At 42.0% G+C, this 72,089-nt stretch overlaps 1 long non-coding RNA gene across 1 annotated transcript; it reads left to right on the forward strand.

Annotated features, from left to right (window-relative positions):
- Positions 1 to 28,324: 28,324 nt before the first annotated feature.
- On the forward strand, positions 28,325 to 57,690 carry LOC311603333. Its single transcript, XR_014781052.1, has 4 exons — positions 28,325 to 28,347; positions 38,932 to 39,098; positions 54,155 to 54,381; positions 56,766 to 57,690. It is a non-coding gene; the product is annotated as an uncharacterized lncRNA (long non-coding RNA).
- Positions 57,691 to 72,089: the final 14,399 nt, after the last annotated feature.

The following is a 72,089-nucleotide window of genomic DNA, read 5'->3' on the forward strand; positions in this document are numbered from 1 at the left end:
TTGCTAGCCAGGCGGGGTGGTGCACGCCTTTAATCCCGGCACTCGGGAGGCAGAGGCAGGAGGATTGCTGTGAGTTCGAGGCCAGCCTGGTCTACAAAGTGAGTCCAGGACAGCTAAGCTACACAGAGAAACTCTGTCTTGAAAAACCAAAACCAAAACCAACCAACCAACCAACCAACCAACCAAATAAAATGAGATTGCTGGTATCAGACGACAGTGGAAACTTGGGCATTCCAAAAGCCTGTGACGATACTACAGTGTTAAGCTACTCTATGAATGGCAAAGGTGCAGGGGCGCACGGGGGGGGGGGGGGGCAGGGCGAGGCCTGAAACCTTAGGTCTTGTGAGACACAGGTCAATGGCGCCTAGGCAGTTCCTCACATCGGTGAACGGCAGGAGCTCGTGAAGGTCAGCAGCATCAGCACCTGGCAGACTGACCAGCAGTCAAGCCCCAGATGGTCCAGAAGCTTGCAACAACCTGGGGGTTGGCAAAATGTGGGGCATTCAGTGGCAAAATTTCAGGAGCCCTTCCTTCCATGGAATAAATGACAAATCCCAGATGGTTGTGGTGGAGGAGATCGAGGCTAGCCTGGCCTACAAAGTGAGTCCACGACAGATAAACCTTGTCTCGAAAAAAAAACCAAAAACCAAAAAGAGATTTATAATTTTTAATATTATATAGGAGTCTGCCTGCCTTCTAGTGTAAGCGTACTCATACAGTACCTGTAGAAATCAGAAGAGGGTGTCAAATTCCCTGGAGCTGGGATTGCAGAGGGATGGGTTCTGGGAAATGAACTCTGTCCTTTGCAAGAACATCAAGGACTCTTAGCTGATGAGCCATCTCCCTAGTCCACTGTTAAAGAGAAGTGGCCATTACTATTTCATCTGCTTTCACCCATTTCATTTTCTTAAATTGGTATAGTGTGAATTTCTTCATATCTTATAAGAAAGGAAGGCATTTCTGGGTGGGTGAGATGGCTCAGCAGATAAAGCTATCTGTGGCCAAACCTGATGACTCTGGGCCCACATGGTGGAATGGCAGAACTGGCTCTCACAGATTGTCCTCTACATACACAACATAAATAAATAAATCACACACACACACACACACACACACAGTGGACATGTCAGATCTATGCTTTATACAGGTGGGCAAAGCCACACCTGGTCTACATTCTAGCACTGTGGCATTGGCCCAGCTGTGCTCACACTTCCTAACATCAGTTAATGGTCTCAGAAAGAGGATGAAAGAGGCAGCCTTGTGGAGGGAGCAGATCCCAGTTTAGTTTTAACTTTGCTGTAACAAAAGCAGAAGAAAATGCTTGATTCAGGGTGAGACCAGGGACCAGATTTTGAGGTGGTTTTTTTTTTTCAGTTTATGTTCTGATCTGCAATACAACTGTAAAATGAGATACAAAAATTGTTGTATTTGCTCATTTTGGCCCTTTAATGTTGCTTTTTTGAAAGTGGCTAAAGGTTCATTGTGTGAAGTTTTTACTATGAAAAGAGCTCATGACTTCAGAATACAGTCATCTAATCGTTTGCTTGGGTTATTTTGACATTAACTTAGACAAAGCTGGCATATTTTGATTTTCTTTTGCATTTATAGGGACTGAGCAAGATGGCTCAGCATAAGAGGAAAACCAACCAACTAAAACTAAAACCAAAACCAAAAAAAGACAAAAATAAAACCTAAAACCCATAAGACAAAACAAAACAAAACGAAACAAAACTCCCCAAATCCCCAAAACCTCCAAACCAACCAACCAACCAACCAAAAAACCCAAAACAACAAAAAAGATACTCGAGTGGGCAAAAGCAGTTGCTACGCAAACCTGGTGATTGGAGTTCCATCCCTGGAACCCATTTAAAGGTGGAAGGTGGAAGGTGGAAGGTGGAAGGTAGAAGGTGAGACCTGACTACACAAGCTTATTCTCTGAGCACCACACATATGCTAACACACACACACACACACACACACACACACACACACAGAGAGAGAGAGAGAGAGAGAGAGAGAGAGAGAGAGAGAGAGAGAGAGGACATCTTCATTCTCAAAGAGGCAAAAATTACTGCCTTAGGAATATGTTTGGCCTTATTGCCCACCATGGCCTCTAATAACATGTGGCCTGCTGCCATGTTGATTCTGTGATCAAAAGGTGGAGCCATAGCTTCACCATCATCTTGGCTAAGGGCAGTCATTTTGGTTGTGGGAGACTGAAGGCTCTCGATTGGAGGCTGCCAATTGCATTTAGTTGTCTTGTTTAGCATTAAGGGCAACTTCTGTCCTTTAAGCTACTTTTGCTGTTCATTCTTAATGATGAAATGTGGCAGAATCAGTAAGATTTCCAGTTTGTCAATGAACTGTATTTATGATTAAAAGTTTTGCTTTGATATTAGTTCAGAAATATATTTAAAGTTATACCAATAACTGATGCAGTTTCTGGTCAGCTATATCAGTGAATCAGTTGCCTGATAGATAGATAGATAGAATTGTTAATGAAACAATTCTAAGAGAATGATGCTCCATTCCCAAGGTGGGGTGGATGTTTTTTGGTTGTTCAAATTTTTGTATATTGGTACAAAATTTTGATTACAGAATACTATGTATCAACTCTTTTAAAGTATTGACCTATGTAATTCTTAAAAATGCTATGTGCAGTTCCAGTCCTTTTAAAAGCTACTATCACAAACTATTTAAAAGCTTATGGTTTCTAGTTAGTCATTGTTGTTTCTAAATTAGTCAATCAATATATAGCTAGACACAAGCAATTCATATATACTAAAATTAGACAGATATGATCCTCTAACACTTATCAGCAGATTATAGGCGCTTGAAGGCTGGAAGTGTCTAAAGCTCTTGGGCTGGTTGAACCTCCAGTGGCTGGGCACAGAGGACAAGCCTGCATGTGAGCAGTTTGACATCCACAGACCAATCTGTAGACAGTCAGGGTGCGTGGTTTTTAGGCAGCTGTGGGACCTGTGTCCCCTTTCTGTCTGCAACAGCTATGGGACCTGTGTCCCCTTTCTGTCTGCAGCAGCTATGGGACCAGTGTCCTGGTTTTGGCTGCATCTGAAAAGATCCCTGGCAGAACTGGCTCAAGCCAGACCACATTGGGAGGGGCCATTGTAGGCCTGTATTTCCTTGCCTTAGGGCAGTGGCTAATGCCTGGAGCATAGTTTTTATGGTAGCTGAGCCTGTTGTGAAGGCTCCTCTCTGGTTTTAAAGATTTTAAAACTACTTTTGTCAGCTCCTATATGGGGGTTTAGAAACCATCCTCAGCTTTTTAGTTAAGATGGCAGTAAGACCACCATCTATCTTAAAAATATTTAGAGAGAAAAACTCTGTTTATAGTTTGAAGTTATGTATAGCACAGTCCATAAAAGAACAGAACAGTTTTTTGTATAATCAATAACATCACACTTAGAAAATAAGGCTAAATATATTTATAAGGCAGTGATTTAAGTTTTAACATTGTAACAAATGAATGTTAATATAGCAGAACATTATAGACTAATGAAAAAAAAAACATATCAAACCCATTAGCCAGGAAGCCTGTAGTTGAATCCAGGGTAGGTGGTAACAGGAGGACCAGCATTTATTTAATTTTCTAGGAATTAGTAAAGACATAAATTAGAATCAAAAACATTTCGGATCAGGATAAATGCATAACTTTGAAAATGTAAAAGCCAAAATTAGGTAACCATTGTAAAACCTAGAAGCTGTATTTGAAGTTTAGCAAGGTTTTAAACAAGGCTGGGAGCCCTTGGTAAAGGTAGTGGGTGTAGACAGTATTTTTTAAAGCAAAGATGGCAGCTAGCCACGTGATTGTCTCTATCAAAGATGGCTGCTAGTCACATGATATTGAAAGAAGTCCTGACAGAAGATTAGGAAATGGGATTCAATGAATTTGAGGAGACCTAAGGGAAGAGTAATTCTCCATACTTGACAGGATACTGTTTTTAAACCTGAAAAATGATGGAATGTTTTGAGGCTACATGCCTAATTGGAGATTTGTTGAGGATATTGTATAGCTGGAGGCAAAATATTTTTTGTATGCATTTTTAATGAAGAAAATTTGATTCAGGTTTGAACTTTGAAGATACTTATTTGAAAAGTGGGACTGTTAGTTTTAGAGAAGGTGTCACGACCCCACCAGTGGAGTCTGTGTGACAAACGTTACTACAGAACCCAAGGCTATAACCCCTACTCTTAGGGAGAGCCTCCTGGAAACAGGTCTGATGTTCCTGCCAGGTGTAACTGATTACAGCGCTGATTGTTTTGGGAACATTCTGATTGTTTTCTCTTTCTGCCTATGTTTTTACTTTTCTTATCAAAGAACTTTTCAGATGTAACTGTGTTGCTAGGTGACCCTTTACTTGAAACTACAGCCAGGGGTCATTCAGTCAAGTTTACCACTAAATTCTGTTCCACTTGTTAATAAAAACATGGCTAAGAGTTAGTCAGCAGTGAATAGTTCATATTATGACTTACAAATAAAATGTTTGAATAAAACTCCAGTTAGTGGTGGATGAGCTAAGAAAACAAACTGTCTTGACTCACAGATGTTTGGCATAATGAGAGAACATTGACCTTTGATAAAGAGGGCACATGCATTGATACCAATCTAATGACTTATGAATGATTGTTCAAGATTGATGGCAACATAATTATACTGCATCCTGTATTTTTGAATTGTATGGAAAAATAATGTAACCATGAGAGACACCCCCGTTTTAAAATGTGTATATAAACCTGGCTTGCTTGTCTCCAAAATACACTCAGAGGCAGACTTAATCCTGAGTTTTGTCTCTGTTTGTCACTTGCCTATCTTCTGCCCACCAATGCTTTGAGAACTCCCAGCCCCAAGGACCTATACCAGACTGAGACTGTCTGTGGCAAGAAGGTACTTAGATCCTCCTCTGTTCTGCTCCTCCAAATGTTCTTCTCTACCAGAAAGCTTATTTCTGGTAGAAATTAAATAAATTAAGTAAATACATAAGTGATGCTAGTGAAACACTTTCTAGTATATCCTATTGATTCCTCCTAGTTGGCCAAATAGGTGACTTGAGTATACAAAATTAAGATGTGAGATTCTTTCTGATGGTTAATATTGTTTTAAAAGAGTTTTGTAAATTTAAGCTAGTGAGAATATCAATTTGGGTAGCATGTTTAAGTAGATTCCACTATTTGGTGTTTATTAAACTACTACAGGCAACCACAAATGAGATAAAAGGAAAGAAAAGATTGATCAATCTTTTTTTTTGTTTTGTTTTTTGAGATAGTATTTCTTTGTATAGGCCAGGCTATCCTGGAATTTTTCTCTGTAGACAGGCTGGCCTTGAACTCCCAAATGCTGGGATTGAAATTTTGAATTACCACTGCCTGACTTTAGTTTACTGATTTTTGTTGTAAAGATTTTTTTTGTTATTGTTTATTACTTTAGATTTGCAGACTTCAACTCTGATAGCACTTTAAAACTCTTTGCTTAGATTCTCCAAGATGGTGGTGCCCAGTGTGCACTCTGTCTGACTAGCAGGAGACCAGAGACTGAAGACCAAGTGAGTGGTCAAACTGCAGAATTCAAAACACCAAGGTCTGTGTTTCCCAAATTAGAGGAGCTGGGGACACATGGTTCTAGATTACACTCCTCTTCCCCCTCACCTAGTGCCTTCTGCCTACTTGAATATGACTCCTGAGTTCCAGGGAACCATGCCTTCAGCCTCTGGACACTATACTCTTCCCACCTTCCCAAGGACAGCTCCTGGATACCAGGGATGATCCTAGCCGTCTGTCCATGGCTCTATTCATCTCTCTGTGGAAACCTGCTGGACAGTAGGAGCATACAGGATCTCATTCCAAGATGGCAGTGCCCAGCATGTATGGAGTCTGAGTGACAGGTACATAGTGACTGTGAAGCAGGCAAGTGACTATGCTGATGACTCTGGAATGCCAGCATCTGTTTGTGTTTCCCCAGATAGAGGTGGTATCCCTGTAGTCAGACACACATGGCTCTAGTCTTTGATCTCTGGACTATTTCCACCATCCCAAGGACAACTTCAGATTCCAGAAACATACAGATCCAGCCTACAGTTCAAGGCTCTACTAGCCATCTTGAGGAGACCTGCTAAACCTCAGGATAACACAGGGTAGACACCTACAACCTAATACCCTATGTATAGATTGAACTGGACATAACCAGCAGAGAAGAGCCACAGAGGTCCAGCTCCCACCCCATGACCCAGGGCTCCCCCCAAATCTCTGCATGCCCGAGAAGCCCAGCAGGCTCCAGGAACAACTAACCAAACACCAGGGACAACCAGATGGCTAAAGGACAGCATGAGAACACAATCAACAAAACCCAGGGCAACAAACCATCACAAGAACCCAACTATTCTAATACAACAAGTCCTTGGTATTGTTGAATACACAGGAAACACAGGAAAATGACCTTAAATCTATGTTTATTAAGATGATAGAGGCCTTTAAATAGGAAACAAATCCATCAAAGAAATACAGAAATATACAATCAAACAGAAGCCTTTATAAAGGAAATGAATAAATTCCTCAAAGAAATACAGGAAAATATAATCAAATAGGTGAAAGAAATGAATAAAATGGTTCAAGACCTGAAAATGGAAATAGAATCAATAAAGACAACACAAACTGAGAAAATCCTGGAGATGGAAAATTTAGGGAAGAGAACAAGAACTACAGAGATAAGCATCACCAACAGAATACAAGAAATGGAGGAGAGAGTCTCAGGCATAGAAGACACAACTGAGGAAATCGATACATCTATCAAAGAAAATATTAAATTGAAAAAATTCCTGACACAAAATATCCAATGAGTCAAAGACATGATGAAAAGATGAAAAGAATAATAGCAATCAAAGAAAGAAAAGATTCTTGGCTCCAAGGACCAGAAGATATTTTCAACAAAATTATAGAAGAAAAATTTCCCAACCTAAAGAGATGTCTTTAAACATACAAAAGGCTTATAGAACACCTAATAGATTAGATCAGAAAAGAAATCCCTCCTGCTGTATAATAATCAAAACACTTAATGTACAGAACAAAAAAAAATATATATTAAAAGCTGCAAGGGAAAAAGGCCAAGTAACATATAAAGGCAGGCCTATCAGAATCACATTTGACTTCTCAACAGAGACTCTAAAAGCCAGAAGGGCTTTGGGCATATGTCTTGCAGACCCCAAGAGACCACAGATATCAGCCCAGACCACTATACCGAGCAAAACTTTCAATCACCACAGATGGAGAAAACAAGATATGTGGAACTCTGATGGATAAGGTTTAAGTCTGCCAGCTCTGTATAGCAATTTATTCTTGGTCTGTGATAGTGGACTCCCTTTTCTCAGAGGGGTTCTCAATCCACCTGATCTGGTAAACCCAGAGCTTAGAAGGAACATCACTTAACTCTCAGGAAAGATCACAGGGCTGACCCTTTCCTGACAAGAAACCAGTTTAGCAAACACCTGGGTTACCCAATCCTGTACTAAGGAGACCCTAGCCTTAAGCAAATGACCTTCAATCGTACCTAGAAGTTATCCCCCCACCCACAGATAACTAAGTACTGTGTTTTCCTTCTTGTGATAGGATCCCATTCTACTGCATGTAAATGAGGTACTGTAGCCCTGCATGTGGATTAAGTATCCCGGCACCCCTACTCTCAGTGAATCAGACACATTCACCCACAAACCCCTCACCACTGCCCAAGGTTTACAAATAAAGGCTTGCTTGCTTGCTTGTTTGGTCTCTCATGCTCGCCATTTCTCTACCATGACCATCTGAGACTCCATTTATTTTGCGGAAGATCTGCTGCTGGATGCCTGGTGGTCAGGTAACAATGGCAGAACTGCTTCAGCAGCCATTGTTGCCACTAGCTTGGTACTGACTGCTGGTGAAGCACCTGGTATCATCACAGGCTTGTGGAAACTCTTGCATATCCACTGCCATCTGATACCAGTGATTTCATTTTAAAAGAGCTAAACCGTAACACCAGTAGAAACTCATTTTCTACCTCCCCAGTGAGATTGGGAACCTGGTTAATGCATAGGCTTTAGGCCTCACCTTGAGTGCTCTAAGTTGCCCCTGAGTGAGACCTTGGGACCTTTGATCTCAAGGTCCATTGTTTTTGTCCAGAAGCAAGCAGCACCTTGATGGACCTGCCCGATAAGGAACCCAGGTCACCCTCTGGATGTTGAACAACAAAGATATTCCATGACAAAACCAAAATTAAGCAATATCTGTGTATAAACCCAGCTCTACAGAAAATACTAGAAGGAAAACTCTAACCCAAGGAGGGCAACTACACCCAAGAAAACACAGGATATAAATAACTTCACAACAGCAAAACCAAAAGAAGACATGCACACAAACACATTGCTACTGTAAGGCCCTCTCTCTCAGCCAGCTGGGTTCTGTCGGTTATGGATCCCCGGCTTTGCTGAATTGGCGGCTCCCCTATATCCTCTCACTCGAAATAAAGACTCTTTCAAATGGGATAAACCCCAACAACAGGCCTTTGACGCAATAAAAAAGGCCCTCTTGTCTGCCCCGGCCCTTGGGATACCTGACACTTCCAAGCCTTTCACTCTATTCATAGATGAAAGGGGTGGCATTGCTAAAGGTGTGCTAACCCAGACCTTGGGGCCATGGAAACGGCCAGTGGCTTACTTGTCCAAACAATTAGATACTGTCGCTGCTGGGTGGCCTCCTTGCCTGCACATCATGGCTGCCACGGCCTTGTTGACCAAAGATGACAACAAGCTGACTCTGGGACAACCCTTGACTGTCATCACGCCTCATGCCTTAGTATGCCTCATGTAGTATGACAGCCTCCTGACAGATGGATTAGCATCGCCCGTCTCACCTATTATCAGGCTTTGCTCTTAGATTCTGATCGTGTCACCTTTGGCCCCCCAGAGACTCTCAACCCAGCTACCTTGTTGCCAGCCTCGGACCAGGCACAAGAGACTCCACGTGACTGTCACCAGGTGATGGCAGAGATGCATGGTACATGAGAAGTCCTATCCCAGAGGCCGATCATACTTGGTATACTGATGACAGCAGCTTCCTGGATTCAGGTACCAGAAGGGCTGCTCCAGAGACACCACGATGGCAGCTCCATCGCTCCCAAGATCCACTCAAGATAAGACTTACCTGATTACGGGATTGACTATAAGTATTCTGCTTCTCACCCTTGTACCCTGTTTTGGCTATAACTCAGGCCCTGATCCTAACTCAACAGTACCAAGCCCTCAGAAATGGGGACATGCCTTAAGACTAAGGCCAGTTAGAAAACCTCAAGGGGGGATTGTAAGGCCCTCTCTCTCAGCCAGCCTGGGAACGTGACGCAGACAAGCTTGGGAAAATGACCCCAAAAGAATTGAAGGCCAGCTCAGCTTCAGTTTCTGAGATCAAGGTGGCCAACCGAGATAAACAATTTCAACTAAGGTAAACAATTACCATCTGGGAATTGTCTGGAAACTCCCCAACACTCCTCCCTGCAATAGCCAATAACATTTAGAGAAGCACCCTTAGCGACCACCAGAGCCAATCCTAACATAGGGCACGTAGCCCCTCCTAACCTTTGCGGTTTTAGCCTTTAAAAAGTCTGTAACAGTGACTTGGGGTGTGCCTCCCTCCCTCCCGAGTGAGTACTGAGGCCCCCTGACGCATGTCAGCAATAAACCTTGTGCTTTTGCATCAACACTGTGGTCCTCGAGTGGTCTCTCGAGATGACCCCCTACTACTCGAGTGGACTCTAGGGTCCAACACTACCACCAATATCAAAATAAAAGAAACTAACAATCATTGTTCATCAGTATCTCTCAATATCAATGGACTCAACTCTCCATTAAAAACACAGGCTAACAAACTGGATGTGTAAACAGGATCCAGCATTTTGCTGCACACAGGAAACACACCTCAGCAACAAAAATAGACTTTCTTCAGAGTAAAGGGCTAGAAAAAGGTTTTCCAAGCAAATGGACCCAAGAAGCAAGCTGGGATAGTCATCCTAATATCTAATAAAATAGTTTCAACCAAAATTAATCAAAAGAGATGGGGAAGGATCCTTCATTCTCAACAAAGGAAAAATTCACCAAGAGGACATTTCAATTCTGAACATCTATGCTCCAATACACGGGTACCCACATTTGTAAAAGAAACATTATTAAAGCTTAAATCACACATCAATCCTCACACATCAATAGTGGGAGACTTCAGCACTCCACTCTCACCAAGGGACAGATCATCAAGACAAACTAAATAGAGAAACAATGAAACTAACAGTTGTCATGAATCAAATGGACCTAATAGATATCTATAGAACTTTTTACCCAACCACAAAAGAATATACCTTCTTCTCAGCACCTCACAGAACCTTCTCCAAAAATGAGTACATAGTTGATTACAAAGCAAGCCTCAACAGATACAAGCAAATTAAAATAACTCCATGTATTTTATCAGATCACCATGGATTAAAGCTGAACTTAAACAACAACAGAACAACAGAAAGCCTACAACCTCATGGAAGCGGAACTCTACTCAATGACCACTGGGTCAGGGAAAAAATAAAGAAATAAACTTCCTAAAATTCCATGAAAATGAAGGTGCAATAAGACATATAAAGGAGATCAAGAGGATACAAATTGGAAAGGAAGAAGTCAAAGTATCACTATTCATAGATGATAAGACAGTATACTTAAGTGACTCCCTAAAATTCCACCAGGTAACTCCTACAGCTGATAAAAACAAAACAAAACCAAAAAACCAAAAAAAAAAAAAAAAAAAGTGGCTGGATAAAAAATTAACTAAGGAAAAAAAAATCAGTAGCCCTCCTGTATACAAATGATAATTATATTGAGAAAGAAATTAGGGAAACAATACCCTTCACAATAGCTACAAATATTTTATTTATTTATTTATTTATTTATTTATTTTTAGCTGCAAGCCAAACTTTCAGTTTATTTTATTTTATTTTATTTTTTAATTTTTTATTAATTTATTCTTGTTACATCTCAATGGTTATCCCATCCCTTGTATCCTCCCATTCTTCTCTCTCTCCCATTTTCCCCTTATTCCCCTCCCCTATGACTGTTCCTGAGGGGGATTTCCTCCCCTTGTATATGCTCATAGGGTATCAAGTCTCTTCTTGGTAACCTGAATAACTACAAATATTATGAAGTATCTTGATGTAACTCTAACCAAGCAAGTGAAAGACCTGTGTGACAAGAACTTCAAGTCTCTGAAAAAAGAAATTGAAAAAGATATCAGAAGATGACTTTTGGCAAGCCTTTTTTGTTCTCTGACACTGAAGAAGCTCATTGGTGAGAATTAACACATTTCTTCTAGTGTTGTGGGGGCAAGGAGAGATGTCTGTTAGCAGCTGTAGGCTGGGGCTTGAGGGGTACTCTGGGACAGCTGTAGCAGGGCCTGGAGGGGCACCCTGGGACAAGGCCTTTTAGAGAACTCTTTCCTTACCACCTGGAGCTCTACATGTATTCCATCTGCAAGTAAGTGATGGTTCTGTCCTGGATGCTCCATTGGAAGGGCATCCTAGTCTTTCCAGCCACTCATGATTTAATGCAGATGTTATTGGAGCTCTTGAATGAGAGTTCACACATATGCATCAAATGAAAAAAAAAAAAAAACCAACCTGTGCCTGAATCATTGCACTCTTAGGTTTTGGTGAGCAGGAAATTGCTCTGGGCACGCAAAAACTACAGTCCTGGAACTCTGGTTAATGGCATAAAGAGGAGTGATAAAATACCAGGAGGACATTTTATGGTAGTGTTTTTCTGAGTGCCCGCCCTCAAATGCTGAATTCACAAGGCTCTTGGAGATAAAAGGAGCCTAAGGCAGAAAAGGGGTGGGGCAGTAGGGCTAAGAAATACTTCTTTGCTATGTTGGTGCCTTCCCCTGCACTCCTGAGAATTCCAGCAGTAAGAAAACTCAGTGTTATCTACACTTGTTTGAACAGGAGATGCCTCTTAAAACCCAGGGAGCAAAGGCTGAGAAATGCAGACTGTGACATTTGGGTGTGTTGTTAGGGGTTAGATAGCTTCAAGCGGTGAGTAGGTTTTCTTGGAAATTTCTCAAGAGAGAAATAGAGCAGAGAGAGATTATCTGGCCATGTGAGTGGTTTTTAATCTCTGTTTTAAAATTTCCTCAGTTCTTGTTTTTTCCCTTGAGACAAATCTTTCTATGTAGCCCAGGTTGTAATCCACCCCTGCCTGTTTGGATCATAGACATATGCCACTATGCCCTGCTCCTCAACTTATTTTAAACTATAAAATATTTCAGATATACTGATAAGTGGAAAGATTATCACAAAGAACTATTATATCCCTCTTCTTAGCTCTAATAGTTGTTAATATTTTGCTTTGTTTATCAATATCTGGCTTTCTTTTGTTGTTGTTGAGCCAATTGAAAGTAATTGATATTCATATTATGATACAGTACTTCTTCGTATTCAGTGCCAACCACCTAAGAATACAGGCATTTGTCTACAGAACACAATGTACTATTCAGTACCTTAGAATAGTAACTAAGTGTTAGTGTCTTTTCTGGCTGCTGTGGCCAAATACCTGATAAGAAGTTCCTTTAAGGAGGAAAGACTTATTGTGTGTCAGGGATGTAGGTTACCACCATGGGGAAAGCATGAAACTGCTCATACCTGGTCAGGTCAGGATGCAGTGAAGTGAATGCCCAAGTTCAGCTGCCTCTGGCCTCTTTTATTCAGTACTGGATCCCAGCCCATGGGAATGGGTGCTGATCACATTCAAGATGGGACTTTTCCTCCCAAGTTAATCATCTCTGGAAAAACAATCACACCTTTGGGTGTGTTTCCTTACTGCTCTAGGTGTTTCTTCTTAATTCAGTTGACAGCAGAGACTTGGTATCACACCATCTGCAACTAAGCTAATATGTAAACCTCCCCAGTTGTCCTACAGAATGACTTTGTAGTTGTTTTATGCCCTAGTGTATGTACCCGATGCACTATTTAACTGAGTTGTTCTTGCCTCTTCTGTTCCCTTGGTGATACTAACTTTTTTTTTCTTCTTCTCATGTTTCTCCTTTCCTTATGAAGCCTTTTGTGCACTTTGGTGGAGGTTGCAGGGCAACATCAGCATGCCTAAATTGTGGTGGAGGTGTTCAATTCATTCTGGCTTCAGATCATCAATTCCTGACCACCTGGCTAAGAATGGTGCAGCTCATGCAGCACTGCAGCTTACACAGAGCTTGGGAAGCACCTAATGTAAGGGTCTGAAAAGGAAGGAAGAAAGACCCCAGACTCAATTAGTATGTAAAAGTCAAGAATGCTTATTCTGCAGAAACAGGCTGCATGCAAGGGTCAACCATCCACACAAAATGGTGGCTATCCTGGCCATAGGCAAGCAGGCCCTTTTATAGGGAACTAGAGGACTTCTAGAGGGGGTATGCTATTTTTTGATTTGATTGGGTGGGCTAAGGAGCAATCACAGGGGGTGTAAGCTGATAGGCTGGGACCTGATGGCTCGTCACCTGAGTCTAGGCTGGGATTGGCTGAGGCAGGCCAGTGCCTGTGGGACCTATGTGACTTCCACCATGGTGCAATGGGTCTGGGGCTATGTGGCTCTAGCCATGGACCTTTTAGCAATGTCTGACCCTCTCAATAAATGTTGAAGACACTTGCTTAAAAAGTGTCCCTGTGGTAGGGCCTTTACAAATGTTCTGAATAGCTGGGCGTGGTTGCACACACCTTTAATCCCAGCACTTGGGAGGCAGAGGCAGGCGGATCTCTGTGAGTTTGAGGCAAGCCTGGTCTACAAAGAGAGTCCAGGACAGCTAAGGCTACACAGAGAGACCCTGCCTTGAAAAACAAACAAACAAAAACAAAACAAAACAACAACAACAAAAAAACAAATGTTCTGAATAATGACCTTTTGCTTGTTTGTTTTGAAATAGGGATTCATGTGTTGCCCTGACTGTCCTTGAACTCACTCTGTAGACCAGGTTGGCCTCAAACACAGAGATCTGCCTTCCTCTGCCTCTCTAGTGCTGGGATTAAAGACATGCACCATAACTGCCTGCAATAATGAACTTGTTAATACCATTGTTCTTGGGATGCAATGGGTACAGTTTGTGTAGCAAATTGGCTACACATAGCTGAGGACTTTTTGACATGTCATTTCTTCTTTTTTGATCATCTTGAAGCCAAGACCCAAAAGAGTGTCACTGATTTCTTGGAGAACTCATGCTAATATTCTCATATTCTGGAAATTTCTGTCTTCATATGATGTTAATTTCTTCTCTAGTTCATACATTCTTAACCCCAAAGCACATTAAATTCTCCAGTCTTATTGGTTTGCCTTTACAAGGGGAAGGTAGTAAATGGATCATTCTATTTCTGCTGGAAGTTACTTAAATACAACTTAAGAAATGGAAAAAAAAATAAATCCTGGAGTCTTAGTGTAACCCATTTAAGTCAGAATCACTTGGATGAAGTTCATGCAGCCATAGTTTCAAAAATTTTGGGCGCTTATCATAAAGTCAGCATTAAGAACCACTGTCCTGGGCTAGGTATGGTGGCACAAGCCTTTAATTTCAGCACTCTGGAGGCAGAGTAGGTGGATCTCTGTGAGTTCCAAGGTAATCTGGTCTACAGAGTAAGTTCAAGGATAGCCAAGGGCGACATAGTGAGACTCTGTCTAAAAACAACCTACCAAACAAAACCCCACAACAACAACAAAAAATCCCACTGCCCTGTCTGTTAGAGTTGCGCAGCCTAACTATGTAATAGATATACAAATCACACCACTCGACAGATCCACGTAGGAGACTTTATTGGGAAGGGGTAAACAGAGGTGGTCTCTGGGGAGCCGTAAGGAAGAGAGAGCAAAGGTGGGAAAAGTCCCCTTTTATAAATGACCTGGCGCATGCGCAGAAAGTGCACAGGTGGGTAACAGGGGGAACTGGATCCTGGTGGTGGTGACCTGTTTGTGATGACACCAACATATTTAAGGATGGTCCTGCGGTTTCATGTTTCCCATGGTCCTCAGGACCTTTGGGAAGGCTTGTACCGCTGCCTAATTACTAACACTATCTCCTGTAGATCCTTAAGATTTGATGTTAGATCTAGGTTCAGTGTCGTCTATAATATTATCAACACAAAAGACAGCTGTCACTCCAAAGGGAGCAAGAGCTTTGCTCAAGTGCTCTGCTCTGCCATAGAGATGGTTACAATACTCAGAACCACAGAACGAGGAACAGTCATAAACCAATGCCCAAGTCAGTGAGGATTCAGGTAAGTACATGGTATAACATAGTAGGACCACTGTATGTTTCAGACACAATATGACGACAGCCTTGGCTTTTGGATTGATGGACTCTAGTGGTCTGCTAAGAATACATTTTGAGGGTTTTCCCTCAAAGTCAAAAGGATGTTAGGTCAGATACCAGGGTGATAAATAAATGTTTATTAAGGGTACTGAAGATAGCACAAGGCAATTTTGGTTCTTGGTGTACAACACTGTACCTCTATATTCCACCAGTCAGTCTGCAGAAACTTCAGTGTTGGTGGCTTTTTCAGGGAGCTTGAGTTTAAAATATCTTCCCTACCCCTTTTTCTTTTAGAGATAGCTTAGAGACAGGCTAGCTGCAAATTTGCCATCCTTCTTGCCTAAGCCTGGTGGTCACTATAGCTTGTTGTCTGTGGTACCTTTGTATGTGTGTGGGTTCGTGCATGTATTACACAGAGACTGACACTGGGTATCTCTCTCAATTGCATTTCACCTTATTTTTTGAGATAAACCCTGTCACTGAACCTGAGGCTAGGCAATTTGGGTAGACTGGCTAGCCAGAAGCCCAGAGATCCTCCTGTCTCTAGATGCTGAAATTACTGATCTGCCCCACTCTTGTTTTTTTCAGATGGGTTCTGAGGATTGAACTCAAATCCTCATGCTTACATGGCAGGCAACTTTACCGATTGATCCATCTACTAAGACCCTATAATATCTTAATTTTACACTGAAGTCACCTAGGAGTCTGGGAAACTTAAAAAAAAATGCTGATGCTTGGGCCCAGCTTCATAGTTGACAGTGCTTTAATCTCAGCACGCGGGAGGCAGTGGCAGGTGGATCACTGTGAGTTCGAGGTCAGCCTGGTCTACAAAGCGAGTCGAGGACAGCCAAGGCTACACAGAGAAGCCCTGTGTCAAAAACCCAAAACCAAAAACCAAAACCATAGTTGACAGTGAGACTCAGATCTCCTCGAGGATTCAGTATTGTCAGGATAACCCTGTCTTAGTTTCTGGCTCTTGCTTAATATGAGTCCTATTAAGAAGCAGAATGACACACTGTGTGGTGTATACACTTGTGTGGGTGAGTGCACATGCCATCCATGGAGTATGCAGGGGTCAGAGGAGGACCCTGGGTATCTTCTATCACTTTCTATTCTCTTGAGACAGAGCCTCTAGCTGAATCTGAAGGTTGCTGTTTTAGCTAGGCTGGCTGGCCAGCTAGATCTCAGAATCTGCCCATCTCCCTTATTCCTCCCTCCTGACATTACAGGTGTGAGTGACTAGCTTTTACATGTTGCTGGAGATTTGAATTCAGTTCTTCATGCTTGTATAGCAAATGTGTTTCTCCACTGAGCCATCTTCCATGTTCTCCTATGCTAAATCTTTTTTTTTTTCATTTTACATTTATATCTGTGAGTGTTTTGCCTTATGTATACAGTGCCAGAAGAAGCTAGAAGAGGGAGTCAGATGCCCTGCAACTAGAGCTACGGATGGTTATGAGCCACCATGTAGGTGCTGGCATTGAATTCAGGTCCTCTGCAAGGCCAGTATGTGCTCCTACCTTCTGAGCCATAGCTCTGGCTTCACTTGTTTCTATTTCTACTTCTAAAATTTATTTTTGAGATTTTATTTATTTTTATTTTGTGTATGAATGTTTTGCCTGAATATATCTGTACATCACATTGTATAGTTCCCATTTTAAAAAAGTTTTCTTTTTTTACATATACATTTCTATTATTACACACATATATAATAAAGTACCTACAGCAATAAGAACCATGAAACAATCAGGAATTATATAAATACTACATTGTTAGTGTTTTGGCAACCTTGAAGAAAACATCTTTTCTATCTTGGTGCATCTAAAGTTCTCAATGTAAATCCATGTCTATCATATCTCATCTTTATCAACTTAAAACATCTATCTAGACCTAAAACGTCTTAACCCCCAAACAACAAAGCTTAATTGTAAAACTAAACTACCTGATCTTTAACCCCATCAGAGACTTGAAAAGGAATAAAATTTATTACCTGACTATTAAGGAAGTGCTGGTTAGCAGGTTCCAAAATGAGAAGATGACAGAGATAGTTTGCTGCCTGAACAGTCACCCGAAACTCTCTACAACATTGGAGCATCATCTTCAGCCTTCTGGCCCAGTATATCTGATGGACATTTGTAAGGCAGGAAATATTGAGGACTTGCTTACCATGTCTTGGCAAAGTTTGGCTTTTGACTCTGCCTGCATCCAAGTTTGCTCATTTTTAGGCAGAATTCTGTCTGTGGCAGAAATGAGGACATTTTGTCCAGTGGCTGGTTTGCCACGTTTGAAGCCATCTCCATAAAGGGGTTTTTGATGCTCATCATCTTCTTTGAGGTAGGCTGGATGTTGCCAGGAGTTAGCCTGTCTTATTGTCAAGGAATCTTTAAAATAATAAAAAGATCTTAAATGCCATATTCTGTAGGTCCCAAGTTTTTGAAGACCTTAACTAAATATTTTTTACCTTATCTATCTATAGAATCCTATCTATCTGTTAAAACTAAGATGTCCAGCCCTCCTTTATTTGTAATTTTCTGACAGGTGAGTATGTGACATCTTAGACAAAATGGATGAGTCTGTGTTCTTGCTCTGTGCCAAGGTGAGTAATGAACAGAAGTCAACCCAGGTGTTCAGGGAGGACTGGGGCAAATGAGAAAGAGCCCTGGTGATGGGCAGGTGTGGGGAATAGAGTGTAAGGATGTGTTTTTCTGGGGCTGGACAGGTGATTTAGGGCTCTAGGCTCACATGTAGTTATGTACGTACGTTGAGGAAAAAATACTTATACACATAAAATAAGAATAAATAAATCTTTTTAAAAAAGGAACTTGTTTCCCCTCTTACTCAGCTTGGCTAACATGGTGGTTGCCTATAGTAGGTGTGGGTCTTGTTTGAGGAGGAGCCAGACTTTTCTCCTAGGCCAGAAAGGAGCCTTGACTCTTGTCCCTGCTATGGTCTCAGTAGGATAGACTATGCACACATGCTGGCTGGTGTGGCCTGTCCTGCCCGTGGGACAAATTGAACAGGGTTCCCTGGAAGAGGGAGTGGGGATTGAAAGTGGGTAATAGAGACACAAGAAACAGAGATCAAGTTTCTGATCAAGACTCCCTTTAATGCAGGTGAGTAGACTTTATATAGCAAGGTTAACACAAGCTCTAGTGTAATCTCACTTCCCCTAGCCTCCAGGCAAGAATTCAATCCTCTGAATAGTTCCCTGTAAGAATTTCCTTAATCCTCTGGGTAGTTCCCTGTAAGAACTTCCCTATTTCTTTTAAAGGTAAACAATCCAAAGATAGCTGAAACACAAGACCTTCTTCAGCAAAGGTCAACAACTCAAAGGTCACAGCATGTAGCTTAAGCACAGGCTTTCTAACAAGCTTGAATTTAGCACGGCTCCCCAGTGGCCCCCATTTGGGAAGTGCATCCTCTCAGCAGGAGAAGACAGGTGAGAGGATGGCTTTCATTGTTTAGGGCATAAAGGCTAATTCACCTTTATTCACCATGACTTATGAATCAGTTGGCAGTTGTGAGGCAATGTCAGAACCATCATCAGCTTTTTCTCCTTAATTCCTCTTTCACCTTGAGTAGGATACTGTGGCAAACTAGAGGAAAGCACAGAGTATTAATGACCACTGAAGCCAGCCATATAAACAATAGAAATGTTTATTTCTGGGCACAGTTCATTCTGGGATCAACAGGCGGCCCTAATGATGCTCAGTAGGGTTTTGCCATATTACCTTTTCAGAAAGGAGCTAGAACCTTGGGGAGGACAGGAAAGGTGGGTGAAGAAAAGGGTTATGGGTAGTGGAAGCAAAGAGGGGAGATCAGAGAGGATGAGACCCCAGGTACCTGGGCGACTGGATGGGAAGACCTTCCCATTATCTTCTTGACATTGTGTATCCATAAACATCTACTAGCACGCTTCTATTAATAACTGACTAAGCCACATATACTGTCATGCAGAAAGAGTGAAATATTCATCCCAAGACAGCAGGAGAAGCAGTGTGTCCCTCTCAGGACTGGAGTCTGATTGGTGTACTCCAATTAGAACGGATTTTGCTGAAGGCCTTAGAGAGTGAGACCATAGCGTGGTTGTCTGAAGTTGATCAGGTTGCAAACCCCATCTTTGCTCTCAGTGTTCTGAAAGGTTGGAACAGTAATGTAGCTTTTCTGAACCTGGATTTCTTCAGCTATAAAATGGACCTGGTGGCTCCTAGAGCTCCCAGGGGCTTGTGAGTATCTAAGGAGGTGGTACTGGTAAAGGTGTTCAATCAATGGCTCTCATGGTTGAGATGGGTTTTTGGGTTGCCTTTCTGTGTGGGTACAAGAGAGCAGGTACTCTCAACCTTGGCTACCTACTAGCATCACTTGCAAAGTCTCTGTCCTGTATCCCAGACCATTTCACATTAGAAGCTAGATCATAAAACTTAGGTTGCAGCCCTGGGGTGGGGCCCAGACCAGGACATAGTTTTAATGTTTTAGATGATTGTAAGGTACTCAGTCATAATCCCATCATCACTAACTCAGTGCAGGTGTGTGCTGTCTCAATCCAGAGGCGGTACCTGAGAGACAGATGTGTTGTAATGGTATGCGTAATTCTCTTTTTGCAGAATTAATGGGTCAGTTGTGGAGTGCTAGTCATGAAAAAAAAATGTGGTAATCCTTGTTAGATCAGATAAGGTGTGGGGAAATAAGGCAGTGGGTTGAGTAATGGGTGGTGAGAGAATTTGGTGGAAGCTCAGGGGGTCTGGAAACCCAGTGGGCATCTCAGGTTCACAAGGACAGATGGGATGCTCACAATTCATCCAAAGACCTAAAAGATGGGAACCACATAGGGCAGTCAGGTGCTCTGAGAACACAGTAAAATTACTCTTACTGGGGTGAGAAAGGCCAGGAAAAGTCTTCAGGCGAAACTCTGAGTAGGTACTAATGAGTAAAGAAGGAATCAGGAAGAGAAGAAAGGATACAGCAGTGAAAGGCTTTGACAGGGATTTGCCACCTCACTAGAGCAGACACTTTATCCTGCAATTGCTCAGTGCAGGACTCAGGTGATGTGTACATCAGTGCTAGGTATACTATAGCTACATAGTACACTAGGCAGTCAGCCTCCTCAGGCTTGGCATCCTTGCTCCCCCTGTGGACAGCGGGAAGTGCTCAAAATGAACTGCTCTACCATGTGTGACTTGCATTTGTCTTACTGTCTCAGGGATCTCAAGAGTGAATTTGGTGTCTCCTTCCTCTTCTGCTCAGCTCCTGGCTCTCCCAGTGGTTGTTGTTGGTGGGCAGTGGGTGATAATGTATTAGTTGTCAGGGTCATGGCAGGAACGGAGGGAATGAGAAGGAAAGAGATGAATGCCAAAAAAGAACCTCATGATGTGCAGGTACCACCTTCTGCATCCATGGGTGTGGCTTGGGAAGCAGGAAGCAGGAAATCAGAAAGAGAGTATCTAGTTAAGTGAGTACAAACAGCAGTGGCCTCAGATCAGAATCTTTACCACAGTGACAAAACTGCTACTCTCTCAGACTAGTCTAGTCTCTGGGTCTTGGTTCTTTACCCTAGGCCTGTTTTGAGTTACCATGGCTAACTTTTACTCTGAATTTATTTCTCTTCCTTTGCATGTAAGCGAAAACATAAATTAACTGGGGACATAACCTTGCTTTAAAGCCTGGGTCATTCTGACCCTTTCACTGATTTGAGTTTGTCTTTTTCAGAAGATAGCCTTGTTTCAAATTTCCAAAGGATGTAGCATGTTTGTTAGTGTTTTTTGTTTGTTTGTTTGTTTTTTTAGGCCAGTGCAGACCACTTGGCTGGCCTGTGGATACCCAAAGATCCACTTGCCTCTGCCTCCCGAGTGCTGGGATTAAAGCTGACTAATCAGAATGGGTTGGCATCAGAAATAACCATTATTGGCAACTATTTCAGGCATAAAGATGAGTCAAGAGGCAGACACTAAAATTTCTAGGTTCTGGTGCTTCTTTTCAATGCCATGTACAGAGACACGTAGATAGGTACAAGAAATAAAATAGTTTATTCAGAGAGGTTCATAGGAGTGTAAAGGTATGCCTGATCTGAGTGTCCTGGCCGCCATGGGACATTGACTGGTACCCACCTCTTCCAAGTTTTTAATACTGGCTTTCCACATGCTCCCTTGGCTGAATGAAGCACAGATAGACAAAGGGCTGCCAGTCTTTCTGGCTTTGCTGCTATTCATATGATAATCTCTGGAATCTTCTCCTGCTCTAATCTGTACTCTCCTGCCTCAGTACCAGTTCCTACCGGATGAATGCTGACCCTCATAGATGTTAGGACACCTATAATATAGTGTCATTGTGGCTAACTCAGAGAAACACATATCAACACAAATTTTGAGTGTACGTATAGGTGTGAGGGCATCTTGCGTGTGTGTGTGTGTGTGTGTGTGTGTGTGTGTGTGTGTGTTGTGTCTATTAACACACCAAAGTCCATGCTCCTTCAGTATCACAAGGACTCAGGACTCAGTACACATTTCAAAGTTCACGCTGGCATCTTGGCTTGTCTAAGCTCTTCTTGCTTTGCTTCCTCCCCTATCCTAAACTTCTGCTTATGGGCTTCCCTCCCCACACTACTCATTCTCCTTATAATCCTGCTATTTCAGCTATGTTCTCTCTCTCTCTCTCTCTCTCTCTCTCTCTCTCTCTCTCTCTCACACACACACACACACACACACACACATACACACACACACACACACATACACACACACCTCTCTTTGGATTTCCTGAGACAAGGTTTCTCTGTGTAGCCCTGGCAGTCCTGGAACTAGCTCTGTATAGACCAGTCTGACCTCAAACTCAGAGATCCATCTGCCTCTGCCTACCAAATGCTGGGATTAAAGGCATGTGCCAGCTCAGGCTGTCTTGCCATCTTATCATTAGCATTTCTCACTGAACAGATCCTGGATCTCATCGATTATCTAGACTAGCTGGCCAGTATGTTCTGACAGCTGTTTGTGTACTTTCCTTCAGTGCTAGGACTAAAGACACATGTGAGTGTGCCTGGCTGTGCCGATGGGATGCTGTCAATGTCACATAAGCTAACATTGTTGAGAGGAGGGAGCCTCAACTGAGAAAATTGGCTCCATGAAACTAGTTGTGGACAAGCCTGTGCGTCATTTTCTTAACTAGTGATCGATGTGGGAGGGTTCATTCCATTGTGGGTAGGCCACTCCAGGCTGGTGGTCCTGGGTTCTGTAAGGAAGCAGGCTGAGCGAGCCATGAGGAGTAAGCCAGTAAGCAGCATCCTTATGGTCCCTGCATCAGCTCCTGCTTCCTGGTTCCTGCCCTGTTTGAGTTCCTGCCCCAAACTTCCTTAAGTAATGAACAGTGATGTGGATGTGCAAGACAAATGACCCCTTTCCTCCTCCAGTTGTTTTTGGTTATGGTGTTTCATCACAGCAATAGTAACTCTAAGAAGACAAGTGGATTCTGGGGATCTGAAACCAGGTCTTCATGATTGTTCAGCTTTATAGACTGAGCCATCGCCCCAGTACAACCTTCTCTGTTCTTTACTTTCTTTTCTCTGTATTATCACAGCCTCAGGTACTGGTGCACATATTCCTTTGGGTTTCAAAATAATCACATTTTATCAGACTGGAGCAGTCACTGACTGTAACATGGGTTTTTACTTTATGTTTCACTGAGAAGGAAAAAAAAATATTTTTTCAATTAACTTATAACATTCCAGCGATTACAAGACAAAATTTTTAACAATTTCTAAATTATTAAAATGGAAAAAAAAATCTGTCCTTTAGATTCAATGAAATATGGTTCACAGTCACTCAGAACAGAAAAGTAGAACAATGGGGCCTGCCTTTTCTGAAACTGTAGCTCTCAAATTAATTTCTCAGCTTGAGAACATCCTTATCATGATCTGAGTTTTGAAAACCACTAAGAGGTACAAGTCAGGCGTGATCTTGCTTATCTGTGCAATCAAAAAAGCTGATCTCAAGAATGGTGAGGGCTGAGTGGTGGTTGGCAGAGCCTGGGAGTGTGGGTGGAAAAAAAGAGCAGGGGAAAGTTGATGAGCAGGTGCTAAGTGAAGTAGATAGGATCAAGAGCCCGTGCTGTGTTAGCCTATGCTAGGGGACTACAGACAACTATACTGTACTGTACTGGATACAAAGCAAGAAAAAAGGAGGCTGGACATTTGCTTTGAGGAAACAATGTTTGAGGACACAGATATATTCAAGCTGATTAGAGCACTACACAGTGTATCCACACACGAAAACATCACATGATATCCCATTAATATGTATGAGTTTTATAGTTTTTTATATTATTTGGGTAACATATCGTAGATAGGCAGAAAGAATGACATACAACAGTACCTAGAAATGCCTGGCTTTTCTGGAAAATTACTGTATGCCAAATCATCCCTTGGAGGGAAATTTCCAGTATAAATGAACATAACTGCTTAAATCTCTTCTTTCCGGAACTTGGTATCTGGGTAGAGAGCCAGTCAGTCCTTTTGGGAAGAGCTAGGAAATGTTACCAAGAGTTGGGAGCAGGAGAAAGAGGTGAAGCCTTCCCTGAAACAGGATTGATAGTGCCCAGTGATGGAACCCTCGGACCAGATCCTTTAACAGGATTGACAGGGCCCAGTGATGGAACCCTCGGACCAGACTCTTTAACAGGATTGACAGGGCCCAGTGATGGAACCCTCGGACCAGACTCTTTAACAAGATTGACAGGGCCCAGTGATGGAACCCTCGGACCAGACCCTTTAACAGGATTGACAGGGTCCAGTGATGGAACTCTCAGACCAGACCCTTTAACAAGATTGACAGGGCCCAGTGATGGAACCCTCGGACCAGACCCTTTAACAGGATTGACAGGGTCCAGTGATGGAACCCTCGGACCAGACTCTTTAACAAGATTGACAGGGCCCAGTGATGGAACCCTCGGACCAGACCCTTTAACAGGATTGACAGGGTCCAGTGATGGAACCCTCGGACCAGATCCTTTAACAGGATTGACAGCGCCCAGTGATGGAACCCTCGGACCAGACCCTTTAACAGGATTGACAGGGCCCAGTGATGGAACCCTCGGACCAGATCCTTTAACAGGATTGACAGCGCCCAGTGATGGAACCCTCGGACCAGATCCTTTAACAGGATTGACAGCGCCCAGTGATGGAACCCTCGGACCAGATCCTTTAACAGGATTGACAGCGCCCAGTGATGGAACCCTCGGACCAGACCCTTTAACAGGATTGACAGGGCCCAGTGATGGAACCCTCGGACCAGATCCTTTAACAGGATTGACAGCGCCCAGTGATGGAACACTTGGACCAGACCCTTTAACAGGATTGACAGTGCCAGTGATGGAACCCTCGGACCAGACCCTTTAACAGGATTGACAGTGCCCAGTGATGGAACCCTCGGACCAGACCCTTTAACAGGATTGACAGTGCCAGTGATGGAACCCTCGGACCAGACCCTTTAACAGGATTGACAGTGCCCAGTGATGGAACCCTCGGACCAGACCCTTTAACAAGATTGACAGTGCCCAGCGATGGAACACTTGAACTAGACACATTTTACTTTGATACGCATAATTTCATTATTGTTCACTCATGCTCTCAGCAATGGGTGGCTCCTGCTCTCTTCAAAAACACCAGGAAATTGTGAGGCTAAGTAATGACTGAATAGGGAATCTAGCGCAGTTAGCAGCCTTGGCCCTTCAGCCAGACCTAATTCGTTTGCTGACTCATTCAGATAAAATTGAAATAAAAAAAATTGTAAAATACACATAATGAAAAATTTAACAACTGCAATTATTTGTAAGTGTGTGGATCAGTACATTTGTTATAAAGCAAATCTTCAAAACTCTCATCTTTCATAAAGGAAACTCTGTACCTACAGAGACTGCTTCCCAAGGACCTGCCCGCCCCCCCAGAACCACCATCCCATGGACTGTGGACTACACTAGGTAGCTATGCGTAGAATTTGGGTGTGTCTTTTGTGATTGGTATTTTGCACTTATGGTAATGACTTCAAGGTCCCCAGAAGCACGTGACAGAGGAGCTTTTAGTGCTACAACTTTTTCTTTTATTTTATTGTTTTTCAGATATTTCTCTTCTTCTTTCCTATAAATGCTTTATTCTTTATCTTTGATGTTTATCTTCCTTTTTTTTTTTCATGATTAGGAGTAAACATAGTATGTGTGTGTCTATAGGTAATAACAATCTGTTTTATTATGTTTACTTATGCATATATGTATTAATCTCTCTTTCTCCCCCCCCCCCCCCCGTATGTAAGCACTCATAGAGGCTGGAAGAGAGTTATCAGGTCTCCTAGAGTTGGAGTACAAGCACTTGGGAGCCACTGATTTGGGTGCTGGGACCTGAACTCAGGTCCTCTGCAAGAGCAACAAGAGCTCTTAACCCTGTAGCCATCTCTCTCCACTCTCTTGCTTTTTGTTTTCTTTTTTTTGAAATGAAGTTTAATTCTGTAGTCCAGGCTGGGCTTTGAATTTGCAGTCTTCCAGCTTCAGTATTCAAAATGTTAAGATTTCAGGCACCTATGACTACACATAACTCAGTAAAAATTTAAAAGTGTGCTCTGATCAAATACAGCTTTTCTTTAGCCATCTTGTCTACTTCCAACCTGTAGAGTTCACTATCCGATATTTATATTGAGTATTTAAAATATTCTTTGTACGAGAGAAAGCATGTAATATTCGTCTTTCTTTCTTGCTTATTTCATTTAATAAAATGTCTTCTAGTTGTAGCCATTTTACTTTAACTGTTAGAATTACACATTCTTTATACTTCCTCCGACAGGTGTACACTCGGTGACTGGGTATCGTAGTTATTGTGAGCAGTCCTGCGTGGGGATGAGTGTCCAGGGGTCTCTTTGGTACGCTGATTTCACTCCCAGTGGTTGCAACCGTGTGGGAGCTCTGTGTTTACTCTCTCAGGAGCCTGTGCACTGCTCTCCACTGTGGTCGTAGTAGTTTACAGTTCCATTGACGGCATAGGAGGCTTTGTTTCTCCACATTCTTGTCAACTCTCTTTTCCTTCTTCCCGTCCTTCTTTCCTCCCTCCCTCCCCCTCCCTCCCTCTCTGTCTCTGTCCCTCTTCTTTTCCCTTTTTTCCCTCTTCTCTTCCTTTCATTCTTGTGAAACAGAGTCTTACTATGTTGCTCAAGATGATCCCAAGCTCACGGTCCCCATGCCTTAGTCCTCCAGGTGCTGCGATCCGATCACAGGCATGCAGCAGCATGCACAGCTATTCAGGGTGTTGTAAATGCTGCCTGTCAAAAGTTAATGGAGGAGGAAAAAGATAAATTATATTTTCTTTCATTTTTCTTCTAATTGTGAGAAGCCAAGACCTCAAGCTAGCTTAGCGAGTGAAAAGAAAGCATGAGAAATTCTCTCACTGTCACACCCAGGAAAACCATCATACAAACATGATTCAGGAAGGACTGGCTTAAGAGCTCCAACAATGCTGAGGTGCTATTCCTGGCCTTGCTTCCCCACCTGTAATGCCCTGCTCACCTGCAATCAGTACCAGTGAATGCTGGGAAGGGGAGAATGCTGGGAAGTTAGAATGGGCAGACATTCTTGGGAGACAGCTTCAGTGAGACAGCTCATTTAATTGGGGGAAACAAAGGCTATTTAAACCTTTGGGGAGTGGGTAGAGGCTTTTGGGGGTGAGTGAACATCATTGGCTGGGGCCAAGGTGCTGGGAATGCCTTATTTGCATGAAGAAGATTCCAGGTGCTTGCTGGACATGACCTTATAAAGAAAGAGGAAATTTAACCTGTAATCTGGCTGCCAGGCAGAGGTGGGGAACGTAAGGTTACATGCGTTGGGACATGCAGACCCAGGGCAGGGAGGGAGCAGTCTTATTCCTACTGATCTTAGGATGAGATTTCTAGGGTTTCGAAAGGTCTGGACCCTACTTTTGCTCTGGACCAGCTCTCCCAGTCACATGACTCCCTAAGCCCCACACTGAAGGGTGCACATCTTGGCTCTACTGCTCTGAGTTAGCTCCTGATACTCCTTGAATATGGTTTCAAACAAAGGCTCACGTGCTACTAGCTTGGTCCTTAGTAAGATGGTAATGTGAGGCAATGAAGCCTTTAAGGGGTGGGGCCTACTTGAGGTGTAGTTAGCTTATTAGAGACATTATTCTGGTGTGGCTTGAATAAGAATGTTCTTCAGAGCCATGTGTGGTGGCGCATGCCTTTAATCCCAGCACTTGGGAGGCAGAGGCAAGTGGATCGCTGTGAGTTCAAGGCCAGCCTGGTCTACAAAGATCATCCAGGACATCCAGGGCTACACAGAAAAACACTGTCTTGGGAAAAAAAAACCCACCAAAATACAAATGTTCCCAAAAACTCATGGAGCCTTGTCTCCAGCTGGTGAATCTATTGGGACGAGAATGATCTTAGAGACACTAATCCCATCCAGATAGTAATCTATGAATGAGTTCATAGCTGGATGGGTTGTTAGGCAGTAGATTCTGCTTGGATGAAGTTGTCAGTGAGGATGTGCTTTTGAAAGGTACATAGGTTCCTAGACATTTCCTTCTACTTCCTGGCTGCCGTAAGGCGAGCAGCCTCTTCTACCATTCAGTTCTGCCTCGGTGATAATTCTGTCTTGTCTCAAGCTCAAAATGATGGAGCCATCTACCCTTGGACTGAAAACAGTGAAATGATGAATCAAAAGAAACATTTTATTATTATGTGTTTTTTTCCCCCTGTAGATTTAAGTTGTTTTCCTCAGGTGTTTTGTCGCAGTGTAGAAAAGTTGGGGAACGCATCTCAGCATGGGATTGCTGCTGCTGCTGCAGCCTCACGAATGCTTGTGAGACAGGTTGTTATAAAAAGAGTGAGCCTGGTGCTGAGTGACTTTTCCTGTGACGATCTGATCAAACATCTATTCACTCCAGATAGGGCACCAACTGCAGACCAAAGATTCTCCTGAAGTCCAACTTTGCCCACCAGTGGATTTATTGGGGTAAGTTACAGAAACATGGATGACTCAAAGGCAGGGCTGAATCACTGAAAACTCCATCCTAGCGTGGATTTTTTTTCATGGAGGCAATGAAGCCTTTGAGAGGTGGGGCCTCATTGAGGTGTAATTAACTTATTGGGAATGTTGTTCTGGTGTGGGTTGAATAAGAAACATTCCCCATAACCTCATGTGTTGACAGCCTTATCATGCAGACAGAGAGAGCTTCAGGAAAGTTCCCTACCACCAGACCAGTTCCTATTCTGCCCTAATTGGTCATCCATCTCTAGCAAAAGATTCTAGTGAATTCAGTCTAGTGTTTCATCAGCATAGACTGAAAGCAAGGCCTGTTTTCTGAAGAGAACTTCAGTTTTAATGCCAACAGTGCTCCAGAGTTCACAGGGTCACCATCAGAGCACCTGAACTGTTGGGGCCTCCAAAGCCACAACAACCCAGGCAGTCCAGTGTAGCGGAGGTAAACATGCTTTGTTTTGATCCCACGTGTGGGATTTGAAACAGATTTGTGTGAGGGTGTGTGGTGTTTGTTTGCTGGAAATAGGCTTCTGAGAGAACAGGTCATCTTTGTCCACTAGAAGAGGAATTGCCTCTTGCGGGGGCATGGTCTTTGCTAACTGATAAACATCCTAGTAGTGACTGAGGATGTATATGGATATGTATATATGTATATGTACATATGTATATATGTATATACGTATATCCAAAACAAGAGGATGGGCTTTTTGTCTTGGCATCATTTTCTATTGTTTGGCTGTACATTGATCCACTTCCTACAGAGAACCATTCCATCGAACGCTTTGAGGTTCCGGCTGCTGTTCCAGATTCTGGCTGCCTCGGTTGCAGTCACCTTTGCTGAATTGCTGGTTTGCTGTTTAATGGGTCTGTTGAAATCCTGCTGACTACACCAGCAGAATCGCTCCAAGGAACTGAGTCTAAAAAAGTCTACTTCTTCTGTTCCCATTAACCTCTTTTCTCTATCTAGGATAGGTGGCTTGGAAGGGAGGTATAGGCATTAAAGAACCCCAAATAAAGTAGGTTTGTAAAAGTTCCAAGACTACAGAGCAGCAAAGTAGAATTTTTATTTGAATTAGGTAGCACAAACTGACCAGTCAGGGACAACAGCACAGACTTGGGAGCTGACTCCTGAGTGCTGACCGCCCAGCAACAGAGATCCACCTGCCTCTGCCTCCCAAGTGCTGGGACTAAAGGTGTGCACCACCATGCCTGGTTGAATATTTTTAAAGTATGTTTCTTGCTTAAAAGCCAACTATGCTTATTTTTATACTGAACATAAATATTATATAGAAGAGATCATGAATTTAGGAGCAGGGCTGGAGGACACAGGAGGAGTTAGGGGAAGGGAGTGTAAAGAATGCAATAACATTTTACTCATTGTGAAACCCACAAACTAAAAAATAAAAATAGCTGGGTATGGTGGCACAGGCCTTTAATCCCAACACTCAAGGGACAGAGTAGGCCAGGCTCTGAGACTTTAATGCCAGCTTGGTCTATATAGCAATTGCCTGGCCAGTCAAAGTTACACGATGAAACATTGTCTCAAAACAACAAACAAACAAAAAACATGCTAATATTTTAATTAATATTTTGGACTTAACTAAGAGTGAGCCTTCAGGGCAGTGTTGTCACACACCTTTAATCCCAACACTTGGGAGGCAGAGGCAGGCCAGCCTGGTGTACAAGAGTCAGTTTCAGGGCAGAGAAACCCTGTCTCGAAAATCCAAACCAAAACACGAGCAAACAAACAAAAACAAAACAAAACACTCTGTTAAAGGTACATGTGAGGTCAGGTGTGGTGGCACATGCCTATAATCCCAGCACTAGGGAGGCAGAGGCAGGCAATTCGTTGTGAATTCAAGGCCAGCCTGGTCTACAAAGCAACTCCAGGACAGCCAAGGCTACACAGAGAAATCCTGTCTTGAAAAAAACCAACCAACCAACCAACCAAAAAAAAAAAAAAAAAGTACATGTGAAAATCACTCACAGTGTACTTCCATAGCTGCTGTTACTCAGGGTTACTAATCTTGAGACTGGAAGAATAGCTCAGTAGGTCAAGTGCTTACTGTGCAAACTTGAGGGCCTGAGTTCGGATTCAAAGTACCTACTCATAAGCCAGGTGTGGAGCAGTGAGCTGCCTATAACCCCAGTGCTGGTGTGTGTGTGTGTGTGTGTGACAGGCAGCTCTCAGGGGTCCCTGGCCAACTAAAGTAGATGAAACAAGGAGCTTCAGGTTCACTTGGAGCTCCTTTTGCAAGAAATAAGATGGAGAGGGATAGAAGAGTTGCTCAAAGGTGGCCTCTGGTGTCCATGTACAGATGAGCACACTACACACAGGCACATGCTGAGATAAGGACAGTGTGGACAGAATATCCCAAAGTACCTTAGAGGTGAGCCCCTCTATGCACAGCGCATTTCCTTTGTCACAATTAACTGAGCTAGAGAAGGCCAGCAATGTCATCCCGGAGACCACGCTCCCCAATGCTAGATCTGCTGCTGATAGGAGAGCCAGGCCAGGTCTTCTGGACTGCTGCCTTTGCTTCCTCTTTCCAGAGTCCTAAAGCCTGAAGGGAGATAGTATCACACTCCCAGGAATCAGAAATAGTGCAGGCAATTTCTTTCGGGATTAAAGGCTTTGTGAGTCTCTACTTTCCTGATTTATGAATATCATCAATTAGACAGGCCTAATTCGTTTGGGCTGAGGTGATGTGCAGCAGGCCAGAGCTTTTCAGGAAGATTTATGGGCTTTCTACTTAGTCAGTGAGTCAGGGAAGGAATGTTTGCAAGGAGGAGGCTGGAGGCTGGGTCACCTCTACCTTTGTTGCTAGGAGACTGAGTAGGTGTGGCATGCTCTGCCTGAAGGAAAGTGTGGGGGCAGACTTTTATGTGTCTTAAATAATTTGTTTTGGAAATTCTCATGCCAACCCACAACAACTTGGTTTTGGTATATGTGTGTATATATGCATGTTCATGTGTGTGTGTGTGTGCACATGTGTAGGGCTTAGGAGTCTCTCTTGATTTTTCTTTACCTTATTCATTGAAGGAGGGTCTCTCAGTTGAGCACAGAGCTACCCTGGCCAGCCAACTTGCTCCGGGGACCCCTATCTCTGCTTTCTAAGCACCGAAGTCAAGGCAGGCTGCCACGCTCACCCAGCATTTATGTGGGAGCTGGGGCTATGAATTGTGGTTTCCAGCAAATGTCTTCTCCACTGAGCCACACTCAGCCCATGGCAGTTTTTACATGTCCAAAGACCACAAAGGGCTGTTATATCCCAAATGAAGTTATTTTCTTGAGGCTTTGAATTGGAAGGATCATGAATTCTGTACAGTGTTCTGGAGAGCCTTACTGTAAAAGTTGGGCATCTTTGGGCTGTGTGTATTGTTGGGAGCCCAAAAGACCTGTTCTGGACTGATTGGAGCTAATTTCCCTGTGGTGTTTTTAATGGGGGAAGATTGCTGAGAAAAATTGCCAGGAAGATCCCTGTAGATTCTGCTCTACAATGCCTAGTCTTCTCCAGTCTTGAGTTTACTAAGAAAGTTCAAGAGCTTCAGGGAACTGCTTGAGAATGTTTTGAAGAACTGTCTCTGTCACCTTCTCATTTGGAAAGCTACTAACCTGCACTCCTGGTATACTCAAGTAATCAATTTTATTCCTTCTCAAGTCTCTGATGGGGTTGAAGACCAGATAGTTTAGTTTTATACTTAAGGTTAATTGTTTAGGGGTTAAGTTGTTTTTAGGTCTAGATAGATGTTTTAAGTTGATAATGATGAGATATGATATTGATTTACATTCAGAATTTTAGACTCACAAAAATAGGAAAGATGTTTTCTTCAAGGCTGCCTAATACAAATAGCTGAAACACTAAGAATGTAACATTTATATAATTCCTGATTGTATCATGGTTCTTCTGGCTATATGTAGTTTATTGTATGTATGTGTGATTATATAAATATATATGTAAAAATAAAAACGTTTAATTAAAAAAAGAAAACATATTTTACATAGTTATGAATAGCATTTATTAGCTTCAAAGTTTTATGTATGATCATTTTGTAGCTGGCAAAATAATTGAAAAGACATCAATACCTGTACACTGACAATTGTCTAATAAAATAGTGTAAGCTGAAAAAAAAAAGAATGTTTTTAAGGAAGCTTAAGATAGAAAGCTTCTTACTTTGGCTCCCATTCATACTTTGCTTTCAGTTAAGACTCTGATTGATTGAACCTTGATTAATACCAGATTACGGAATGCTGGAGACCATGAGTTTACATTCTCCCTCTCTCCTATATATATTTAAACATATATATTTAAACATATATACACATTTATACACACATATATTTATTCAATTATATTTTATATACTTTGTATACACATATATTTTAAAATATATACATATTTATACATATACACACATATACTTAAATATGTATAAATAAAAATAAAAATAAAAATAAATAAATAAATAAATAAATATATATATGTAGTGTGTCTGTGTGTGTGTTTCCTATATAGAAACTGAATGTCTCCTGTAAATTCAAGATAGCCACATTTCCATGAGTCTTCTGGAATAGACCTTTTGAGTTATTCCTCCCCTAAAGGAAGGTGTTTTAGCTGGAAGGGATTATTTTGAGCTAAAATAAGGGATTTGTTTGTTTATTGGGGGAAGGATCCTTTCCTTTATGTACATTTTCACAAGCTTTCTGTTTTTGATGGCTTCCTATACTGCTTAGGCTTGGCTGTCCTGGAACTCCCTCTGTAGACCAGGCTGGCTTTAAACTCAGAGATCCATCAGCTTCTGCTTTCTTAGATCAAAAGTGTGCACCACCATGCCCAGCCCTAAGCTTTTCTTTAATTTCTTTCACAAGTTGGGAGTTTAGCTGGATGTAGTGGATGTAAATATGTTTTTGTTTTGATCCCAAGTGTGGGATGTGAGGGTGTGCAGTGTTCGTCTGCTGGAAACAGACTTGTGAGAGAACAGATGTTGTTTGTCCACTAGAAGAGGAACTGCCTCTTTTGGGGGCATGGTCATTGCCAACTGATAAAAATCTTAGTATCGACTCTGAAAGGACACACGTGCACACACACACACACACACACACACACACACACACACACACACACACCACACACACACACACACGGCTGGGCTTTTTGTCTTGGCATCATTTCCTATTGTCTGGCTGTTCATCACTCCCCCTTGAGTTGCTCCTAGAGAGAACCATTCCAGTGAACAGTTTGAGGTCCTGGCTGCTGCTCCATGTTCCAGCAGCTGTGGTTGCAGTAACCTTTAATGAATTGCTGGTTTGCTGTTTAACAAGTCTGCTGGAATCCTACTTACTATGGTACAAATGAAGAGTGTTGAAATAGAAGGTTTGGTGGATACAGGACAGATATCACAATCCTTTCTCAAAAGTCTTGGAATTCACTTGGCCACTTCAGAAGGTTTATACACAATTTATAGGAATTGGTAAATTATCTCAAATAAGACAAAGAGTGTGGTGGATTAAATGTGTGGGACCAGAAGGGCGAACAGGGAAGTTGAGACTCTATATGGCAGATATACCCATAAATTTATGGGCAGTGGGGTACTCGAATTAATATTCCTGTAATCACAGAGACAGACAATGATGGAATTAGGGGTAAAATGGTGGATACTTCTGGGGAAGGTGTTGATGTATGTAATCAAGAACAACCACAACTTGTGCCCATTGTCTGAACACAAAACTTTATAGGCCTGGAGCTGAGGCAGAGCTGTAAGTCATAGGAGTAAGATGCCCCTTTCTTACCACCGGTGGACCGGTGTGAACTTTGTAAGACTGAATATTTTCCTTTAACTTTTTATTACAGTGATGTCTCTAATCTGAGATCTTTCTTCCTGTGGTTTTAGTTACTCACTGAAGTTACCGTGAAAAACTGCAGACATTAAAAGCCAAAACAACCACAACACTTTCTGAGTTTTCAGTTGCATGATGTTCTGGGTAGCTTGAGGAGATCGCACACTGTCTGTCCTCTTGTGGATGTAGGTCACCCTTTGCTCAGCACGTCACATGTATTGATCATCTTAGTTACTGGACTGTCACAACACTTACTTCAGTGTCCCTTACGTAGCTGTCTACTGCTGTGTCACAATGTCACCTCATGTCATTGCGTCAAGCAAGTATTGGATCGCCTTCCCCTCTTCCTCCCTCTGTGTAGCCTTGGCTATCCTCGACTCTCTTTGTAGACCAGGCTGGCCTCAAACTCACAGAGATTTGCCTGTCTCAGCCTCCCGAGAGCTGGGATTAAAGATGTGTACCACCACACCCGGCTTCTCTTTCACTTTCTAATTGCTCCTTTAAGTATTTCTTGTCATGTGTAGCTATTTGAAAATGTAAAAATCTCAAAAGATGTCTATCTGGCCCTGTGTATCATTAATTAAAAAAATAATTTCAAACCACTGTGATAACAATTGCAGAGTGAGTCCTGTGCACTGTTTGCTTATATTCCTCTAATAATAACACCTTACATCATTCTTGCACATTAACAAACAGAAATTGACATTGGAATAAGCTAAACTATTGACTTTGTTCAGATTGCCACCACTTTATACACAGTGACTTTTATGTAGACTTCTGTGAAATTTTATCGCAAACATTTTTTATTTTTTATTTTTGGTAAACATTACTCCACCCAGGAAACAATCTCTCCCATCACCACTAAATGCCACCTGTGACGCTTGCACTTTGTGGCCACACTGACTCCCTAAGCTAGCAACTGATGAGATAGTCTTTGTCAATAAACAATAAAAGTTTCATTTTATAAACATTTTACAATGAAATCTACAGCATGTGAATTTTGTGGGGGGCATGAGATAGTGCTAAGGATTGAATTTAGGGCCTTACACAACTAGGCAAATACTGTACCAGTGAACTATAGCCATAGCCGCTGGCTTTTTGAGACAGCCCAGGCTGGCCTTGGACTCACTATATACCCGTTTGTGCCTCGAACTCTCAGTCCTTCTATTCCCATTTCTGAGTGATTGGAATCATCAGTGTAGGCCACCATCCCCAGCTTGGAGTAAGCAAACCTTTGAGACTGGCTTTTTTCATTTAGCACAATACATTTAAAATCTATCCAAGCTGTGCATGGCATGCTATTCATGTCAGCATATTTCTGTATGCTGTTTATTTCTCCACTCACCCATGGAAGAATAGTTACTTTGGGGCTATTAGGTATAAAGCTGCTGTGACTACTTGGACATGGTTTCTTTATGAAGAAATGCTTATCTAGGCTTCTGAATGACCATCTTATGTTCGAAGTTCTGTTTGTAGCTGTTGGTGTTAAGCCCTTCTTAGACTGTCCTAGGTGAGCCAGTACAGGAAAGAGAAATCAAATAGCTTCTTGCCCTTTGGTGGGCGTAGTGATTTGCCAGTACTTCACAAAGAGGCAGGTGGTGAGAGAGTGAACCATCAAAAGCCAACTTAAACACAGTAGGTCCATGGTCAGGGAGTCAAGGGTGCAGTGATGGGGATTCGTACCGTGCTTTATGTATGACTGGTGTAGTGGGTCAAACAGAGGGAAAACCAAAGTGGGTTTATCCAAATAAAAGTCTACTCTGTCTTATAGCCACTTGGTGGTCCAGGAACATAGGGGTATACACAGACCTAAGTTCCTCCCAGCTTGTTGTTCTTTCCCTTAGATCAGAGCTCTCAAAACTTGATGTGAAGGTGGGTTCCCTGGAGACCTTGTTGAAATGCAGTATTGGCCTCATCTGGTCCAGAAAGGGCCCTCGGAAGCCTGCCCTGCCAGTCTGCATTATGATTGGCGAGGTTGGTGTATGAGCTTCACTCATACAGTCAGAGAAGGCTCTTACCACTTCCTTGGGTTTCTAGCCATATGAGAGAGAGAGAGAGAGAGAGAGAGAGAGAGAGAGAGAGAGAGAGAGAGAGGGAAGAGAGAAGAGAGAGTAGAGAGAGAAGAGAGAGAGAAGAGAGAAAGAGAGAAGAGAGAGAAGAGGAGAGAGAGAGAGAGAGAGAAGAGAGAGTAGAGAGAGAAGAGAGAGAGAAGAGAGAAAGAGAGAAGAGAGAGTAGAGAGAGAAGAGAGAGAGAAGAGAGAGAAGAGGGGAGAGAGAGAGAGAGAGAGAGAGAGAGAGAGAGAGAGAGAGAGAGAGAGAGAGAAGGAAAACATACAAAGGGCAAATTCTTTATGAGACTAAGACCAAAAAATCACAGAGAGACAGCTTCTAACAGACAATAGTTTGGCTACAGCTTTTCAATTTTATGAAGAAGTGAAGGCCATGTAGACACGGTGAGCCCATGCTTCAAACCTCAACCTTTGGTTCTTTCTTTCTTTCTTTTTTAGATTTATTTATTTACTTTATGTATACGAGTACTCTACCTGCATGTATTCCTACATGCCAGAAGAGGGCATCAGATCACATTATAGATGGCTCTGAGCCACCATGTGGTTGCTAAGAATTGAACTCAGGACCTCTGGAAGAGCAACCAGTGCTCTTAACCACTGTGCCATCTCTCCAGCCTTTGGACCTTTCTAAGGTGGTGATTCTTTCTCGAGATGCTAGTCAGTGGATTAATCCACAGCTTCTTCCAGTGAGCCCCTGCAGTACCAGGGGGAAATGATTGATTCCCTGCAGTGTGCTTTTTGCCAGTTTTTAAAAAGGATGTTGTATTTTGTTTCCTCTTGTCTTATCATGTCTACAAAACTCCCATCTGTGCCTCCTGCTGAGTACATTATGGCAAATACCCACACAACCAGCCCGTTTTTCACATTCAGTTCAGTATTCCGTAAATTACATGTAAATTTCAATACTTTTTTGTAAAATAGGCTTCGTGTTGGGTCCTTTTGCCCAGATGGAGGCTAATGTGTGTGTTCTGGTCTTTTTTACAAAAGGCTCTGTGGGTTATGCTTAGATGTTTGCTAAGTCAGGTTGTAATAAGTGCATTTTCAACTTAAGGTATTGTCAAGTTGCTATGGGTTTATTGGCAATGTGACCTTGCTATAAGCGGAGGAGTATTTGCATAGTCTCTGTGTTTACTTCTCAACGGACAGAATTTGGCATCCCCAGTTGCAAAGGAGGCTGCAAAATGAAGGCACTAGACAACATGTGAGAACTTTTCTTAACTAAAGGGAAGCCTGGTACAGTGGTTCAAACCTTTAATGTCAGCACTCAGAGAGGTAGAGGCAAGAGGGTCTCTGGGAGTTCAAGGCCAGCCTGTTCTACAAATCGAGTCTAGGACAGTCAAGGATGTACAGAGTAACCTGTCTTGAAAAACCAAATAAAACCAAACAAACAAAAAACTAAAGAGAAGACAGGGAAACAACTATTAGGGAACTGTTAATAGTTTTCTCAATATGTGTGTGAGTGCATGTCTACTGTTTTGGGGGCACAGTAGTGGTATTGCAGATGCTAGGCAAGCACTCTATTACTAAGTGACATCTGCTCCTTAATAATTTGTTTGTAATAGCCCTGGATGTTCTGGAACCTACTTTGTAGACCAAATTGGTCTCAAACTCACAGAGATCTGAGATTAAAGGTATGTGCACTACTATGCCCAGACTCACTCTTTTAAAATTTATCTTGAGTCTTTTTAAAATTAAAATTATTTTATTTTATTTTTAAAATTAAATTTAATTATTGTTTTTTTTTTTATCTTGAGTCTTTTTAGTTGACCCGTAAGGATCTGGAGCTCTCAATATAGCTTTAGATGGCCTCGAACTTGTGGTCCTTGTGATTTCCATGTCCTTTCATTCTCTTTCTTGTTCAGAATTTCTTTTCACTTGATAGTAACAAATAATAATAATGGCCATATTTATTATTACTATAATTTCCCTTTATCTAGCTAGACAGACATTTTGGATACATGGAGTTCCTTTGTTCTTCTCCATCAGTTACTTTCACTCTAATTAAGCTTCATTGAGAAAGTTGAACTCCAGGGCAAAGACTTCAGCATAGGCAGAAGTCTTGCAAATTTGTCGTTTCTTGAAGACCCTCACCAGACAGTGTCATTAGCAAGCATGATGATCCTCTGGAACCTCTCAAACCTGTTTTGCTGGTCCATAACTAGTGAATCTATGATCAACCCATGCCTTGTGGGTTTGCCCTAAATTCTGATCCCTGCAGCCACAGCTCACTAGGACTCTGTGGGCCTTGCTCTGAGTTTGTAGTGGCACTGGGATACAAAAATAATAATAAAATACTGTCTTATTGGTTTCTCTAATTACCTCATTGATTTATCTACCTAATAGGTTTAGTCACTGAGTTAAACTTATCATAACTTGCTGTATGAGAATGTAATGCCGTACAAATTCCCTACTTTGCATCAAAAGTCTTTGTGGTGGTTAATCTTGCCAACCTGTAAGATTTATAATTTCCTAAGAGACAAGCATCTGGGTATGTTGTGAGGGCATTTCTAGACAGGTTAAATAGTGCTTTGAAGACACACCTGAATGTGGGCAGCACCATTGCATGGTCTGGGGGCCTGGGCTGAATAAAAAGGAGAAAATGAATGGAATACTATCATTTGTTTCTTTCTGCTTCTTGCTTGAACACAGTGTGGCTTCCATCTCACATTCCCATTTTTACACCTTTCCCACCGTGATGGACCATACCTGCCAACCGGGAGCCTATATCAACCCTTCCTTATGCTGTTTATGGCATGTACATTTTGTCACAACTGTGAGAAGAGTAACTGGTACAGTCTTAACATTTAGGAAAATAAGTAAGTATCTCTGTTTTGATTTCTTTTCTCTATTCTTGGTTTTTTTTTTTATATATATATGATGTGTGCTGGTTAGTTAAGCGAGGGAGTGCACTAGCTAAGTCACAGTGGCCAGCCCAAGTCTAAAATAGGCTTAATCCCTGGTAGCTTTTTGTGGGGTGTGTGTGTGTGTGTGTGTGTTCTTTCTTGTGAAGCAGGCTTTGTCTTTGGACTCTTCTGTTCTTCTGTGTCAATGCCTGGAACTTTATTATGACAAAGGAATGTAGTGGGAAAGACTTGTTACTTGTGCTCTTGATACAGTTAGTGGTCACTATTAATTTATCACTACTGTAGCATATCAAGATAGTTGCTGCTGGTTCCCAGGAATGCCTGATTTAAAGACAGACAACAATTATGGCAAGATAAAGGAGAATATTTGAGTGGAACTTCAAGAAACTCATTTGCCACTGAGTCCTTTTATGTCCTAAGACCTGCAAATTCCATTTGGGGTATCGGTCAGTACCTGTTTTACAGAATAGAAAAGTCCTCCTTGTTTTTTTCCTGTGCAACAAATAAGAGATGGTGTTGACTAGGTCCTTGCACATCCTCTCTGGGAGTAGTACAAGGGAAACAGTGTGCTTAGTGTCAGACTTGTAACCTTAGGGTAGTATGGTAGCCTTTCTGGGCCCCAGTGTCTTGTCTGTACAATGGGGACAGTAACACCTGCGTCATGTTGTGGTTATGAGTAATAACTGAGAATGTATAGAAATGCTTAGAGCAGCGCCTGGCATGAAGCAGGTGCTTGCCTTGATTCTCTTCTCATTCCAGACCTTCAGTGGGGCATGCCGCATTTAGGACAACGGCAGTTTCTCTCTTGAAAACATCCCTGTTTGTTAAGCTGCTCCAATGGCCCAGCCAATGAACTAAGAGTTATGGGTCCCTGGTCAACCGACCTATCGTTATTAAATTGCCTTGGCTTTGTCAGTTGTTGCAGTTGTCATTTTGCACTGGCGTTGATTTACAGTTTCCTCCAGACCCTTCTCTTACAGATGGTGATACTAGTCTTGAGCACTAGATGGAGCCATTTTACTATCAATGACTTTCACAGCTCCGCTCTAAAGAGAACCCAGAATGCCTGGCGTGCCTTAATATAAGCCATATATTCCAGAACATCAGCGGAATTTCTTTACATTCTGTATCCCTTTCATTTATAACAGGGAGGATGCAACGCTTCAAAATCACTCAGAAAGTCTACATATTCGATGTGGTTATAGAATACAAAAGAATAGGACAAATACTGAGTAGATTCAAAAGGAAGTCACACGCTTGCCTGAAGTTGGACAATGAAGGGCATGAAAAAAAGTAAAATAATCATGATTACTAGATGCTTAAAGGACAGACAAGCAGCACCACAGTGGACTCTAACCACAACAGCCTTCTAGGGAGGGGGTAAGCAGTCATGATTCTCTACCACAGAGGAGAACAGGGCTTGGCTTGTATGACCACATGAGAGATGGTCAGCTGCAAGAGATTCTAAACTCAAGAGTGTGCCATGTAACAAAGACATCTATAAAAGAAACTTTAGTGTTAATATTATGCAAGATTCCAGCACGTTTAGTGTGGACTATTTCCCATCTGAATAGGAGACAGAGGAATGGTCTCTCCTACTATGATGTATGTTTGAAATTTGGCATGACACAGGCTGGGACAATGCTCTCACAGCCCAGTAGCACAGCATCTGACCTACCCATCTCAACAGGGCTTTTTAAAGTTACTGCAAGTTTTTATAACACTAGGGATCTATAAGAGGCACTATCATCTTTTGATGGCTTCCAAAATACTTGTGTTGGGGTTGGGATATAGCTCAGGGGTATAGTGCTTGTCTGAAATACCTCTGTAAGGGCCACGCTAGAAAAAGGAAATGACCACAGATCTCTTTCTTAACCTTTATTCTTTGAGCTTCTCTTTAATTACTCATACTTATTTAGACTGTGGTTTTCTGTGTGATTCCTTATTTACTCCTGTAATATCTGGTAGATGGATAAGGTGAACGGAGGTAGATTAGCTCACACCATTACATGCTCATGATTACATGTCAAGTCCAGGAACCGAACTTTACTTTCTACCCAGAGTCACCCAGCCTGTCTTGTGAGTTTACCTTGGATTGGTCTCCCCATCCCTTCCTGTCGTTTAGAACCATCATCAATCCTGCGTCTCAGCTTTATCCTGGAGGATAACCTGTGGCCATGCAGAAATTTACCTGAGAGCAAGGATGAAGAGAAAGGGGGAAGCTTTAACTGTAGTTGATAAGAAACAGGGTCACATGGACATATATTTTGCTTTTCTAGACAATGATAGCATTTTAATCACCAGGTTGATCATTAATTTAGAATTTTGGTTTTACCTTAATGGACTACTGGCAGTTTTGATTTGGGGCAAAATGACTTTTCTCATCCATCTTTGGGTTACTCAGTTGTAAAATAAGAATACTTAGCTTGTAGGACTTGTGATAGATTAATGGTGCCTGAAAAAGGTGTGTGTGTATGTGTGTGTGTGTGTGTGTGTGTGTGTGTGTGTGTGTGTTTGTTTTTCACTTCTCCTGTTGACATGCATAAGTCCATGACTGTTCCTTAAATTGGGTACATGAGTTGTCTGACTGATAGAAGATGGTAGAGGTGACAGTGTGCCACTTTCTGAGCCCAGGTCACAGAAGACAGGCGATTTCTATTTCTTTTTCCATGGAAGGCTTTGTAGAAACAGCAAGAATTGCCATGGTGGAGTTGTATGAGCAGTCTCTGCTGAGCCCAGCCCTCTAGCTGTCATGTTGACAAGCACACAAGAGAACCCATCTTGTATTTACCCACCAGTCTACCCACAAGTGTCCTTATAGCAGTTGATGACTCATAGAGCAGAGTCTGATCACATCCGTGACTCACAGGTTCTGGTTGGCTTTGTGACTGGGTCTAGGTTAAAGTGGAAACACTTTGAGGAACTTGTGGAGGACATTGGAAGGCCATACAAAAAGTGACTGGTGAAAGCAACATGGAAGGCCAGGGGAGTTGGAAAATTTATGTTAGGGTATAGTCACATGGAAAATAGACAGCAAATCAGCAGGTTTGCCTAGAGACATTTCCAACTGAATGTTGAAGATGATAATCCAATTCAATCCAACCCAGTCCAATTCTCCTCCTTTTCCTCCTCTTCCTCTTCCTTCTTCTTCCTATTTATAAGTCAGGGGTAGAAAGAGTAAGCTTAAAAAAAAAGACATTTTCTGTGTTTGAGCATATTTTTAAAAGGAGCTAACAAGGAGTTTTAAGATAAGAGTGAGCCCATAGTCACTGTTACAGCTAAACCCCATCTAAGATGTGTTTGGTTCACATATCTGTGTCTAATGGAAGGTTTAAATGCTGTAATTCACAGGATCCAGACTGGCACAAAGTTTGATTTTTATATGTTGGTTATGGCATGTTAGTGGAAACCCAGGTAGGAAAGCCAAACAAAAGTTACACTTAGTTGAGTCACTTTGTTAGAAAATTACGAGAAAATGCTCATTGAACTTTTCCTATCATTAGAAAGAGAAAGAAATAATGAAAATTGACAATAAAGATACAGAGAGCGAACTCTCAATTTCAATTTGCCTTGCTGAATGACACCTCTTAGATATTTTATGAAAGGTAAATTACATTTGAAATGGAAATCTTTTAAATGGGTTATCTTTGGGGTGGCTATTTTGCACACCTGTAAAATACATTCTCTGTATTGGTGGTGGGTTGGGTAGAAAAGATGAATTCGGAAGGAGTTGAGAGGAAAATAATTTCAGAAAGTAATGGATGAGCTCGGTCAGGAAGATTAATCGGGGCAGTTGCAAGAGAGTGCCGCATCCATAACTGGAGTAGAACTAAATATCTGATTGTAATTAAAACTTTAGGTTTCTAATGGCTGCATGAAAGATATTTTAATAAATGTGAAATGCACTTTCTAAATGGCATGCTAACTTTTAATGACTTGGGTGTTTTGTTTGATTAGTAACCTGGACTGTTAAATTAAAGCCAACTGCAAGTGCATGATAAAATATTGATGGTTTCAGGCAAATGAATTGGGGAAGTTATGCTTGACAGACTTTTTGTATCATTAAGGATTTTAACTGGTGGAAAATATATATTGCTGGTGCTTAAAGATAGTTAAAGAGGATCTTCCTGTTTATATGACCTCGTTTTAATTTTACAGTAATAATAAGGGGGAAACCTGAATTATTCACAGATGGTTGGTCAAGAGAGGTCACTTAATTAAAAAAAAGTGTTACTTTAATTACACCTGTTCACATTCCTGGAATAGGAAATTAAATATTTGGAGGCATTTGATTACTTCTGTTTCACAGAGTATCTGGACTTCTGCTGACTCTTGTAAAGACCTCAGGCTGTTGTGTGGAGCTTTTACTTCTTGCTAATAGATTGCTTTGCCTAAAAAAAAATAAAAATAAAAAATAAAAAATTAAGATTTAAAAATAATCACTTAATTAACAGTTTATAAATAACACAAGAAGAAAAAATATAATGTTATAGGCAAATGTGTACACATACATATAAACATATTACATATATGTCAATTTTGTAGGAGGTTTATTAATTTTATATGAATGGATGTTTGCCTGCATGTATGTCTGTACACCACGTGAACATGCAATATCCTTGGACTCCAGAGAGGGCATCAGATCCCCTGGAACTCTAGTTACAGATCCATTGTCAGCTGCCATGTGGGTGCTGGGAATCGAACCTTTGACCTCTAGAAGAGTAGCCAGTGTTCTTAACTGCTAAATCATCTCTCCAGGCCCTACATGTATATTATATATTTGTATGCAGGACTATTTCTAGCAGGATATGAAGGAAAGTACACAAACATTCTAAGGTAGCTATGTCTCTGGTAAGACCTTAGCCGTGTGAAGGAATAGAAAAGGGAAACTTTGAGATGATGGAGAAATTTGGGAGAGAATGTTAGGATGATGGTTCCAGAGAGCCGAAGTAGAAGTACTGTGTTCCCAGATACTCCCTGTATAGATGGAAAGCATCTGCATCATCTCAATTAAGAGGGCTTCATAAAGTATGGGAAGGACACCGAGAAGAATGACAGCATAGCAGCCTCTTGAGAGGGAGTTGACTCCTCTCCATGGTGTTGACCTTTGGGTGTCTCAGGATTATAGGTGGTTTGGAAGGATACAGGACAATTCTCACGTGTGCATGTGTGTACACACAGCATTCTGATTGAGCTGCAAGAGGTTGAACATCATTAAGTGACGTATTAATGCCAGTTACTTGTGTTACTCTGAGCTAATTTCTGAACCTTTCTGGACCACTTATCTATAAAAATGAAGACATTCATTCTATATCAGATTAAGTAACCCTCAACTACAGTATAATATTAAAGTTGTAAAACTTTAAAAATACTTCTGGTTGGGTTGGGCTTATTTTTGACAGAGCTTTAAAAAAATGTTACTAAGTAGAGTAGCAACAGCAGCTACAATTGAGTTCTTGCTTCCAAGTGAGTTTCCTTCCTTGTGAAGCTTTATGAGATAGGCTACAATTTTCAGAAGGAGAAGCCCAGAGAAGTAGTCACATTGTTAGCAACTGACACAGTCGGAGATTAGATGCCATGGTGTAGGTAGTATATAATTTGCCTGCTCAAATACAAACCCAAATAAAATAGCTCAAACAGAGTGGAAGCCAATTCCTTTCTCCCGAGGGTCTGGGGAGGAGCAGATATGCCCATGCATCCACAGGGTTGACATAAGTTCAGACTCCGTCTGTCTTGCTGCTCCTCAGCATACTGTTCACATTGCATTTAAAACCATTCCAGCTACCAGCATTCACCCACAGGGAAGTCAGCAGGAAGGGGAAAACACCAACACGATTATGGACTGTACAGTCTGAACACGGATCATGCATTTCTGCACATCTTCTACACGTTGAGCAACCTGATTTCTCTTGGTTTTGAAATTCTGTGCTTCAGTTTAAGTTGCTTAGTAGCTATGCCATGTTTGTTGAGCCTACAAACACCCACATATATAGGGCCATTTAAAAAGAAAATCTCCTTATTGTGTCATACAGAACACCATCTAGATATAGATCTGTATTCGAGCTCGCTAGAGTTGCATCTCACATACTCAGCTTAGTCTCCACCTCTTAAACCGTGTTAAACTCCTGCATTTCTATCTATGCTACTGCTTCTCAGGGCCCCCTAAGGGATTTTGACTTATGTATTTATGTATTTATTTTTAACTTACGTATTTATTACTTCTCTATTTTCTTCACTACCACAACTGTTACCAGCATGATAGGGACTTTGCCCTTTCCAGTGTCTCTCCAGTTTCTATCTTTTTACCCATTCCTTCTGCCTTCCCCGATTCAGACTCTTATCTGAACAATAATCAATTATTCTTGGGTGAGTATGTGTGCATGGTGTGTGTGTATGTGGAATGGGGCACGCGTGTCACCTCATGTGTCTGGATGCACTTTGTGGAGTCTGTTCTCTCCGTCCATCTTAACATTTTTGTGGACTGAACTCAGGGTGCCATCTTTAATGGCAAGCACCTTTACCCCCTTAAGCCATCTTGCCAGACTGCTTAGGCCCTTCTGATGCTTAGACAGCCACAATGTCCTCCTGAGGGTTCTCCTGGCTCCATCTCGCTTTCATACTGCCCAAGCACTGATTCCCATTCCATACGTTACCATATGTCACCACATGTCTCCAAGTGTGTCTTATCGGCCACCATCTGGCCTACTATTTTATTGGACTCTTTGCCTTAACATTGATTAAATCCCTTCCTACCTTTGCTCTCCCTACGTTTTAATTTTTTATCCTTCTTTACCCCCAATCACATATTTCCTTCTGTGCAACTTCTCAATTCCTTGTTCAGTTTTTTTTTTTTTAAAGACAAGGTTTCACTATGTAGACCAGGCTGGCCTCAAACTCACAGAGATCTGTTTTCCTCTGTCTCCCTAGTGCTGGGATTAAAAGCTTCTGTTCAATATTTCTCCAGTTCAGACCTCTTTCTTGGTCCCATCTCCTCTTTCCTTCCCTTTCCACCTCTCACTCTTCATTTCATCAAGATATACTGTTTGTGTGCCCATCGTGTGCTGGCGTCCAGGGACACAGTTGAACAAATCAAGACTCAGTTCCCACCCTCATTCTGCACGTGGTCTAGGATAACCATCCCTGGGCTTCAACTATACCACTCTTGGGTACTATGCTTGGAAGACCCTAAGTCAGCACACTGCAGAGATCTGTCACATCCATGTTCAATACAGCACTATCCCCCATATGCAGGAAATGGAATCAGCACAGATGTACATCAACAGATGATGGATAACGCGTGTGCTATACATATATGCAATGGAATTTTATGACTCTGCCAAGAAAAAAAGAAAATGTATGGTGTAGAGGAATGTTAATTTAGAACACGGCTGTTCTGGCAAGAGATCACATCCAAAGACTTTCTCGGTCTATGAGTTTTGGCTAGCAAGAGATCATATCCAAAGATCTTCTAGGTCTGTGTGATCTGGTTGGAATACAAGCATGCTTTTAATCTAGGAGACAGCGGCAAGCATATCTGAGTTCAAGGCCAGCCTGGTATACAGCAAGTATCAGGTAAAGAAATGCTTAGGTTCAGGCATGGTGGTACATGCCTTTAATCCCAAATGAAGGTAAAGTTAGTTTGTAGAAGGAAGCACCCATGTTTGAAAGTGATGTCTAATTGAGTGGGAGAAAAAGTGATGAATCAGAGAAGATTTGACAGAATAGGATATGCCCAACTCTCAGGAGAAGAGAGAGGAAAGGGAAATGACATAAGAGGCAGGTTTACAGAGAGAGGAGGCAGTTCTACCAGGAAAGTAACAGAGAGATGGGCTGCAGAGGAAGAACTCAGGTGAAGTCTGAAGATTAGAGCAGACTGCTGAGTTAGTCTGAGGCCAAGCAGAGCAATTCCAGGCCAAGAGAGAAGCCAGATTGAATAAATCAGCTAGGAGAAGAGTTTGAGCCAGAACAGATGAGTTGAGCCAGCCAGGCCAGAGCTCAGGAAGAACAAGTAAGGGTGATCTTATTAAGCAGTAAGTCTTAGAAGCTGAAAACATTCTAGGCCTAGGTTAGATTGTACGGAGGCTAGAAGCTTCCAGAACTAGGCCTAGGCCAGTAGAAGGAGGTAGTGAGCCTCCCAGACAACAGTTGAGCTAGGAGAATAAAAGTTTTTGAAATACATAACTTTGATTTACAACTCTATATCTGTGTGCAAATATATGTATATATACTGTGTGTTTATATGTATATATATATATATACACACACATACACACACACTATATATATATATAGTGTGTGTGTGTGTTTATATATGTGTACAGACCATAATAAAAGAAAGAAGATTCTGAGATCTTCTAAATTTTTTATTTATTTTGTTCATACACATCTATGTGAAAGCATGTGTATGGGTGCATGTGGTCTTAGGTGAATTTGGAGGATGGAGACTGCCATTGGGTGTCCTGCTCTATATCCTTTGCTGCCTTGTTCCTTTGAGACAGTGTCTTTCATTGAACCCGGAAGTAGGTTAGTGGCCAGCAATCCCCAAAGAACCTCAAGTCTCTGACTTACACAATACTGGTTTACAGATATGTGCAGCCACTGCTGGCTTTTTATGTGGGTGTTGGGGATTTGAACTCAGGTCCTCATGTTTGCACAGCTGAGCCACTTCTGCAGAAGAGGGCTTAAGGGGAATGAGAAATAGAGTAATGGAAATCAAATGGCAAGGGAGTAGAAGGAGGAGCTAACTTGAGGAAGGAAGGGAACCAGTTGAAGCAGGTCAGGAGGGGCATGAGTCAGGAGAGAGTGGTAGGGGACCAGAAAGAATGAGAACAAAATATAATGACACTGTTTGAAGAGGCCTTGTTAAAACCCATTACTTTGTATGTTAACCTAAGAAATTAATTTTAAAAGTTCCTGGTGGGGGGTTGGGGTGGGGGAAGCCTGGTATGGTGGCACACACCTTTAATCCTAGCCCTTGGGAGGCAGAGGCAGGTTGGATTGCTGGGAGTTCGAGGCCAGCCTAGTCTACAAAGGGAGTTTCAGACAGCCAGAGCTGTTACACAGAGAAAACCGTCTCAAAAAAACCAAGCCAACCAGACCAACCAAAAATGAATGAACAAACAAGCAAACCTCAGCTAGCTAGCCAGACATGGTGGACATACCTTTAACCCCAGCAGCCAGGAGGCATTGGCAGGAGGATATCTGTGAGTTTGAGGCTAGCCTGGTCTATGTAGTGAGCTCTAGGCCAGTTACATCTATGCAGTGAGACACTATGCCAAAAACAAAGCAAGGCTGGAGAGATGGCTCAGCAGTCAAGAGTACTGGCTGCTCTTCCAGAGGACCAGTGTTCAATTCCCAGTACCCACACGGCAGCTCATAATTGCCTTTAACTCCAGTTTCAGGAGATCTGACATCTTCACACAAACATACACGCAGGCAAAACACCAATGTAAATTAAACAAAAATGAATAATAATAATAAAACAAAACATGAAAACAAAGGTGGAAAAACCCAAAGCAACGCAACAAGAACGACAACAAACGAACCAAAAAAAAACTCAACAACAACAACAACAAAAATACCAACTAGGCTTATGTACTAAATGACTCTGTCAAACAGTGCGTCATGTGCTCAACACTCCATCATGTGTTCAACGCTCAAATCCAAGCTTCTTCAGGTAGGTCATGAGTCTCACACGTGTTTCTGACGGTTCTGTGTCAGTTAAACCCACCCATGCCAGACAGAAAACGTTGTGACACGTCCTCCACCTCCCGTTGCGTGATGGCACCACGTGAGAGACCCAGTTACAGTTTATTGACTCAGGATGGGAACGGTTGGTTAGGTAAGGAGAATTAAGAAGCAACACAATAGCTAGAAAGACAGCTAGGTCAAAGCCTTTCTAGCCACCTGCATCTAAACCGAACTTTCCCCTGGCTCTGTAAGAAAGAGACAGGTTTCTCTAAAGGTTTTATGAATGGAAGTGAGAAATGGAGGCGAGCCAAAGATAGCAGCTGGCCTATTCTCTAGGACCATGCAATGTAAGATCTTCTGTGGAGACGGTCTGTACTATGCAATAAGGGTAGGTGTTTTCCTGCAATCCTCCTTCCGCAGGGAGCACTGACTCAAGCACTGACAGCTGCCCCAGAGAGAAGTCCTCCTCCCACGCCTCTGCCGCCCCCTCCTCCCTCCGCCGCCGCTCCCAGCCAACACAGAATGGTGCGCAAAGACTACAGGTATGTGAGTAAGGCCCCTGCCACACAAGCGCCACAGGAACTTGAGTCTCTTGAGAGCCAGTTCCAGGCCTACTGGGCACACCCAGTACGGCAGGTTTATGTCCAAACTAAGGCCAAATTGATGTTCGTGGGTGGGCCATGGAGAGGCCTGCGCAGGTGCAGTGTAGGCTGGGTGCTACCGAAGCTTCGCTACTGGACAGCAGAATCAGGTTTTTCTTTTGTTTTTTATCTAGCGGGCTTTAAAACCACCAGCATGGGGGTTGGGAAATGCGTTGCGAGTTTTTATTGTTTTTGTTCTAGAGGCCCAGCAGAGTACTTGGAGAATTACTTGGTGCTTTAAAGTCCGAACCGCTCGCTTTCAGTTTTCCTCTTTTTCCCGGCTGAAGGTCACAACGCTGTGGAGATGGCAAAGAAACCACAGCTGGGAGGGGCTGGGGCCGTGCTGGCTGGGCACACAGGCGCGCGCCAGGGACTATGCAAAGTCCTGCACGGTGCCTTTGGTGCAGAAAGGAAAAGCCCATCCTTTCTGCCCCCTCCTCCCTTGTAATACTGTTTTTCCTCTGGCTGGTTGGATTAGTTAAAAATTCATCAGCTTCTCTTACATGGCTGTTATCACACCATGAAAAGAGAGGGTATCTCTTGAAGAGGCTGACCACCCCCTACGAAATAAGAAAGGAAACTTCATTCCCTTTTCTGGAAACTTGATTTTCCTCCCAAGCTCATGAAGCCAGTGGTATGGTTGTGTTTCCAAACCTATGTTATTCACTGCTTTTTATTAAGAGAAAATATAGGACCTCCCCCCCCCCGGGGGCCCTGTTTTTAATATGTCAGGCTTTCTAATATTGGCCAAACTCACATCTCATGACCAGCGCCAGGTAAGAGCAGCCAGGAGAACATTGTGACACCCGGGCAGTAGGGGGCAGTGTGACACAGTTGAAGAGAGGTCCAAAGGCAAACATCAGAAAGAATGCTGCCTGAGACAACAAAGACAAAACTGCTAAAGGCTGTAAATCTTGCATGCTGAATTCCTATGCATGAGACAGTCCTGGTTGTATCGTAATTAAACATGCTACTAGAACGTAATTCCCTCACTGATGACTTCCTCTTAGTGGCTTCAATTCCCATAGAGCGAACCAGAGAGAGACTGGTTTCTGCATCAGTGCAGATTGCAAGGGTTTCTGGGGTCAGGTAGAGTTTCCCTTCCTTCTGTGTATTAAATACAACAAAAGAAAAGTCAACCAAGATCGTCGTAGCCACCAAGCGTTCCCTAAGCGCGACTGTGTGGAAATGGAGCTGCGTGGTGGCCTAAGCATGGATTTCATGGCTGACTCCAGTGTCTCTAACCCTTGGGGGGCACTAGGTGGAGAAAAGGGAGGACACAGATAGGAACTGTATTGGTTGCCCGGGACTGTTAGCCATAGATACTTTTTGCTTAGGAGGCTGGAAGTCCAAAGTGAAGGTGTTAGCAGGACCTCGATGCCTGTAAAGTCTGGGAGAGAATCCTCCCCTGCTTTGTATGAGCTTCTGGTGGCGTCCCAGGGCTTGAGGCAGCACCCTTTTATTCTGCTCCTCTGTCTTCCGTCCTGTGTCCCCTCTCTCTCTTCAGTAAGTGGTCTAGAGCACTTCATAGTGACGTCATCTAGCCAGCTGTGTTTGCAAGGACTCTTTTCGAATACCATCGCATTGTTGGTCCCTGGGGATGACACTTTCAACACATCTTCTTTTTGGAGGGTGCTCAATATAACTTGTTAGAGGCCATAGATACTTTTGAGTAATTTATACTTATGCTCATGCATAGTCACCCCATGAAGAAATGCTTATATCTATCACAGTATTTGTGTCTTTAACCAATCACATGGCTCTTGCTGGTATTCAAACAATTTAAAGGGCATTCTAATGAACAAGATAATGGGTTTAACTATGTGATTTTTATATGTCACATAATATACTTTGATTCTTCTCACCCTCACCTCATTATTGTCTTCCTCCACCAGTTGCTTTCTTCCCCCTAAAATGCTAGGAATTATTTTGGAGACTATTTGTTGAACAGTAATTAGAGCACTACTGTTTAGATGGGGTGTGACTTCATTTTTATTTTTATTTTTGGCTAACTTTCTACCTGCATTTGCAAGTATTCTTTCCAAATACCATTAAATACCTTTGGAGAAAGGACAGTTAGGTTTTTATCATGCTTGGACTCACATTTATTTAGGAGCCTAAAATAGCTTCTGCCTGAACAGGGACTTGAACCCTGGACCCTCAGATTAAAAGTCTGATGCTCTACCAACTGAGCTACCCAGGCCCTTTAAAATAGCTCTGTTTAAATACAAGTTGATCACAGTATTGACCTGTTTAAAAACCTTCTGTGGTTTCTCTTCACTTTTGGGATTTGAAGTTCAAGCCAAAACTAAGGGATCTGGCCTCAAATATCTCTCTGTTCTTTCACTGCCCCCTCCCTTCCCCCACATCCTTTCACCCTTAGATTGCTTCAGGCACTCCCCTTTGCCAGGCTTGGCTCACTCCACTTGGACCTTTGCCCTCACTGTTCTTACCCAGACTGCTCCCCTGCCCCCTGGCTTCCTCCTCATTTCCTTGAGACTGCTCAGTGAGAACGACAGGACACACTCTTTTTATAGCTTTCCCTCCCTTCCCCTTATTTTCTCTGAGAGTTTATCATGTGCGTTCCTTTAGTATTTGCTTCCTCTACCATACACGATTGCTGTTAGGGACTTTGTTCTGTCCGTTGTTGAACTCTGAGTGTCTAGTACCGTGCCTGGGACATAGTAGGTACCTCCTAAGGATTTACTGAATGAATAAATGAATACAGGTAATTTCAACTTCAACCTGTTTCTTTTCTTGGTAACCTGCTATCCTTCCTCTGAGTGCCACCAGGTCTCCCCCTCCAGGGAACATGGTCAAATATGAGGCACCAGAGTACGTGAGAAAGTCATACCCCACTCTCCACTCAACTGTGGAGAATGTTCTGCCCATTGGCTAGATCTGGGTAGGGGTTTGAAGTTTACCTCAACCTGTTTCTTAAGTTTTATCAAAAAGTAGTAAATCTACCAGGTACTTGGAAGAAGAGGCTGAAATCAAAGATATAAAGATATTAAGTATTTGATTATTGATAGATTATACTAATAAAATATGTTAAATAATATATTTTGTAAAATAGCGATTATTGTGAATTGGAAATAGCTATTGTCTTTCACTCACTTACATTCTAAGTTCTTCATTTATTTTTTGTTTGATTTTTGCTTGTTTGTTTGTATATTTTTTGGGGGAGGGGCAGGTTAGAGATAGGATTTCTCTGTGTAGCCCTGTTGTTCCTGAAACTCACTCTGTAGATCAGGTTGACCTCAAACTCAGAGATCTGCCAGCCTCTGCCTCCCAAGTGCTGGGACTAGAGGTATGCACCACCACTACCTAGCTAATTTCCTTTTTTTCTTTTTTAAGTGCTCAAGACACTTCTCTTTTTAACATTTTCTTTATTACACAAGTGAGGAAATCAAAGCTAAAGAAACCTCAACAATTTGCCAGATTGATACAAGTGAAAACAGAATTCAAATCCAAATTGGGCTGGTTTCAAAGACCTCTTCATAACTCTGTGCGAGCTCTGCCTGTCTGCCTGTCTCTCATTTATTAACATATCCTGCTGTTAAGGGAACTTACCTCTTATAGAGGACTATTTCTGGCTTCAAGGAAGTATTTCAAAGAGTGATTAGTTTTGTGGAAGACACACATATACACATATGATAACTGACTTTTTATAAAAAAAATGGACAATACCAAGACTTTGCACACACCTTCCCCTGGTCCTATAATGATTTTCTTTCTGATTAACATCTTGCATTGTTGGCTCATTTGTTATAGTTGATGGACCAATATTGATGCATCATTATTAATTAAGGTCCCTCAGGCTTTGCTCCTGTGTTGAACATGCTATGGGGTTTATCAAATGCCTAATGTCAGGTATCCAGCATTACACTATTATGCAGAGTAGTCTCTCCTCAAAGATTCGTCTACGTCTTTTCATGGTCTGATGGTTTGTTTCTTATTACTGAGTAATATCCCATTGAATGTATGAGCCACAGTTTGTATAAACAGTTACTTCCTAAAGTGCACCTTAGGAGCTGGAGAGATGGCTTAGTGGTTAAGACACATGCTGTTCTTACAGAGGACCAGAGTTCAGAGTCTGGAACCTACATCAGGCAGCTCACAATGGCCTGTAACTAGCTCCACTCTCTGACCACCCCCGCCCCTGAAATAAAAAAGAAAGAGCACTTTGGTTTCTTTCAAGTCTCAATTATTATGAGTAAAACTGCTATAAACATTTGTAGGCAGGTTTCTGTAGGCATCCATTTTAAAATCATTTTGGTAAAACTGTATGTCTATATGCTCTATCAGAGACTGCCAATCAGCCTTTGAAACTATCAGTAAGTGTTTCTACCAGCAATGAGTGAGAGTTCCTGCAGCCCCGCATCCTTGCTGAGTTTTAATGGCATCAATATTCAGGGTTTTAGCCATTTGAATAGGCTTGTAGTAGCATCTCCTTGTTGTTTTAATTTGTGCCACCCTAGTGATGTGCAGTCTTGATCATATGTTTCTGTGCTGTTTGCACGTCATCTGATCTTCAGGTCTTTTGTATATAATTAAAAAAATTTTTTGGGTAGTTGAATTCCTTGTTAAGTATTGGTTCTTTGTGATTTTTGGATACAAGTCTTTGATCAGTATGTGTTACGAGTAATTTCTACCAGCCTATGCTTATCTTTTTAGTTTCTTAAAGGAAATTCTATTTTTAAAATTCAACTGAAATGGTCCAGACCTGCAGCCTTCATAAGTCTCCTTGTGGAGCCCCTGCCAACCACTAACCCCGACCTTCCATCTGCCAAGTCTTCCACACAACTCACAGTACTTCACCCAGGGTCCAGCTGTGAGTCCTGATCCCCCACTGAGTGAAGACTCACGGAAGACATCCATGTTGGGCTAGTATCCAATTATAAGTTAGTATATACCATGTGTGTCTTTCTGGGTCCGGGTTAACTCACTCAGAATGATCATTTCTAGTTCCATCCATTTGCCTGTAAATTTCAAGATTTCCTTGTTTTTAATAGCTCAGTAGTGTTCCATAGTGTAAATGTAATACAGTTTCTTTATCCATTCTTCGATTAAGGCACATCTAGGTTGTTTCCAGATTCTAGACATTATGAATAAAGCTGTTCTGAACATAGTTGAGCAAATGTCCTTGTTGTGTGGTGGAGCATCTTTTGGGTATATGTCCCGGGGTGGAATAGCTGGGTCTTGAGGTAACCCTATTCCCAATTTTATGAGAAAGCATCAGATTAATATCCAAAGTGGTTGTACAAGTTTACACTCCCACCAGCAGTGAAGGAGTGTTCCCCTTTCTCCGCATCCTCACCAGCATGTGCTGTCACTTGAGTTTTTTTTTTTTTTTATCTTAGCCATTCTGATTGGTATAAGATGGAATCTCAGAGTTATTTTGATTTGCATTTCTCTGATGACTAAGGACATTTCATTTTTGAAATATAAAAGTAGATACAATTGAAAAGGTCTGTCCTAAAATTTCTAGGCTAGTACAATAATATTATATAGTAAATGTAGGAGTTATATTTAATTTCCCCCTTTTATTGACAATAGCTCCCCCCACAATATGTTCTGATTACACGTTCCTCTCACTCTACTCCTCCCAATTCCTCCCCACCTCCCCTCACGTCTGGATCCCCTCTCTCTGTCTCATTAGAAAACAAACAGACATCTAAGCTGTCTTAGTTGAGGTTCTACTGCTGTGAAGAGACGCCATGGCCACAGCAACCATAGTAAAGGAAAGCATTTAATGGTGGGCTTGCTTATAGTTTCAGAGGCTTAGTCCATTATTATCACGGTGGAGAACAAGACAGGACGCATGGCACTGGAGCATTAGCCGAGAGCTGTATCCTGATCTGTAGGCTGCAGAGAGAGAACTGGGCCTGGCATGGGCTATGGAAACCTCAGAGCCCCAGTGACATGCAGTTTTCAATATGGTCTCACCTCCTTATCTTTCTCAAATAGTGCTGCTCTGTGATGAGCCTAAGGAAAGGCACAAGAAACAGATATAGACACAGAGACGCACTTGTTTGCATTCAGGAATCCCATAAAAACACTAAACTGGAAGCCTTAATATATACTCAAGGGATCTGTAGGGTAATGTATATATGTGCATATGTGTGTGTGTGTATAAATATATATGTATATATATACACACATATACACATATATATGGTAATACATATATACACATATATATGTATTATCAGTCTGGTGTGTACATATGTGGATTGGTCCTGTTGATTTAGAGGACCTTTATTTCTTGGTGTCCTCCATCTTCTCTGGCTCTTATGTTCTTTCTGCCTCCTTCTGTGTGGTGGGATGGTGGGGGTGGGGGGGTGGGGGGGGTGGGGGGCATTCCCTGAGCCTTGAGGGCCAGGATTTTATAGAGACATCTCATTTAGGGCTGTGTGTTCCAAGGTCTCTCAGTTTTTGTATAATGTCTGGCTGTGGGTTGCTGCATAAGAGTGAGCCTCTCTGAAAATGGTAGAGCAAGACACTTTCCTAGCTGGAGTGTGTATTTAATTCTTCATGAAAAAAAAAAAGTGTCTTAGCTTTTTGTGTTAAAAATGAAATTAAAAATTGAAGATATGCAATTATTTTTATAGAAAATATCTGCAATAATTATGAGAGATATAGGTTAACAACCTTACTATATATAAAGTCCTTAATATTTAGTAGTTTAAAATTAAGACCACAGGCAAGGGCAAAGACATTAACAAAAGATTTGTAAGCAGTGGCTTGCATACCTTTAAACACACTCAACTTTAGCAATGGAAGCAACCACGTTTACTATATACAATACCAATCAAATGTAGTGTCTACAATGCCATTTCCACATGTCACACATCTGCAAAGGTTGCAGTCTGAGGCTCAACTTTACTGGCCTTGAGGCCTTTTCAAACCACTAACAAAGCGGTACAGCTTTTTGGGAAAACAGATAGGAAAGATGCATTAACAGTCTTGGAAAAACAAAACCTACAATTCTACTTCTAGGGATCCCTCTTAGAGAAATAATTACAAGTGTAAATAAAGATTTATTCATGATAATGCTATCTGTGTCATTATTCATAACTAAATAACAGAAATCACAGTGAATTTTAGTTCAGACATGAAACGGAATATTTTGCAGCCTTAAAAAAATTGCTGCACTAGGCAAAGGAATATGAAGAGACGTTTTGAAATGTGTCTTAGGATTAATTAGAGCTTTATTGCTGTGAGGAGACACCACGAATATGGCAACTCTTATAAAGAAAAACATCTAATTGGGACTGGTTTTCAGTTTCAGAGGCTTCGGCCATCATCATCATGGCGGGAAGCATGGCGGTGTGCAGGCGGACATGGTGCTGGAGAAGGAGCTGAGAGCTCTACCTCTCGATCCCCTGGTAGCAGAAGGAGCCTTTGGGAGTAGCTTGAGCATACGAGACCTCAAAGCCTGATTCCACAGTGACGCACTTCCTCCAACAAGGCCACACCTTCTAACAGAGCCATTCCTTATGGGCCAAGCATTCAAACACATGAATCTATGGGGGCTAGGACTAGTCAAACCACCATGGGGCAATAAAATTATTGATAAAGCATATCTTAATTTGGTCGGTAGCCATTATATATGCTAAACTTTTTTTTGGAGATTTATTTTTTATATGTATGAGTGTTTTGCCTGCATGCGTCACTGTGCACCACGTGTATATAGTGCCAGTGGAGGCCAGAAGAAAGTGTCAGATCCCCCGGAACTGGAGTTACGGATGCTTGTGAGCCACCATGTGGGTGCTGGGAACCAACCCCAGGTCCTCTGGAGGAGGAGTCAGCACTCTTAACTGCTGAGCCAGCCCTCCAGCCTCTTCTTCTATCTGTTGTCAGAGCTTGCTGCATTCACGTCTAAAAACAGTGAATTAAAAGGTTTGATATGCTGAATCTCCCAAAAGCTAGTTATGACCCCTTGGCCAATGGTGCTTGTCAAAGATCTTAATGCTTCTGTACAGAGTTAAATGAGTCAGAGTGAAGACCGTATTAAACATTAATGGTTATTACCCTGGGGGTGGGTGAGGTCAGGAATGGCTGTTTTTAACCTGTGTTTTCTATTTGCATTCTAATGAATATGATACTTTAATAATAAGGAACATTAAATATTTGCACAAAAATTTTCTAAGAATTAGAAATATTGGATGCCTTTAAGGATGTGAAATGTACAGAACAAACTGAAGGTACTACTAAAGTCTTCTTACTTACAAACAGTAAGACTACTAAAATAACAACAATGATATTTACCTTGAACATGTATTTTTTTTTGCTCCTTTAGGATTTTTCAGATTCAGAAACTTTAAAACCAAACCAAACAACAAAGCCTCCCAGACCTGTATAATAAACAATAGCTATATTTATAATCATTTAAGAACTCACAAACATTTCAGATGTTCTTAATACTTTACATGTAAAAATTGTTCTCCGACTAGCCAGTTATTTTGAGATGTGAGGCCTTGTAAGACCCAAGAGCTCTGCAAGAGGTAGACATCGGAGGACGCTTCCTGTGGCATGTTAGGTGGGACAGCCCGGGAACTCGCTCCTACCTAGATTATTAGTCAGCTGCGTTCTGTGTCCTCAGCAGAAGGTAGGAAGCCACGTGCAAACAGTTCGGTGAGCTCCGTCTCATCCTGTGTTTTGGGTAGCTGCATTTTCTGTCTTGTAAGTCAAGAAGCACAGATCATGGGGACAGGAGACCATGTGATGTGTGTTTGTAAGATGGAAATGCTCTTCCCTTCTGGTAGGGACCAGGTTTTTGATGATACAGAGCTAGAGAGAATGCAGATGTTCTCGCACAGTGGTGCCGCAGTAACGTAAAGCTGTGAGCGCAGGAGGTTCTATTTTTCATTCGTGCTGGAAGTACCGTGGCGATAGGAGACCTCATCTCCGGCTCCTGTGTCTAAGAAACCCTCAGCCAAAAGCAAAGCAGTTCTTGTTAATGACCTCTTCCATAGCTTGTTTGCTTGTTCTGAGCACACGATCCACATGAAGTTGTGTTCAGGCTCTTGAGAAGATGGGGAGCTGGCACATTGTATGGGGGTGTGCTTTTTCCCTCTTTGCCACAGATGTTAGAAAACAGAGCTTTATTTAAAATCTTGAGTCTTGGGCTAGAGAGATGGCTCAGTAGTTAAAAGTACTACCCTTCCAGAGGATCTGAGTTCCGTTTCCAACCCAAGTGTTAGGTGGCTCACAGCTGTGACTCAGCTCCAGGGGCACCAGAAACCTCTGGCCTCTGCAGGTGCCTGCATTTATGTGACATCCTATACACAAGCATAGACACACACTCATAATGGAAATAGTTAAAATAAATCTTAAAAAAAGAGTTTTGAGTCTGGTCTTTATTTATACAATAGTGTTTTTCAAACTATGGTATTTGTAACACTAGGATATTCTCAGTTGGTGTACGGATGAGGATTGCTTATTTAAAAGTGGGATACATTTACATTAACAATCATGAGGGAGATATAACTAGCATACCGAACTCAAAATGTTATGGGTGTTGATGCTTGTAAGGTGGTTCTCATGGCTTTACATTTTATAAAGGGAGTCTGTTTGAAGAGGAATATGACTAGGAACTCCATTAGGCGAACAAGCCAAGTGAGTACGGGGACCGTGCTGCTCTTAGGTTGGCCAATGTTATCAAGAGAAAGGTCTGCTTACTTTGTAGATATTTTATTATGATGGACAAAAAAAAAAAAAATCTAAAGCATTTTTAAGACCTGGTGCTCTTTGCCTGGATAGAGTCTGAAGTTCACTTCACTTGATTGGAGCTGGGATCTTGGGGACAGCCTGAGGGGACCCAGGTGGGAGGAGAAGAGGTATGGGGATCAAGAGAGATCCGGCAACACCTCTGCTGTTCAAGATGAATCCAGAGTCAACGCACACGTGACACGGTGAGGAGGTTGAGGCTCCCAGAGCCATCTGCTTGTCATGTTGTGGAAATCACAACCCAGTAAGGAAATGCGCTTAGGAAATCCTCCAGTGCGTCAGAAGCAAACCCAGCTGTGCCAACAGCTGGAGAACAGAAAGCAGGCTTCAAGAAGTGAGCAGCAAGAGGAACTGTGACCACATCTCACCCCAGGTCCTCAGCCCTTAGGGACACTGTCTTATTTCCATGTCTAGTGGTCAAGGATCTGCATCCAAGTCATTATGGCCCACACTCAACGGTGTTCTCTGTGGATGTGGAACCATGATGTAGGTGTATGTATATGAAAAAATGTTAGTGAAATGTTAAGTAAAAAGATGGCTTATAAAACAATATACATAATACATACATACATATACCTGCACACAGTATTTTTTTTGAAACAAGTTTTTTTCTTTGCATAGCCTGGGATATCCTGGACTCACTTTGTAGACCAGGCTGTCCTTGAACTCAGAGAAATCTGCCTGTCTTTGCCTCCTGAGTGCTGGGATTAAAGATGTGCACCACCACGCCTGGCTTGTGTGATCTTTTAAAAGTTACAAATCCTCTTTATTTACACACAAGATTGCCTACCAAAGAACTTTCTGGCAAGATTGGTTATCGAACCTATGACTGGGACTTACAAGAGGCATCCTAGCTTAGATTCAGAATTTCTAACTGCTTTTCTGGGTGTGAATAACTTAAAAATATAACTTTTCAGCAGAGTGTGGTGGCACATGCCTGTAATTCCTGCACTCAGGAGGATCTTTGTGAGATACAGGCCAGCCTGGTCTACAAAGTGAGTCCAGATCAGCTAAGGTGACACAGAGAAACCCTGTCTCGAAAAACCAATCATCTATCTATCTATCTATCTATCTATCTATCTATCTATCTATCTATCTATCTATCTTACCTACCTACCTACCTACCTATCTTTTCAGTAATAATATTCACTAAATAGACATATATGTAAAAGTACTTCAAATTTCAGTATTCTTTGATAATAACTTCACACGTGTATTTCATAAAAATCTGGTGTTCAGTTTAATTAAGCAAATCTTCTATGCAAGCTCCCTTACCAGTACTAACATAGCCACTAATTCTGCAATGCTTAAAGTTATTTTTATGAATCAAATAAACATTAGTAGAGAACACTATCCTATTAGGTACTAACCCTTACCTGGTCAACTCTACCTCTACTTACCTGGGAAAGTGAATCCTCAGATTGTGATGTAGATTTCCAATTATTGTTAATATTCAACTTTGGTGTGAAATTATGAGTAAACTTTGTGATTCTGGGGGAGAAAAAAAGGACCTGGATACAGATCCATTCAGTAGATACACACCAAGGATGGACAAGGTGTCTGTGTAAGATCTACCAGGGGCTAGCTCAGGATGATGGTTTCGGTGACAGCTTAGCTATGGAACCCTGGGCAAGCTGCTTAAATCTCTCTTTACACTTTAGTTTTCTTATCTGTAAAACTCGAGCAATTTATCATTATGTATAGACATCTATGCTAGATCCCCAAATACATGCAAGGGATTTCCAGTACAGAAGGAGAAATAGATAAATACTTAACTCTTTAAGATAAGAGGCAGTGTGGTGGTTTAAAAGAAAACTGGCCCCGTAGGCTCACAGGGAGTGGCACCATTAGGAGGCATGGCCTTGCTGGATAAAGTGTGGCTTTGTTGGGAAAAGTATGTCACAGATATCTGAGGTCTCAGATGCTCAAGCCAAGCCCAGTGTCACAGTCACTTGCTGCTGCCTTCAGACCCAGATATAGAACTCTCAGCTCCCTCTCCAGAAACATGCACACCACCATGCTTCAAGCCATGATGACAACGGACTAAAGCTCTGAACCTTTAACATAGCCCCAATTAAACTTTTTCCTGAATGGGGAGACCTGGTGGCACTCAGAGGAAGGATAGCAGGCTACCAAGAAGAGACTTGATACCCTATGAGGAAGTCCCCCTCAGTCACAGTCATAGGCGAGGGGAGTAAGGGGAAAATGGGAGGGAGGGAGGAATGGGAGGATACAAGGGAGGGGATAACCATTGAGATGCAATATGAATAAATTGATTTAAAAAAAAAAAGAGTTGCTGTGTCCAGGGCGCTCAAACTATGGCACCAGCCAAGGACAATATATACAGTAAACTTCGAACCCCTACCCAGATCTCGCCGATGGACAGGACATTCGCCACAGTTGAGTGGAGAGTGGAGAGTGGCACCAACTCTGGTGCCACATATTTGACCACGTCCTCTGGATGGGGAGGCCTGGCGGCACTCAGAAGAAGGATAGCAGGCTACCAAGAAGAGACTTGAGCATATACAGGGGGAGGAGGTCCCCCTCAGTCATAATTAATAAAATATATTTAAAAAAAAAAGAGTTGCTGTGGTCAGTGGCATCTTTCCACGGCAACAGAAACCCTAAGTAAACAGGCAGCTGGCATATATATATTGCCTTATGGTCCAGCTTAAGGAAAGGGCTGCAATTGGACAGTGTCGGTGAGCTGAATCACAACCTGGCCTGTAACAGTGAGAACCATCACCAACAACCTCTCCCTAAGTCTTCTGATCCAGAGCTTGGGAGCATCTCCTAGAGTGGCTGTGAGGAATAAAGGAGATAATGTATTTACATATAAACACTCAGCACAGTGATGGCCTCCCTGTAAGTACACAGTGAGGGTTGGCTGTTATTATTAACATTTCTTCCATCTGGGATAAGTCTGGTGGAAGGAAAGTTTAAACTGTGTTTTAAAAGATAGACTAAATATTTTTTTAAAAAAAATTAAAATAACTTTGAAAGTAACATAAGCAATATATATCCACTGCAGACAAGCAGGGATAAAAGAAAGACGAAGCCAGATAAGGAAACGCACATGTGTCTGCAGCACAGGGGCCAGACTGTGCTAGGCAGAGGTGGTGAGGAAGCATTTTCAGCAGAGGCCCAGGACAGCGAGGAGGAGTGGAATGCTCATTTGGATGGGCAGAAGCTGGGGCTCCTTTCGGGGCAGGTTAGGAAGTCAGGCTGGGACAAGTGGTAGAGAGCTGGAATCCTGGCCTTTGTCCAGGAGCATTGGGAAAGCATGAACATGCTGAGGTGAGCACAGCTGGATGAAGTTACAGTTCCAGGATGTGCTTAGAAAGGACACCGCTGCTCACAAAGCAGACTATTGATATTACAAATTAGGTCAAACCTGTCTGGAGATCCTTCTGTTTCTACTACCGTCCTCCCATGTGTTATTTGGCTCTCCAAGTGAAGAGAAAATGTCTTGCAGATTTAATAACTCTGGTTTCCTATAGGTGTGGCTGAATCCCCTACACCCCTGTTGATGGTTTAAGACGGGGTCTCAGGTAACCCAGGCTGGCCTCCTACTCTCTACATAGCCAAGACTGGCCTCCAACTCCTGATCCTCCTGCCTCCGCCTTCCAGGTGATGGGGTTCCAGGTGTTCCTGGTTGAAAAATCTAAAGCCACGATTGTAGGCAAGTATTTGTCTGGCAACAGGCTTGATACATCTCTGTAAAAACAGGAGGACTAAGCCCAAGAGAACATGTGCAATTCCAGACTCTGAGTAAAGCCTGCTTCTTCCACAAGGAGATCCTTAAGAGTCAGTAGAATTGCCCCTGGGGGAATGAACTGTGTTTGCTGAGAACAGACTGGCAAGTATTTTGGCATAAGAGGAAAACCCTAGGGAGGAAAAAGTCAGCACTCTAGCTTGTAAGAAACAAGAATGCTGCAAAGGGTGCGAGGATTTCAATTTGGAACAAGAGATGAAACAGAAAAGAATTACACAGAGTAATGAGAGCCCAGTACTGTATTCAGGGTGGAGCTGGTGTGAGAGGAGTCTGGTTCCTCCCAGGTGGAACTGAGGAAAGGGGAATCCCCAGAGTTGGCCAATCCAGAAGAGGGACCTTGAGACAATGTTGCGCTGTCCTACAGATGAGTGATGCAGCTCTCCTTTTTCATCATCTCCCACAAGGCTTGCCAGGCTTGCATTGATCATTTTTGTTTTTTTGGTGTGTCAATGTCCTTTATGGGTGAGTCAGATAAATACCTTCCTTGTTCGGGTTTGTGTCAATGAAAAAGTTTTCTGGGACAGACTCAGGAACAAAAATCAAGGTTAATAGCTGACACTGGTTACATAGCCATTGCTATGCTGTGAGTTTCAGACTTTTCAATTCCTACAGTTTTTGCAGCATTTTTTGAATTAAGGAAAGGGGGGGGGGGGAGGAGAAGGAAATTGTCTCAGGACAATGGATCTTTTACCTAATAGGAAAGCTGAAAAATCTATCACAAAGAACTAAAAATCCATTATGCCAATTCATTAACCATTAATACAATGAGTAATTCCCCCAAACCATTAAAAAAAAAAAAAAACCCCAACCAAACCAAAACAACACAACAACAACGCGCCCCCCCCCCCCCCGCAAACAAAAGCAAAAACAAAGCCCAGATCACAATAAGGGCAGAGGTACCTTTCATACAGGATAGTTTCAAAGTCTCTACAGGCCAAGACTTTAACAGAACCGGGCCAGGGCCAGTCCTCCTTCTCCGGACGACTCCCTGATTCTCCCCTCCCTGCCATGAGCAACATCTGGGATTTTTCTTTTTCTTTTTTCTTTTGAGACAGGGTTTCTCTGTATAACATCCCTGGCTGTCCTGAACTCACTTTGTAGACTAGAAATCCACCTGCCTCTGCCTCCCGAGTGCTTCCAACAAGATAATTTAGTAAAAATGGGTACTGGGCATTTCCCAAGATGTGTGTGTGTGTGTGTGTGTGTGTGTGTGTGTGTGTGTGTGTAATGGATTCTAGAAGCCCTAGAGCCTATTCTAACCAGGATTATCATATCACAGATATTAAAATGCTTTTTATGGGAGTTTTTAACTAACGCATCCTCAAGTTTAGAACTGCATCCAGGCTAAACAGGTCCTTTGAACATACAGAAGCACTTACTTATGTGCTAGAGCAAGTGGGACTTTCAACTCATTTAAGTTTAGACTATCTAGAGTTGTGTGGGGGACTGTAGTGTTCTTTTCAGCCCAGTAGGTTTCAAAGCTGAAAACACTGAGGTCTTAAGAATCCCTTTGGGATCCCTTGGTGTGGTGACACTATAGGGAACTAGTGGGGGAGGTTATGTAGTTTGGGCACGGAGGCTTCATTATAACTTTTTTTTTTTTCAGTGGGGTCTCACTGACTGGTCTGGAATTCACAATGCAGACCAGGATAGACTCAAACTTACTTAGATCTGGTTGCCCCTGTCTCTTGAGTGCTGAGATTAAAAGGGCTCTGATACACACCTTGGCAGCTGGTGTGATGGCTTAGCAGGTAAATGTGCTTGCCACCAAGCCTGTTGACCAGAGTTCAATCCCCAGGCAGACACAGTGGAAGAAAAGAACCATTTCCTGAACGTTATCCTTGGCCTCCACGTATAAGCCTTGGCATGTGCATGCCCCTACTAAAAATAAATCAATGTCAAATAAAACAATTATGAAAACTACTGGCTGATTCATCTCTTTCTATTGCCACTTGGAGAAGAAGCTCATGGGTTGTCACTGGCAACAAACTCTATTAAATAGAATTAGATCTTGCATTTTAACTTTTAACTCCTAGTTACAATTTGTTATTTCATTATTGTGGATATATATAGGCAAACAGTTTTATTAGAATTATTACAGAAACAAAAACCCAGGTTTATTTCACTTATATTTCCAGAAGAAAATCTGAATTAATTGTTAGAGGTGTCACTTCTGACTACATATCAATATCTCACAAATCTGTACAGTTGTTTGCAAGAGAGTTGAGCTTGAGGGGGAAGTGAATGGGACACTATTTCTGGAAGAAACAGTGCATGTTTCTGAGCAGCTAGTCACAGTAGAAGAAACAAAAGTGCACAATGAGTTCATTTTAAAAAACACACTCAACTTCACTAATGAGCCAAAGACACATCAATTACAACAATCTATTATATAATTGGTTGAAGGAGGTTTTAAAAGTTGAGGTTCATTGACTAGGTGGTAGGTAAGGGGAGGGAAAAAATGAATGCTACCTCCTCTTTGGAGGGTGTTGTGTTTGTGTTTCTAGACTTTCTGTAGATGTTCCTTTGAAAATTGATCTTATAGTAATATTTAAACAGCACAAATTTAGTGCAGAGTGTTTAGTATAACAGTGTGAGATGTTGGTGGGCCTAGTGTTTCCATCCACGCCCCCAACTTCATGTCACTTGTGGAAGGAATCTATCTATCAGACTAATGTTCCTGGCATTTCCATCATCCATGAATGACCATTTTATTTGTGTGTTAAAAACAAAAGTTCACTGTTTTCTGTTCAGCTACTATGTTTTCTTCCTTTTGGTTGAGTCTACCCGCCTTCAATGACGTATTCTTCTCATCTTTGTGCAATCACAGAGGAGCTAAGGCTTAGTGGGTGCATTAATTACTCTTCCTGTTGTTGGGATAAAATGCCTGACAAAAGCAACTTGTGGCAGGAGGGGGTTATTTTGACTTCCAATTTGAGGGAGCCAAACTGGGAATCATGACGGGAGAATCTTGAGGTTGCTGGTCATTGCATCCAGAATCAGGAAGCTGAACCAGACACGAATGCTTGTACTCACCTTGCTTTCTCTTTTTAATTCTGTCTGGGACTCCCCGGTCCATGAAATGTTGCTGCCTACATTTAGGATGGGTCTTCTGCTTTAGCTCAACCTTGAAAACACCTCCCAGATGTGCTCAGGGGTTTGTATCCCAAGTTGTATATATCCTGAGAAGTTCACAATATTAGCCATCAGTGAGAAGACCAGTAGTCTCAGTGAGATTCGGATGGTGGTGAAGATCTTATTAGCTAGGGTTATAGTTCAATCTGAATGTTCCCAGCAGACTTTATGTGCTGAAGGTTTTGTTCCCAGGTGGCAAAGCCTGGCATTTTGAGAGTTTAAAGGGTAATATTTAGCTAGAGGGAGTAGTTAACTGTGAATGTGTCCTTGAAGGCATCTTATCCCTGGTCCCTTCTTACCTTTCTCACCGTGAGGTAGCATGTGCACCACCACATGTTTCCACTGTGATGGGCTGCCTGAGCATAGGCTGCATCAATGGAAGCAGCCAACTGTGGTTAAAAACCCAGAAGCTGTGAGCCAAACCAAGCAAGAGCACCAGAGGTGACTGGAAGCCATGCCTTGAGGCAAAGTTGGAACTTAGTTGACTATATTTACCCTATGCACTTTTTTGAGTTGGTATATAATTTCACAATTTATATTGTGAACGCAGTCTTTTCTGTTTGGTGTTTTTTCTTTTAATAACTAAAACAATGTATGCTAATTATATAAAACTTGAGAAATGCACTAAAACAAAGAAACACACAAAGAAATGGCTTATGGTTCCATTATCTAGGCAAGAGAGTCCAATCTTTTGACATTGTTACTTACAAAGTTCATATCTAAGAATCATTAAAAAAACCCCAAAAAACAAAATACAAGTCCCTCAATGTTTTAGGTAAGTTTACAAGTTTTGTTGGGTTGCTTTCTTAGCCAAAATTAGCAGCATGTGGCTGGGAGATAGAGGCAAATATTAACATTTTGCCTTCTTCATTTCCAGCTGTTCTCGCTGTTCTCTCTCTCCATCCCTTTCTTTCTTCCTTTTCTCCTCCTCCTCCTCTTCCTCTTCCTCCTCTTCCTCTTTCTTCTTCTTTGAGACGGGGTCTCACTGTGGAGCCTTGGATAGCCTGAACCTCCTGTATAGACCAGGTTGGGTTAAAACTCACAGATATCTGCCTGCCTCTGTCTCTGCCTCTGTTGGGACTAAAGGTGTGCACCACTACACCCAGCTTTTACTTAATATTACAAACTTTCCTATAATTTGCTAAAAGTTCACAAATATCATTTCCAAAAATGATATTTTGTCGTCCGCGTGCGTTTCAGTTGGAGTGTCTTTGCCATGCCTGGTATACAGCCTTTTTTGGTTTAGTATTTCTGCTTCTGGGAATCCTGAGGAAGCTTCTTCTTGCACATTCATGGCCAGTACTGGGTCTCATGGCAGCCGCTGGACTGCCATTGCCATGGTTTACCCCTGGGACTGGGTCACTGGGCAGATTATCAAGGTGGTCAGAAGGGCAATTTAGCTGCCGTGTAGATAGTAAATGCACCTTTTCTCCTCTAGTATTGAAAATAGTAAACTACTTCATGTAAAATACTTGGTCTTGCGGGGGCATCAGCTGCTCTCCCAGAGGACCGAGATTTGATTCCCTGAACTTCCCTGGCAGCTCACAACTGTCTGTACCACCACTTTCGAGGAATCCAATTACTACTTCGGTCTTCCATGGATACCACAGTATCAGAGCACCAGCCACGCGTATGGCACACTGACACACATGCATGCAAAACACCATACACACAAAATAATAAGAAATTATCTGAGCTCAAGGTTTTTTTTTGTATGTGTATTTTGAATCACTTCCTTCCTTCCTTTCTTTCTTTCTTTTTGTTTTTTGAGATAGGATTTCTCTGCAGAGCCTTGACTGTCTCCACCTGCCTCTGAGTCCCCGAGTGCTGGAATTACAGGCATAGGCCACAATGCCTGGCTGGACCATTTTCTTTTGAGGGATTCACAGAGTTCGAATTATAAGGTATAAACACTTTAGATTAAAGGATATAGGTACTTTATGACTTTGCTTACACTTTTATGTTAGATCATTGCTAGAAATATTAATTGTGGCACGTAATACTCAGGTAATAAAAACTAAGTACTAATTACTGACTGTAATTTAGTATTACCTTTTTAATATTGTCTAGATTTTCATCTGAAACAAGACACAGTGAAATGACAGATTCTTTCTACAATAAAGCAAAACCCACAACACTCAATTATTCTTAGGATTTCCCCCCAGTAATTACTGATTAACTGAAATCAGGCAAAAACTATCCTTGCCGTTTCTGTCTCCAGAGTGAACTCTGAAGTGAATGCCCCTTCTCACCGAGGAATTTGCAGCTAACTGGGTTCACTTGTCTCCTGCTTTCTCAACTCATTTTGTCTCTTTCAGATTATTTTTAATCACTTGCCACTTCCTGATGAATGTAGAAGCTACAGACGGGAGATAAGACAGAACTTAGTTAATTTTGCCTCTTATTACTGACTGGTTAAGAGGGAGATTAAAAAAAATAAAAGGAAAAAAAAAAAGTTAAAACAGCCAGAGGAGGATGTAAAACTATCTCTGGTCGCGTTATCTTTCATTTGGTCCTCAGCTGATGTGGTCATCTGCAATCAGATGTCCCCGCACAGGGGCATCAATCATGCTCCTTTCCTTTTGAGGAAAGACAGCCACTGTGGCTAATTCCCAGCGGAACTGTTTGTGGGTTCTAAGGAAAGGTGGAAAGATTTGCTGGCAAGAGTCTAATGGATGAAGGCCCACCTCTTTCTCTGTTCACCTTTTCTCACTTAGCTTGAGACATCACCCCACCCCTGGCTGGCTCTTTAACAAAGACCTCTTGCGTTTCTGGAATTGACGGGATGCATTGATAAATTTGAAGTTTTGTCCCCTTGGGTGTTGCTTGAGATTTTTCTCACATTTTTCTTAAGTTTTATCTTAATCGTGTATAAAAGATAATCTTTAGGATTTTTTCACTCTGTAGACTGCTCTGCTTTCCCATAAAATACGCTTGCAAATAAGTGTGAAGATTTCTCAACACAATGCCTGCAGCAACATCCGTGATAAATCCTTTCTGGGCCTCGGCTTTCTGTAACCTTCTCCATCCCTCACAATGACACACACTTTCTCTCATTCATCTTTTATTACAATTCAATATTGTGCTTGAATATCATTAGCTGGCGCTGAGTGTTCCCTTCTCTCTCTCTCTCTCTTTCTTTTTTTTTCCTCTAAAGGACAAACTACTGTTGTTGTGCACATTTCATCTGGAAATCGACTCTGGTGTTATAGGTTCTAATATATTTACACAACAGGTACAGAAAGGTATTGGAAAAAAGAAGAAATATTTTTAACATCGTAAACCTCTAGCAAAAATATGTGTGTAATAGAATCTGGTACTGTGGTATTACACACATTACAACTGTCACTGTGACTTAGAGCCTTAGTTTAGCTGAAAGAAAATCTATAACCCCAGAAATGCAACAACGCCTGAGTCACAGTTCAGGGTAATAAATGTTTTTCACAGAATACTGTAATCTATATTTCCAAAGCTGATGCAACAAAGGAGTTTCTACTAGAAATCTTTCAATTTCATGGGTGGAGGCTCCAAGGAAGAAAGAAACAGGTTGGGGGGGGCGGTATTTAGAAAAAAAAAAAACTGATTCACTTGAGTGGTGTCATGAACAAGCTGAGTGTTCAGAATCCTTAGCCACCTGCCTAGGAATTCAGTTGTTTGGCGTTTTTCACCTGTGGAAATTGAGGTAGAGGAAGAGGGGGAGGGGAGGGGGAGAGGGAGGGAAGGAGAATAGTTCATTCATTTGAACAAATTTAAGGGTGAATCACTTTTCTTTGTAAACAGAGAGCTGCTCTAGGTTGAGGACAGGAAGCGGGGAGGAGGACTCTCAGCTCAAACTAGGGGAAAAGCTGGTGTCTTAGCCTAGGCAGGATTGATAGTCTGAGTAGCAGCTTCAGGGGCCCATGGCTGTCAGCTGTGTTCTCTTTATTTACCTAGGTATGGGTGGCAGATGGGGAGAAACTGGATGGCAAATAGCAGATCCCATGGAAACACTGAAAAAAAAAAAGCCCCATAAAAAACACAAACATAGTTGTTTTAATTTGGCGAAACTCCCATTTTTGATAATGAGACCAGTATAAAGAGCATTTTTTTAAAAAAACCAATTGAGGGAGCATGGGTAAGAGCTCTCTCTCGTTGAGTCTTGGAATTTGATATCATGAGATATGTCTGACACTTTGTGCTTCCAGCTCTCTCACATGCTAACCTCCTCCACATTCCTCAAGACCCACTCTCGTGTCCCCGTTAGCTCCAGAGGAAGAAACGAATCTCTCCCACCTGTTAGCTCCAGAGGACGCTTATCTGTATTCCTTTTATAGCATTTATGATATTCTGAACTTAGTTGTTCACATGGGCAGCAGATCAATTTGCTGAAGTTCAATTCCCCAAAGTCATTTAGCCAAATTAAATTCACCAAAAGTCAATTGAGGAAATCAATTTGCCTAAAGCAAATTTTTCTACTAGTCTGTGATTTATTCATCATAAGCTCCTGGTGGCAGGAGCCTTGCCTCGTTCACTCTTGGTGCTCCTCCACCACTCAGAGCATATTGCTTGGGGTATTGGAGGGGTTAGTGGATGGTTATTGCTGATTGAATTTAATTGAATATAATTATAATACAGATGAAATAGCTTTATGTTATTCTTGATTTCCCACATGTTTACCATTTCCATCTTGGTGGGAAGGTGCAGGTCACACCTCCGACAGAGTGTAGAGACCCTGAGAAGTGTTCCAGCCCAGCTGTCCTGCAGGCATATAGCCTGCGTAGATTTATGTGAGAAGTGTGTCCCTTCATTGGATCTGGGCCTCTCAGGAGAGATGGTTGGCTTGCTCTGCCATCCTTCTTGGAAGAATCCATCTTTGCGTGCTCTCGGTTCCCCATCCCTTTCATTTAGTCTCATTGTTGCTTCATTACACATCTACCATCCCTCATTCTCACCACTGGGCGGAAGTTGATATCCACCTTAAACTCACACGTTGTATTTTAATCCCCATGTGGCAGTATTTGTGGATGGAAATGACTAGATGATAGAGGTGGAACACTTATTCATGGGATCAGTACTTATATAAGGGAGATCCAGAGCCTTAGACTTTTATTATCAGAAGATGCCTATTTCCAAACCAGGACTGGTTCATTAACAAACACAGAACCTGCCAGCACCGCAGTGTTGCATTTCCGAACTCCCCAAACCCCGAGAAACATACTTCTGCTATGTGGAGGCTATCCAGTCTATTGTGTTATGTTGTAATAGTCTGACAGACCAGGATGAGAACGAGCCATGAGATGTGTGTCTTTGCAGTAACAAATATTTACATATGTGGAAATAGTTTTGGAACTGGGTCGTGAGTAGAGTCAAAAAGAATTTTGAGCTACATGCTAAAAATATGGGTGGTAAGAATGATTCTCGTAAGAGCTCAGAAAGAAGAGCGAACTGGAGGTCAACCTTAGAGGTGTCCATGTCATGATGGACAGAAAGACTGAAGGCATATGGGTGGCAGAGGACACTCTGCTGAGGTCATAGAAATGAGGAGCACATCATTGAGCAACTAGTTAAAAAGAAACCGGCTCAATAGCATTTGTGTTCTAGCGTTTTGTGCAAGAATGAAATGGAATATTTACCTGAGGAGATCTTTACATAAAAAGGTGAAAGATCAGACTAACTCATTTGGAGAAACTAGTAAAACCGAAGGATAGAAAAACAAATAACTTAAAGACAGAACTGTTTATCACAGAGGAATAGAACTTGGGGCCTGGGAGGTGACTCCGAGGGTAAAGGGCTTTCTGTATAACCATGAGGTTAGAAGTTTGGGATCCCCAGCATAAAAGCCTAGTGAGCGACGTAGTCCACTTATAATCTCACGCACAGGAGGCAGAGATAGGACTCTCCAGAGCAAGCAAGCTATCTATGCTAGGTAAATAGGTGAGCTCAGGGTTCAGTAATATAAGGAGGAGAGCAATGAAGGAAAATGCCATC

Source organism: Acomys minous (genome assembly GCF_964271855.1).
Source record: "Acomys minous genome assembly, chromosome: 8".
In the NCBI taxonomy this organism is placed as follows: domain Eukaryota; kingdom Metazoa; phylum Chordata; class Mammalia; order Rodentia; family Muridae; genus Acomys; species Acomys minous.